This window comes from Protomyctophum parallelum (assembly GCF_964188405.1).
Source record: "Protomyctophum parallelum genome assembly, chromosome: 12".
Lineage (NCBI taxonomy): Eukaryota > Metazoa > Chordata > Actinopteri > Myctophiformes > Myctophidae > Protomyctophum > Protomyctophum parallelum.
This window is the reverse complement of record NC_139712.1, coordinates 18,911,036-18,982,505: the sequence shown is the minus strand read 5'-3', so window position 1 is coordinate 18,982,505 and position 71,470 is coordinate 18,911,036. Positions and strand designations below refer to the sequence as shown.

The 71,470-nt window shown below is 43.3% G+C and overlaps 6 protein-coding genes across 9 annotated transcripts in view; 3 read left to right on the top strand and 3 right to left on the bottom strand.

The window, feature by feature from the left end:
• The window catches only part of LOC310867826 (E3 ubiquitin-protein ligase RNF31-like), a 30,314-nt gene extending 3,602 nt beyond the window's left edge, over positions 1–26,712 (bottom strand). Inside the window, exons 1-21 of one of the 3 annotated variants that reach the window (XM_083777972.1) lie at positions 26,507–26,712; positions 25,737–25,938; positions 25,179–25,325; positions 21,500–21,655; positions 21,307–21,372; positions 20,577–20,685; positions 20,177–20,338; positions 18,919–19,069; positions 17,920–18,080; positions 16,128–16,267; positions 14,768–15,076; positions 13,002–13,331; positions 11,793–11,978; positions 8,421–8,627; positions 7,363–7,536; positions 4,556–4,654; positions 3,225–3,314; positions 2,910–3,024; positions 2,102–2,214; positions 1,870–1,971; positions 1,071–1,082 (exon numbers count right to left, since the gene is read on the bottom strand). In XM_083777972.1, coding sequence (XP_083634098.1) covers positions 1,071–1,082; positions 1,870–1,971; positions 2,102–2,214; positions 2,910–3,024; positions 3,225–3,314; positions 4,556–4,654; positions 7,363–7,536; positions 8,421–8,627; positions 11,793–11,978; positions 13,002–13,331; positions 14,768–15,076; positions 16,128–16,267; positions 17,920–18,080; positions 18,919–19,069; positions 20,177–20,338; positions 20,577–20,685; positions 21,307–21,372; positions 21,500–21,655; positions 25,179–25,325; positions 25,737–25,937 — 3,030 coding nt within the window. In that variant the 5' untranslated portion in view covers position 25,938; positions 26,507–26,712. Of the gene's footprint in view, positions 1–1,070; positions 1,083–1,857; positions 1,972–2,101; positions 2,215–2,909; positions 3,025–3,224; positions 3,315–4,555; positions 4,655–7,362; positions 7,537–8,420; positions 8,628–11,792; positions 11,979–13,001; positions 13,332–14,767; positions 15,077–16,127; positions 16,268–17,919; positions 18,081–18,918; positions 19,070–20,176; positions 20,339–20,576; positions 20,686–21,306; positions 21,373–21,499; positions 21,656–25,178; positions 25,326–25,736; positions 25,939–26,506 lie in introns of all 3 variants that reach the window. The other 2 variants (XM_083777970.1, XM_083777971.1) reach the window with 2 other exon arrangements.
• Positions 26,713–26,880: 168 nt separating this feature from the next.
• psme2 (proteasome activator subunit 2) lies at positions 26,881–34,870 on the top strand. Of its 2 annotated transcripts, none has more exons than XM_083777568.1 (12): positions 26,881–26,947; positions 27,323–27,410; positions 28,043–28,075; positions 28,179–28,241; positions 29,115–29,201; positions 29,815–29,860; positions 30,337–30,434; positions 32,681–32,749; positions 32,848–32,915; positions 33,379–33,433; positions 33,520–33,606; positions 34,617–34,870. In XM_083777568.1, the coding sequence occupies exons 2-12, from the start codon at positions 27,363–27,365 to the stop codon at positions 34,695–34,697; spliced, it is 735 nt and encodes a 244-aa protein (XP_083633694.1). In that variant the 5' UTR covers positions 26,881–26,947; positions 27,323–27,362; the 3' UTR covers positions 34,698–34,870. The 2 variants fall into 2 exon arrangements, with proteins under 2 accessions (XP_083633694.1, XP_083633695.1); XM_083777569.1 differs by lacking the exon at positions 26,881–26,947 and adding an exon at positions 27,163–27,197.
• Positions 34,871–36,026: 1,156 nt separating this feature from the next.
• lsm5 (LSM5 homolog, U6 small nuclear RNA and mRNA degradation associated) lies at positions 36,027–38,871 on the bottom strand. The gene is made up of 5 exons (XM_083777896.1): positions 38,805–38,871; positions 37,559–37,654; positions 36,662–36,689; positions 36,490–36,562; positions 36,027–36,275 (listed from the first exon to the last, which is right to left on the bottom strand). The coding sequence occupies exons 1-5, from the start codon at positions 38,851–38,853 to the stop codon at positions 36,243–36,245; spliced, it is 279 nt and encodes a 92-aa protein (XP_083634022.1). The 5' UTR covers positions 38,854–38,871; the 3' UTR covers positions 36,027–36,242.
• Positions 38,872–40,928: 2,057 nt separating this feature from the next.
• LOC310867560 (transcription initiation factor TFIID subunit 7-like) lies at positions 40,929–41,696 on the bottom strand (the record flags this gene model as incomplete). The annotated part of the gene is made up of 1 exon (XM_083777675.1): positions 40,929–41,696. One exon carries the CDS (start codon positions 41,694–41,696, stop codon positions 40,929–40,931), a length of 768 nt encoding a protein of 255 aa, XP_083633801.1.
• An 810-nt stretch (positions 41,697–42,506) lies between these two features.
• LOC310867559 (nuclear pore complex protein Nup155-like) lies at positions 42,507–58,857 on the top strand (the record flags this gene model as incomplete). Its single annotated transcript, XM_083777674.1, has 8 exons — positions 42,507–46,571; positions 52,418–52,553; positions 53,773–53,855; positions 54,148–54,221; positions 54,319–54,411; positions 55,540–55,626; positions 57,235–57,328; positions 58,828–58,857. The coding sequence occupies 8 exons, from the start codon at positions 42,507–42,509 to the stop codon at positions 58,855–58,857; spliced, it is 4,662 nt and encodes a 1,553-aa protein (XP_083633800.1).
• Positions 58,858–59,441: 584 nt separating this feature from the next.
• LOC310867558 (ADP-ribosyl cyclase/cyclic ADP-ribose hydrolase 1) lies at positions 59,442–65,945 on the top strand (the record flags this gene model as incomplete). Its single annotated transcript, XM_083777673.1, has 7 exons — positions 59,442–59,701; positions 60,285–60,411; positions 60,705–60,840; positions 61,836–61,918; positions 63,683–63,756; positions 64,824–64,910; positions 65,858–65,945. Exons 1-7 carry the CDS (start codon positions 59,475–59,477, stop codon positions 65,943–65,945), a joined length of 822 nt encoding a protein of 273 aa, XP_083633799.1. The 5' UTR covers positions 59,442–59,474.
• Between the last annotated feature and the right edge of the window lie 5,525 nt (positions 65,946–71,470).

Genomic DNA, 71,470 nt, shown 5'->3' with positions numbered 1-71,470 from the left:
GGCTCAAGTTCGCTTGAGACGGCGTCCCTCTGTCGCGGTCTAAAACTGTACTTTATCCCCTACTACTACCCAAAGGAGATTCCGCACTAGCAGCGTAGGTAGGCTACATGATGTCATAAAATACCTTGAACTGAGGGTCAACCCTGTCACACAAGACAACATTAACCCATTTAGGCCTGAAAGAAATGTCGTCAAAATCCTGACAGTTTTGTGAAATACCTGTTTCTAGGCTTACATCACTCAATATTTCATGTCAAGGACCCCAAAAATTATATGTAATTGGCCTCCGACCCCCATCTGAAAATATGTTGTTCCAGGGACACCACCAGAAGCAAAGATTTGAAAAAAAAATATTCCAAATTTGAGGCACATTTTCACGATTTTTCAAAAATAGCAGACCTACAAGCTTGTAGATTAAACTATTATAACATAATGTTTAAAACACCAAAAGGGGTTCCCGCCCAAAATGGGTTAAGATGCTATCGGTGCTATGCAATTACACAGAATAATATTGTAAAATATTAGCGTATAATAGTGATCAAATATAGCATGTTATATTATTGTACAGGTAACTGCGCATCACCAGACCTTCCACCTCAGAGGAAAGCCTGGTCTGTGTTGCTAAATCGCCAGTGTGATCCTGAAAAAAGGCATGGTTTAGACCGGATGATACTTTCTTTTTCTTTTAATAAAACATTGCTTTGGTCCACCCCGTTTGTTTTTAGTCTCGCCAGTCACTAGGAGTTGGAATAAAATATGAATATACCAAACAAAAACTATTCCAAGAAAACGTACTTAAAGAAACAAGGTTTTTATTGGGTAGGCCCTCAAATGAAGATGCGGGCGATTCTTTTGGGTAACTCTGATTCCGGTTTGGGCGTTCCGGCCTGATGACCAGACTGCAACATGACGTAAAGACATCATCCGCTGGTATGGTTATGCCTCCCAGGCTACTGTACAGCATTAAGCATCGTACTGTACCTGCAGCAGAACCTGCAGCCTGGCGGGTTAAACATCGTACCTGCAGCAGAGCCTGCAGCCTGGCGGGTTCCCAGTCTATAGTACTGTACCTGCAGCAGAGCCTGCAGCCTGGCGGGTTCCCAGTCTATAGTACTGTACCTGCAGCAGAGCCTGCAGCCCGGCGGGTTCCCAGTCTATAGTACTGTACCTGCAGCAGAGCCTGCAGCCTGGCGGGTTCCCAGTCTATAGTACTGTACCTGCAGCAGAGCCTGCAGCCTGGCGGGTTCCCAGTCTATAGTACTGTACCTGCAGCAGAGCCTGCAGCCTGGCGGGTTCCCAGTCTATAGTACTGTACCTGCAGCAGAGCCTGCAGCCTGGCGGGTTCCCAGTCTATAGTACTGTACCTGCAGCAGAGCCTGCAGCCTGGCGGGTTCCCAGTCTATAGTACTGTACCTGCAGCAGAGCCTGCAGCCTGGCGGGTTCCCAGTCTATTGTACTGTACCTGCAGCAGAGCCTTATCTGCAGCAGAGCCTGCAGCCTGGCGGGTTCCCAGTCTATTGTACTGTACCTGCAGCAGAGCCTTATCTGCAGCAGAGCCTGCAGCCTGGCGGGTTCCCAGTCTATTGTACTGTACCTGCAGCAGAGCCTGCAGCCTGGCGGGTTAAACATTGTACTGTACCTGCAGCAGAGCCTGCAGTCTGGCTGGTTCCCAGTCTATAGTACTGTACCTGCAGCAGAGCCCGCAGCCTGCCTGGTTCCCAGTCTATTGTACTGTACCTGCAGCAGAGCCTGCAGTCTGGCGGGTTAAACATCGTACCTGCAGCAGAGCCTGCAGTCTGGTGGGTTAAATATCGTACCTGCAGCAGAGCCTGCAGCCTGGCTGGTTAAACATCGTACCTGCAGCAGAACCTGCAGCCTGGCGGGTTCCCAGTCTCTGAGGTAGAACAAACAGTCTCGAGGATGATGAGCATGGAGGCCTGTGATCTTACAGTGAGCCGTCTTACAGGCAGTCTGAGAGAGAGAGAGAGAGAGAGAGAGACACACACACACACACACACACACACAGTTACATTTACACATTTGCATTATATCCGAGAAAATAATAAAGTAATAAATGAAGTAGTAATAAAGTAATAATTACAGTGTGAAAGGGGTTGTTGCAGCCGCTGCAGAACTGGTACCTGCACTGGGAACAGCTGAAATGGATACACCCTCCCTTTGTTAACGCATACTGGAACCTACAATGAGGACATGCTGGAGAGAGAGGAGAGGGCAGGAGTTAAATGAATACCGACAGGTCCATGTGTTCCATTTACAGTACATGCCAACCTCTTTGTTTTTGGGGTTATAAACCCATTTTGGGGAGGGAACCCCTTTTGGTGTTTTAAGCATTACGTTGTGCTTTAGCTATTGAAAAATAGCAGATCTACAAGCTCATAGCGCGCTACGAGCTATTTTAGAAAAATCGTGAAAGTATTTATTTCAGAAAACTGGAGGATTTTGAGGTCAGGCCTAAATGGGTTAAAAGGGTCTTAAATTGCCACTTCACTGTAATCTGGGGTCCCCACCCCTCCCTCCCCCCAAATAAAAATTCATGTGGAATCAGTGATGTAAATAGGTTTACAATGTAATGAGTCCCGGGATGCAGGGATGGTCTTTTAGAAATGAGTCAATTTTTACAAATTGCAGCATTTAACTCCCATTTCATTTTATATGGTTAATTTATAATGTGGTTATATTCATGTAGAAAACAGAAGAAGAAATGGTTATTATAACTAAAGCTAGCAAAATAAACTAGAATAAAAAACAGTACAGTAGTGCATCCCGTGGAGGTCGTGGTGTATTGCGTCCCTTAACTATAAACTGCGTTTTGCCAAAACTTTTGGGATGCAAAATGCACCTAATATCTCTGTGGAATAGAATAGAAGCATGTTATTCTAGAGACTGACTGATGCCGTTGTCTCTGAGGAAACAGGCCAGGCCTTGCTTCTGATACTCTGGATCGTTGTCTCTCTTCCATTGCTGGAACTGATCGCAGGTCATGTCCTGATGCTGAACTTCCCACTGGAGGAGAGAGCCAACATTGCATTTATTATTAAACTATCAATAACTAAACACAATCGATAACAACATTAATGACAACATGAGTTGAGGCTTCAGCTACAGATCTACTGTACAACAGCGAGTACAAGTGTAAAAGGTCAACGTGTTATGTTAAGAACAGCCTTAAGGACAGGCATGTAAAAACCGTCGGTCGGACTTACAGGCTTCTTGCACTTAGAACAGAAACTCTTGTTACAGGATGGACAGGTGACCTTCAACTGGTCTCCGTCATAGATGAAGCCAAATGTGCACTGGGAGAGACAGAAAGAACACACACACACACACACACACACACACCCACACACACGCATGTGTGAACACACGCTTATCCGACACACCAAAAGTCTGACATGTGCAAATCACCCGTTGCGACATGCGTTGCTTCGTGCTTGCGGTTAGGGTTAGCCTAGTTAGGGGTATAGTAGGGTGTCGCCATGTCGGACTAATGACTGTCAGACTGTTAGTATGTCCTTATGCCTGCACCCCACAGGAGTACAATGTGTGTAAACAGCACCTCCTCCTGGTGAATCAACCAGTGAGGGTCAGAAATCCATAAAATGCAACATCATGGGTTTGAGCCATGTCATATTATCCTCTCTTCCTACGCTGTACTATGCCACCACAGTAAACATGAAAACAAACATATACAGTATATATATATATGACAAAATATAACAGAAGAAGAAGTGGTGCTTGGAATGACTGCCCCATAATCCATCCAACACGGTGAAATAGCACGGATTGGCATTTCCATACATACACGCCTAGAAAACCCCTAAATCCGTACATATTATACTACTACTGTTTTGACCGCGATGGAGGCGTGGCTTTCACTAGTATTGAATTTTCACCGTGTTTGGGTGAGATCGGGTTTGACATTATTTACGATGCTGTGCTACTCTCCATATTCAGACCGCAGCCATCTTGCCAGCAAGGTGATACCTAGGTGACACTTCCCATAGACAGCCCATTCATCCAAACAGAAAACTCCTCTCTAATTATATTAAACAACGTCAAAATCACCAACATTGCAGCTGTAGGGAAAGCTTGATTTATCCTCTTTCAATCTGTAACGTTTTTAGTTTAATAAAAATCCACCGTAGACATGTTTTGAGCTACTTCCTAAACCATTGCACGTTTCCTAATCACAGCCAGTAGGCTCCAGTAGAGCCATTGCATAGTCTTGATGAGTAACCTACTGGTGACATTTGAAGCGGATGGACACTCAGTCACACACACTAAGATTTATTTTCCGCTGACTGTGTGAAAAAAGAATATATATAAATCCTGTTGGGCACAAACAGGATTAGTTAGGGTTAGTTAATTTTGTTGTACACTTTGTCACTCAATGACAAAATACAATCCATCCATCCATCCATCCATCCACCCCCTCTATGCTTTTTTTTAATGGGTTCCAATACATATACCAGACTTACGTAACAACAACACTGTAACTTAAAATGACAACGCCATGTTGAATCGTCAGACTTACGAGGCAGCACCATAGGAACTTGGGGTCCATCATCAGAGTGTGCTCCGTCAGTTTCTTATGATAGAGGTTGTAGACGTCATTCTCCAGACAGGCCTTCAGCTAGACAAACAATGTCAACAATAATATCATTAATACATTGTTCTCCAGACAGGCCTTCAGCTAGACAAACAATGTCAACAATAATAGCATTAATACATTGTTCTCCAGACAGGCCTTCAGCTAGACAAACAATGTCAACAATAATATCATTAAGACATTGTTCTCCAGACAGGCCTTCAGCTAGACAAACAATGTCAACAATAATAATATCATTAATACAATTTCAATTTCAAAGACCCATAGCAAGACTGTGAGAGTCGCTACAAAGTAGAGTCAGGCTGTTGCACATCATTGCTGATTAAAACTAAACAATTTAAAGCGTTTAAGCAATACTATTTCCGCTATTTTGTATAAAATTATTTGATTTGTCAGTCATTTCTTATACAGTATTCAAGTCATTTGTCTGTGCCATTTGTCATCTGCCTTGTGCCATTTGTGATAACGAAGCCTAAAAGCCCAACAGAAATGTAATGCTATTCATAATGATCCAAAGTTTGATTCCAAAAAAACACAATAAAAAATGAATCACAATTATTTGTGTGAAAATTTATCGTCAATGTACATTTTTAATCGTGACATGCCTAACCATGAGCCACATGGCACGGGAACCATTTTTGGTGTTTTAACTAAGCATTATGTTATACTTATAGCTATTGAAAAATAGCAGATCTCCAAGCTCATAGCGCGCCACTAACGCCAGGGCTCCACTGGGCGCGTCTGCGTCGCGTTGCGTCACGCGTGCGTGCGTGCGTCAAAAAGCGAACCGGTTCAATTTTATGGTGACGGAGACGCGACGCAGACGCGCCCAGTGGAGACCTGGCGTTACGAGCTTGTAGGTGTGCTATTTTTGAAAAATCGTGAAAACGTGGCACAAATCTTTGAATATATATTCTTTCAGAAGACTTTTTATTTATTTCGACGTCAGGCCTAAATGGGTTTAGCCTCGGTACCAGGCTTTCATTTTTGTTGGTGCAAAAATTGAAAGCCTGGAGGAACGCATTGGCCGCTCTGGTCTAAAAGTGGGAGTCAACCCTTCCGGGTGGGCGTCACTCCAAATTATGTGACGTAGTGCTGCACAGCCTGCACTAGGGGGGAGAGGAGGGGCCGGGGGTGACAGACAGATCGATGAGATCCAATCAGGGCGTGCGCAAATCTCAGCCGCGACCCGCCCCTCTAGACCAGAAACCTAACACGTTAGCTCAGGCTAAAATGGGTTAAATGTGTCATCGTGACATGCCTGACCATGAGCCACATGGCACGGGAACCTTTGGTTCTACAGTACTTACTGTAGCTTTATTAAAAAGAAAAAAATATCCCACTATTTTGTAACCCATTTTTCACCCCTGTGTCAATTATCTAATGTGATCCTGGGCTCTACACACCCTCCGCCAACCTGGGGAGAGCAACGGACTTGAACTCATGCTTCCTTCATGCCTGAGTGTCCAAGTTGCTCCTTTACACCTGACAGGGGGGAGTTTCCCTGGTTGGACGTAGCGTGTGGAAGGAACACGTTATTCCAACCAGTTCCTTTCCCCTCCATCAGGCGCCCCGGCTGGCCAGGGGGAGGCAGTTTAGAGACCAGGATTACTGCATGTTTTTTGTGAGGGTACCTACCCTAGGGGACACGGGGAGAACATGTGAGGGTACCTACCTACCCTAGGGGACACGGGGAGAACATGTGAGGGTACCTACTGTCAAGGAAAAATAATGACTTTAATTTCACAGGAATGTTTAAACCTTGACAATTTTTATCTACAGGACTGTACGCTCAATCGAGCGTGAGATTCGTAGGGGAGGCAGTGAGCATACATCAGGGTTCTGTACCTTGTATCAGTCCCGGTGTCTATGTATCACTCCTTTCCTTACTAATTGCCAGAGTCGAAGGTCACCGTCTATCTCTCTGTTGTAAGTTGGTTGCTTCTTGGCGTACAGCTGGAAGATTTACCACTTTATCAGAGAGACACACCTCCTCACTTGTTCTGTTCAAATCTATATATATGACTGTTCTTGCTTTTCTTCCTCATGTTATACGCAACTGTTTCCCTAAGAGGCACTTGCGTTCTCATCAGTCGACTTAAATCTTCTGTTTCAATAAATACCATTCATGAGGCCAAGCCACTGCTCAGACCTGACTTTATTTCATCTTGTCGCTTAAAAAGTTCCATGACACTACCCTAGCGGACACGGGGAGAACATGTGAGGGTACCTACCCTAGGGGACACAGGGAGAACATGTGAGGGTACCTACCCTAGGGGACACAGGGAGAACATGTGAGGGTACCTACCCTAGCGGACACGCGGAGAACATGTGAGGGTACCTACCCTAGGGGACACAGGGAGAACATGTGAGGGTACCTACCCTAGCGGACTGACACGGGGAGAACATGTGAGGGTACCTACCCTAGGGGACACAGGGAGAACATGTGAGGGTACCTACCCTAGCGGACTGACACGGGGAGAACATGTGAGGGTACCTACCCTAGGGGACACAGGGAGAACATGTGAGGGTACCTACCCTAGCGGACACGGGGAGAACATGTGAGGGTACCTACCCTAGCGGACACGGGGAGAACATGTGAGGGTACCTACCCTAGCGGACACGGGGAGAACATGTGAGGGTACCTACCCTAGGGGACACAGGAAGTACATGTGAGGGTACCTACCCTAGGGGACACGGGGAGAACATGCAGACTGTAGCTTTATTATTACCTGTATATCCAGGGTTGAGAAGTAACTGTCCAGCTGCTCGGCGTCGTTGATGTCCGGCCCGGAGCACACGGGACACACCATGTCTCTGATGTGCTTCTCCTTCACAGCGATGGTGAAGTGCTGCGAGAAACACTCCTGACACACCGAGCACTGGCACGACGTCAGGGACTGCATCTGCACGCACACATTTCAATGTCTTTATTTGAATCCACAAATTACAATTGATTTTACAAGGAAACAAATATAACGGGGTTGACAGTTCATGTTCACTTAACCCATTCTGACCTGAGGTCAGATTCTAAAAATGTCTTCTATGTCAGTCGCTCTTCGATTTTTCAATAGCTAAAGCACGACATGATGCTATCACCAAAATGGGTTCCCGCCCAAAATGGGTTAAGGATACACATGGCACCTCCTCCTCCACACAGACAAACTGCCTATAACAGCCGAAACAGAACAGTATTTGGCAAGTTGTTTGGCTTTTCTTTTTGTCATGCCAGCTATTCTTAGGCCACTCATGGTCAGTTTATGCACATGGCCCAGGCTTCCAAATATCAGTATGGCAAATCTACAGCGATACCCCAGGTTTGTTATACTTCCAAGTAATGGTTGATACCAAGAATGTTTATCTTGGAATGCCTGGTCCAGACACAGCCCACCTCTGCACACGCACACACACACACACACACACACACACACACACACACACACACACACACACACACACACACACACACACACACACACACACACACACACACACACACACACACACACACACACACACACACACACACACACAGAGAGAGTTTCTATGATCTTGCATGGGTAAAACTGTAGGCCTAAAGACAAGGCCTAAAGCCAAAAAAAAAAAAAAAAGATTTTTTGCAAATCTGCACTGATCTCATTAAATGACCCCTATGAAATCCTCAGGACTGAAATCCGCCCCCAGGACTGAGAACTTTAAGCCCTGAGTTCAGAACAAAGATATGTGGTTTTAACTTTGGATAACACGCACACGCACACACACACACACACACACACACACGCACACACACCTTGCTGCGGGGGTAGTTACAGAAGCAGCAGGGACATTCGTTGTTGAGGACTCGCCGGATGAAGTCGCGGTCCTGGGACTCCTTCACGGCCTGCACCACGTCCTCCAGCGAGCACGACACTTCCTCCTCCTGCAGCAGAGACAGCGCCAGCTCACAGCGCCCCCAGCTGGGCAGCTCGTACAGCGCCAGCAGCCGTCTGCACAGCCTCTGTGGAGGAGAGTGAACAGAGAAATAAAAACGGTGCATTTCATGTACCGCCGTGCCCCCTGCATCTCTGTGGCCAGTGTTGTTTTTGGCAGCAAATTTTTATTTTAGTTTTAGTCATAGTCTCTTGAATAGTTTTAATTTAGTTTTAGTCACCCGGAATAAATATCATAAGATTTAAGTCGACTAAATCTACAGTTGATTTAGTCGACTATTTTGGCGGGCCTTGATGCCGTTGTAATGACTGTTTTGGCTTGCAGATCGGCTATTTTCAGCATGCAACTAATTGTAAAATGACTTCTACTGGATCTCTTGTCCACTAGTCCCTTCCTAACATTTTAATCTAGTTTTTATTTGGTGACAAAATTGTCAGTATATTTAGTCTTAGTTTTAGTCATCATAGCTTAGTTTTTATTTAGTTTCCATTTCGTTTTCGTCAGTGGAAAAAGGTAGTCAACGAACATTTTTCGTCTTAGTTTTAGTCGTTCCACCAAAATAACTTTGGTTCTAGAACCGCTTCCGTTCTTCATATTGTTTATGATGGTTTTTAATCACACCTGCATCTTCCAACCTGAGTAGTGACACGCCCACTTTGGTTCCCACTTCAGGGCATGAAGAAGTATTTTTTACTCGAGACAAACATACCGTGTTTACCACACATTCTGTTGCTAAATGACGATTCATCTCTAAGCCTAAAGGTCATTACACACTGGCGAATTGGCGACGCGATTTATTCGTGCGAATAATTCGCATTTTTTTTAAACCAATTGAAGTCAATGCAAGCTTCCACATCAGTGGCGAATGTGCGAATATGCGAAAAATGCGACAGTTTTCGCTCTTTATTTGTTCGCTCTGGTGTCGAATTTTGCAGACATTCGCAGGCGAACTGCAGCACCTCTGACCAATCAGAATGCAGCTAACTAAAGTCCTCAATGGACCCAGAAATTAAGGGCCGGCCCTACCTGGGCCCTCATCACACCATGTACACTCAAGACACTGCCCCCGCTGCCACCCGTAGATCTCCATATATGGAGCTGACCTGTTCTGACATTCCATATGTTGATCTGACCTCATCTGTACACTCAAGAAAGACACGCTCCATTTATGGCCAGTACAGAATTAATTCCATAATGTTGATCTGATCCCCCCATGCCAAAGTGCCAGCGCTCACCCAGCAGTCTGCTGTCACCCAGGCGGATGCATGCACGCTCGCTTCTTGCCCTCAGGGTGTCTTACTGGTTTTATTAATACAATGTAGGGCTAATGACATTATTGTGGGTAGCCCCTCCTATAATTCAGCTATAGTGTCGATTTTTGTCCTAACACAAACATGAAATGCCATTCACAATGAATGGAGAATTTACGTCATGTGTCTGAGCAAATCGGCGATTTTTGTCCTACACAGACTAAATTCCCATTGACAATGAATGGATAATGTACGATGAAAAGAGCACCTCTCACTTCACACGGGTGTGATTTCTTTTAAATCAGAAATGACTGTTTTTCTTTGCAGCTTGAGTGGCCCATTTTAGCTGAAAATTAAAAAAATAAGTCGGCTAAGCAGTATACGTGATCACCTTATCATTGACAACTGAGATTGCTTTCACCTGGCATTTACCCTGAGTAGTCATATATGACTGATATTATTTCATCTGTTGCGTCATAAGATGTGATGCATTGCATCTCCCGCCATAACAACCATAGACTGTTTTATGTCAAGTACACTTGTAGCGAGAATCATGTGCATCCATTGGCTGTTCAACTTTAAAAAGCAAGGCTAAAAAAAACGGTGGCCCATCTTAGCTGATCAAGCTGATCAGGTGGCTTATTTTACATGAAAATGCTACATCTTAAAAATATGTGACAGCTTGTTTCAGAAGCTGTAGGGACTAAACTATTATTTGCTATTAAATACATTTAACTTAAACATATTAAACAGTCAATAATAATCATATAAACCCAATTTAGTGTCATGCATTGCTTTTTCTCAGTTTAATTACCAAATTACCAAAAAGTGGCCCAAATTAGCTGACATCCCCCTATTTATAATTTTATTTTATCGACGGCACGGGTGAGCAGCCGACCGGCCGTCGATCCCAAATGACTCTGGACTCCACATCACGGTAGTGAAGAAGACAAGAAGTGGTGGAAAGGATAGTAGGATATATACCAATAGGCTACAAACAAAAGAGTTATTAGCGCACGCTGCACACCAATAGTGAGGATCGAGGTGCATGCTGACCACGGGACGGGAGACATACTTGTATGTAAAGGAAGGATCGGTTGCACAGCTCGCCTCGTATAGTCACGAATCACGATACAAAACACTTCTATTAAAGACCAACGTTTTGGCACCTGAGTGCCTTCTCTTCAGGGTATGAAAGAAAGGATACCAATAATGACATAACGCAGGAGAAGAGGAGTGGAGTGGAGAGGGAGAGGAGATTGGAGTGGAGGGCTGGCGAATATAATCGCACAATACGTGTCGCATTTATATGTGTACAGACGCGACTAAATTCGCCGGGCAAATATTTCGCAATTTTTAGATTGCTTATTCGCATTGCGTCGCCAATTCGCCAGTGTGTAATAACCTTAACACTTCACAAGAAGAGAGTGCTATTTTCCGGCTTTAATGGCTGCAAAAAAATATGCTGGTAATGAGATGGAAACCGCCCCACAACCTCAGTATCCACTGTTGGAAGCTATCCTTCTATGACGTTTTGAGTTTGGACTGGCTTCCAGTGCTCGAGCACAGGGAGCAAGGACAGATTCCATCCAAGCCCTACCCACAGCGGCACAGAAGGTTAAATCAGGAATCCGTTAGGCTGAATACCTGTACTCCTGTAAACAAAGGTTTGGTTCCAGTTCAGAACCAACTTTTAGGGATGTGAACCAATTAGTTTTGTTAAAAAATTAAGTGGGGGTAAAAATAACGGAACTGGTTCAACCCTGGTGAAAAAGGGGGCCCTGCGTGCATTCGCCACCGATGCAAGCATTCGTGCATGTGATGTCATAATAATAGCATAAATAGCATATGACTATGCCCAGCTATAAAATATAAAAAGAAGAGACAGAGACGGAGACATAACACCATGCCAACGCCAGCCTGTGTACAGTAAACATGCCATGAACTTTTATGGGTGTCTCTAAACCACCAGACTGACTAACCTGTTTGTCGGGATGTTTGGCGTCGAATGGAGCTTCCGGCTGCTCGCTCCAGATGCGCTGGTGAAAGGGCTCCAGCAGGGGGCGCTGGAGCAGAGACAAAGCCTCTCTGATGTCACCTCCGCTCAGCCGCAGAGCCTCCTCGCACTGGCTCGTCTCCCGGAAACCCAGGAGGCGCAGCTCTCTCATCTGACACATCAGTGACATCACACAGGAAACACATCACACATGTAACACATCAAACATGTAACACATCACACAGGAAACACATCACACATGTAACACATCAAACATGTAACACATCACACATGTAACACATCACACATGAACCCCAGGGTGCGCAGCTCTCATCTAACACATCACACATGCACGCACCGCACGCACGCATGGCGACAACCACATAACATACAGATTAACGCTTTTCCAACAAACAAAAGACAAGTCCATGTTGCAACATTGTGTTCTTAATATTTCTAATTAGTTTTATATGATTTATAGGATCTCGGCTACTGTAACGCTACAATGACCCATCAGAGAGAGAATCATGGAGTTTTACAGTCAACTAAAAGGAGTCATGTATTTCTTTCTCCAAGCACCAGCATGACTCATGAAGCCCAACTGGTAAGATGTATTAGTGCTAATGGATCTTTGACCATCACTGAGGAGTTTGAGCTGTTGCAGTCAACAGTTAATGGACAAGACCTAATTTACAGCCAACAGTTACTCACCACCATCACCATCAGCACGTTTGTCCTGAAATAATATACTGCATAGTAGCGGTGTAACGATATAGATCATATAGTAACTGTATCGAAATGTCGATATGTCACATGTGAAGTGAGGGGCGCTAATATATTAAAGTTATATTTAAGTCTAAGTCTGTAGATTAGGTGATGTAATGGTGATGTAAAACAAATTAAATGCCATTAACAATAAAGAGACAATATGACGTAATGAGGGACAATATGACGTAAATTTTCCCTTCATTGTCAATGGCGTTTTTTAGCAAACATTGAACTAAAAACAAACAAATTAAACCTGAATATAGGAGGGACTAGTGGCCCTCAAAAAACGATATGTAAGAAAGACAGAAAGAAAGAAAGAAAGAAAGAAAGAAAGAAAGAAAGAAAGAAAGAAAGAAAGAAAGAAAGAAAGTCAGTCAGTCTATGGACCTTTAATAGCACATTAGAGCGTAGCATCAGATCCTGTTACCTTGGCCTGTCTGTCTCTCAGCAGCTGTGTCACTGCTTTCTCAGTGTCGCCCCCTACTGCCAGCCACGCCTGCTTGGCCTCAGCCCTGGACAGCTGGAGGGCATTAGGACTACATGGAGCCAACGTCCCTCCATTCCCCTCGGTGGTACCCTCCGTCCCAGAATCCCCTGCGTTGTAGTTTTGCTGGACTGAAAGTGCCATGGCGCAGATTTCGTCCAGCAGGTGAGGCAGCTCTGACGTCAGCCAATCACAGGGGTTTGTGTCACTTCCTCCACAGAGGCAGAGGGCGGCGTACACTTCCTCTGGACAGAACCCTCTCTTCTCTGCGTCCTGAGGGTCAAAGGTCAATATAGCACATACTCACATACTGGGGAAAGACGCACACAATTCACGCACACTGGTGTGCCCTCTGGTCATTTGTTTATTCAGTGCACTCTGTGTGTTGCCGTTCGAAAATCTAGTGCACTGCAACCCTGGGTGTACCCACACTGACCGAACCCACTCAGAAGTCGGGGTTGTCCAGTGTGCGTGCGTCACTGCTGACCCGAATGCTCCCCGGCCGGCGAAAACGTGTAGAGCAACAGCAAGTAGGCTAATGTTAGGAATTACCTTTCAATGTTACAGGAAGGTGTATTATTTATGCTCTCACCACCGCCCAGCTGAAAACTTTCCGAACGCACCCTATAGAGCGTCACAGTCCCTCCCCCTTTCAGAACAACCAGTGGCCCAGGAAATGAAATGCAATGCCTTTCTCCTATCGGATTTTCTTTAAGTATTTATTTAAAGACGGTTACGCCGCGGACAAAGCCAACTCGGATCGTGAGAAATCATGACAATGAACACAATGTTTTGGGCCGATCAAATAATTTATAAGAAGAAAAACAAAACAAATAGTGTTGTCTCCTGCCTTTATTTTCTTCTTTCTAATGATTTGATCGGCCCAAAATATTGTGTTCATTGTCATGATTTGTCACGATCCGAGTTGGCTTTGTCCGCGGCGTAACCGTCTTTAAATAAATACTTTAAAGAAATGCCTATGAGAAAATGAACGGCGATTTCTTTTCCGGGTCTCTCGAGGGGGCGGGACTGCGACGCTCTATAGGATTCCAGTTACTCATTCATCGCCACCAGGGGGCGCCAAAAGGCTCAGACCGCCATTATATATCTTTTGTTTCGTTTTGTTTTTATCTAAAAAAAAACGTATTTTTTTTCCCGTTTTTTTTGCCCATGTTAAAGGACCACTTCACCACTTTTCAACCTATACTTCATATACTAGGTCCTCACTAATAATCATGAAAAAATGGCGCAATTTTTTTCTACTCTGTCTGTGTCTCATAGGAGGGCTGTGGGCAGTTTAGAAACCGTCTTCCAGTGACATCATCGATGGGGAATCCAAGCTAATAGAAACTGCAGGCTTTCTAGTCCTGAAAAGTTGCAATGCGAAAATGGAAGCCATCGTTCTCACGATAATGAAAATCTAAACATTTTTGTAAAAAAAATTAAAAAAAGAATCTGCCTAATGATGATGTCACTGGAAGACGGTTTCTAAACTGCCCACAGCCGTCCTATGAGACACAGACTGAGTAGAAAAACATCGTGCCATTTTATCATGATTATTAGTGAGGATCTATTATATGAAGATAGATTGAAAAGTGGTGAAGTGGTCCTTTAAGAAAGGCGTTAAACACGTCGGCAGTCTAGGAAAGAAGTTAAATAAGTCCTTGGCAGTCATTGAGTTTTAATAAGACTTATTTCCTGAATCCTACCCTTATCTGATTAATCAGTTTGAGTCCGTCGTCCCTCATCAGCTTCTGTCTCACCAGGTCCGGGTGGACCCTGGGTTTGGGCTGCGGCGGGGGGTTCCGTTCCTGGACCCTGGGTTTGGGCAGTGGGGGGCTCGGTTCCTGGACCCTGGGTTTGGGCTGTGGGGGGCTCGGCTCCCTGCTGGGGGAGCGCTCCACGAGGGAGGCTGCGGCGGCCGGCTCCTTGCAGACGGACGCACACATCTCACACTGCGGGGTTGGCTTCAGGTTGACGTACGTGCACTCCTGACACATCCACTGAGAGACAGGAGACTGAGCAACGGCACAAAGGGCTTTAGAACACGATTAACCTCGCCTCACCAGGCTTTCCACCACCTCGGAGGAAAGCCTGGTCTCTGTTTCAAAAGTCTGTATGATCCTGTCGGGAGCGGATGATATCGTTACGTCATGTTGTATTATTGTTTTGTAGTAATTAGGATGATATCGTTACGTGATGTTGTAGTATTGTTTTGTAGTCGACAGGCAGGAACAACAGGCGGCAACTTTATTGAGGGAAAAGGAAGGTTCCTTCCTTTTAAAAGCTCTCGTAGCCTGTAGCTTTTATTGAGAAAAAAGGAAGGAACCTTCCTTTTCCCTCAATAAAGTTGCCGCCTGTTGTTCCTGCCTGTCGACTACAAAACAATACTACAACATCACGTAACGATATCATCCGCTCCCGAGAGGATCATATATCCTAAATGAAATGGTGCCCAGGCTAGAACACGATGCAAACAGAAGTCCTCATCGTTTATAATGCATTCTCTGTCGTATGACGATGAGAACTCAATGCTATGCCAGGTTCTGTTTGGTAGCATCATGTTTTTGGTTCAAATTGTGTGTGAATCGCTAATTGATCGTAACGGTCTTGTAAAAACAATAATGCACTAGTCTGTCACAATTATTACATAATCGCCCAATTGCAATTATTTGAGATAATCCCAATTATTTTTACATAATCGTCAAATATGTTGAAAAATGTCTACAAGCTTACAACACATTTTCTGCAATTTTGTACATTTTTATTAAATGTGTCAGTGATTTATTTGTATTGTAATTTAAGTTAATTTGTCATATTATATCTGCACTGTGCAATTTGTGATTACGAAGCCTAAAAGGCAAACAGAAATACAAATTGTAACGTTCTATTAATATTCAATGCAAAAACAAACAAAAACACAATTAAATGAATGGTTCATCGCAATTACTTGTGTGACAATTAATCATCAAGACTTAAAATGTGTAATCATATCTTCTATTGTAAACACTGACTTGAATTGAGAATGTAAATATTACAACCAAAGAGGATGATGTAGTGAAGACCAACCTGGCAACCGCCCAGAGATCCTGGGATGGAGGAGAGGGGGCTGATGACAGGAGGACGAGTGGCCAGGCGGGGGCGCTCACACACCTCACACAGGATGCTGCTGCCCTGGTTCACCACCGTGCAGCTCTTGCACTGCCACTCTGTCACCACAACACAACACACCACCGTTCACACTCAGTTAGTCACCTTGTCTCCTTCACTGCCACTCTGTCACCACACCACACCACCGTTCACACTCAGTTAGTCACCTTGTCTCCTTCACTGCCACTCTGTCACCACAACACAACACAACACACCACCGTTCACACTCAGTTAGTCACCTTGTCTCCTTCACTGCCACTCTGTCACCACACCACACCACACCACCGTTCACACTCAGTTAGTCACCTTGTCTCCTGCACTGCCACTCTGTCACCACAACACACCACCGTTCACACTCAGTTAGTCACCTTGTCTCCTTCACTGCCACTCTGTCACCACACCACACCACCGTTCACACTCAGTTAGTCACCTTGTCTCGTTCACTGCCACTCTGTCACCACAACACAACACACCACCGTTCACACTCAGTTAGTCACCTTGTCTCGTTCACTGCCACTCTGTCACCACAACACAACACACCACCGTTCACACTCAGTTAGTCACCTTGTCTCGTTCACTGCCACTCTGTCACCACAACACAACACACCGCTGTTCACACTCAGTTAGTCACCTTGTCTCCTGCACTGCCACTCTGTCACCACAACACACCGCTGTTCACACTCAGTTAGTCACCTTGTCTCGTTCACTGCCACTCTGTCACCACAACACACCGCTGTTCACACTCAGTTAGTCACCTTGTCTCCTGCACTGCCACTCTGTCACCACAACACACCACACCACCGTTCACACTCGGTTAGTCACCTTGTCTCCTTCACTGCCACTCTGTCACCACAACACACCACTGTTCACACTAAGTTAGTCACCTTGTCTCGTTCACTGCCACTCTGTCAGCACAACACAACACAACACACCGCTGTTCACACTCAGTTAGTCACCTTGTCTCCTTCACAAGGTACCCACAGTGATATAAATAGGTTTTCAATGTAATGAGTCCCGGGATGCAGGGGTGGTCTTTTAGAAATGAGTCCCAGGGTCATATTGTCATTTTTACAAATTGCAGTATTTAACTCACATTTCATTTTATATGGTTATAATGTGGTTATATTCATGTAGAAAAAATAAGATTTTTTAGTTTTTTACATTTTTACTGTACTGGGGAGTACAGTAGTGCATCCCTTGGATGCAGAGGTCGTTGTTTGCATCCCTTAACTATAAACTGAGTTTTGGGATGTAAAATGCACCCTATTTTAATCTCTGTACCCATCCGAAAACTCACCTCTTTAGACTCTAATTTCACTCCCTAGCACTCCTCTCATATAGATAGGCTTTATTTGTCATTCTTTACAACTGTAACAGCAGAAGAAAACTAAATTTCGATGTGCTGAGTGCACGAGCCGCAGCAACATGAGTCGCGCCGCCACAAACTTCTCTTTACATCATAGAAAAAAAGAAAAGAAGGATGGGATGGGGGGGGGGGAAGCATAGTATGGATGACCTGTGCTGCTGGGGGACGAGGGGACGGACATGGACCAACCTGTGCTGCTGGGGGACGAGGGGACGGACATGGACCAACCTGTGCTGCTGGGGGACGAGGGGACGGACATGGACCGACCTGTGCTGCTGGGGGACGAGGGGACGGACATGGACCAACCTGTGCTGCTGGGGGACGAGGGGACGGACATGGACCAACCTGTGCTGCTGGGGGACGAGGGGACGGACATGGACTCTTCCTGAGCGCTGCAGGTGGCCGTGGCCAGGCGTGGTCGCTCACAGGTGGCGCAGAGCACCGCCCGGACCTCGTTGACCGTCGTACAGTAAGAACACTCCCATGGAGAGAGAGACAGGCTGCCACTGGACAGGAAGGAAGACAGGGAGAAACAAACCACAATATTACACACAGAGTTTTGTAATTCAATATTTCTCAACCATGGGTTTAGGTTAGAACCTAACAGTAGGCGGCCGCAGCTTGGTGGTTAGAAATGCGTTTGGTAATTAGAAGGTCAACGTGTCGAAGTGTCTCTGAGCAACACACCCCTAACTACTCCCCACGGCGAGTGCTCGTCAGTACCAGCAAAGGTCTCCCTTTCCCTTTCTGAGATGCTGTGACAGGGTCACACAACAAAGAATACTTACACCACGTACGTAAGCCCTTTTTGAGGGGCGCTAGCCCCTCCTGGCTTTCAGAAATTACGTCATGTGGCAGCCAAGTCTATGGAATGTTTGCTGTAAAGCAAAATACAATCTCACGACTTAAAATGTTTGTATGGCCAGTGTGGGCCGGGGGCACTAGTGCTGATTCCTGAACAATTAACACAATTATGATGTGTTCGTTCATATAGTTCCCACTGTTCTACATACTGCCAACCAGGTGAAGAAATCGCAGACTGAGGCTTTAAACCTGTGCTTAAAATTATATGAAATATCCAAGACTATTGAGATCTTATCTTAAAATAATAACCAGATACAGATCCGCAAGCTCTCAATCTGCTATATTTGCTGTGCAACATGCTTCCGTAGAAGACATGCTGGCTTCTATCTATGGAATCAAAATGACTGAAATCAGTCGTACTAGTGACTGAGAACTTAAACCATGCATAATGTCGTACTAGTGACTGAGAACTTAAACCATGCATAATGTCGTACTAGTGACTGAGAACTTGAATCCATGCATAATGTCGTGCGGTCTCACCTGGAAGGCTTGGCAGGCGTGATGGTGCTTCTGTTGTGTGCCGTGCGGTCCGGATGCGAGTGGTAGAGTCGGTCACACTTCACACACAGTTTCTGTCCACACGTGGAGCAGTGGACGTTCACTGAGGAAATACCACAGATGGAACAGGAACCTGTGTGTGTGCAAGTTCAAAAACAACAACCACAAAATCAGATTAGAATGTTGTAGCCCTCAGCAAAGTTACCCTCACCTAGAATATAAGGTATAGAGTATAGTCCACTTTATGGACTATAACAGACTGATGAGTTTGCTGTGACATGTACAGTATACATGACAGCACACTATTTAGTCAAAGCACAGTGGCATCTGGGTGGCGTACGGTAGGGCAGGGCTAAAGTTTCACCCACCATCTGGGTGGCGTAGGGCAGGGCTAAAGTTCCACCCACCATCTGGGTGGCGTAGGGCAGGGCTAGGGGTTTGAATCCTCTGCAGTGTCTCTGGCTTGGCACATTGTGTGCTCCAACCAGCACACACTAGTGGCTACAGGGAATCAGAGCAGACCTACAGGGCATCAGAGCAGACCTACAGGGAATCAGAGCAGACCTACAGGGCATCAGAGCAGACCCACAGGGCATCAGAGCAGACCTACAGGGCATCAGAGCAGACCTACAGGGCATCAGAGCGGACCTACAGGGCATCAGAGCGGACCTACAGGCCATCAGAGCAGACCTACAGAGCATCAGAGCAGACCTACATGGCATCAGAGCAGACCTACAGGGCATCAGAGCAGACCTACATGGCATCAGAGCAGACCTACATGGCATCAGAGCAGACCTACAGGCCATCAGAGCAGACCTACAGGGCATCAGAGCAGACCTACAGGGCATCAGAGCAGACCTACATGGCATCAGAGCAGACCTACAGAGCATCAGAGCAGACCTACATGGCATCAGAGCAGACCTACAGGCCATCAGAGCAGACCTACAGGGCATCAGAGCAGACCTACAGGCCATCAGAGCAGACCTACAGGGCATCAGAGCAGACCTACAGGCCATCAGAGCAGACCTACAGGGCATCAGAGCAGACCTACAGGCCATCAGAGCAGACCTACAGGGCATCAGAGCAGACCTACAGGGCATCAGAGCAGACCTACATGGCATCAGAGCGGACCTACAGGCCATCAGAGCGGACCTACAGGGCATCAGAGCAGACCTACAGGGCATCAGAGCAGACCTACAGGGCATCAGAGCAGACCTACAGGGCATCAGAGCAGACCTACCCTGCATGGGTTTATGTATCACGTCCCGTTGGTGAACGGCTCTGCTTGGATGTCGGTGGAAGAAATCATCACACGCGTCACAGAAACCAAGATGACCACAGGCGACACAGAGCAGAGTGGACGTACCACCACATAGATTACACTCACTGACCGGGGGAGAGACTGGGGGGGGAGAGAGAGAGACAGAAACCAAGATGACCACAGGCGACACAGAGAGAGAGAGAGAGAGAGAGAGAGGGAAAGTGAAAGGGAGAAAAGAAAGAATGAAAGAAACCAAATTAGGGAGAATGAAAGTGAAAGAATACGTGAGATTCATGTACAGAGATGTGTAAACATTGTATGAGTACTTTCTATTTACGCTTCTTGTTGACAAAGTCACAGAACGGTGGCATGGGCTCACCTGTAGATATTGTATTGGGTTGTTGTAGATGTTGCGTTTCAGCTGGTCTGGGTGTGGAAGACCCCTGGGTTTCCTCTGGGGGGATGACAGCGTCACAGGCCAGTTCCTCCTGGAACAAATCAAATAACGTGAAACACCATACTATCATCGTTATTACAGCACTAAAACAATGAAGAACGTGGGACGGGCTGGGCTTGAACACTTGGCCAGGGCAGGTGTAGGGCTGGAGTTGTGGGAAATTGCACGACTCTAGTCTGTGTGTGTGTGTGTGTGTGTGTGTGTGTGTGTGTGTGTCCAGTCTGCAATCAAACTACTCTGTCTCAAGACTGAAACTTTGACCTCTACGACAGATCGTCTCTGGACCTCTACAGAATGTTTCGGAGCTCGAGTCTACACTGTCTCTGCAACTCTACAGACCGTCTCTTGATTATGAGACGGTTTTGGAGAGACAACAGTCAAATTCTGTCTCTGCCCGTGTTGCAACTTCATTGGTAGACTAAACATTTCTGCACAGCACAAAGGAATGTTTGTCTCTTCCTATTCAACAGTCCACCCCAACAGGGGCTTGAAAGGAGACTGAACAATGCCATAATCACGTTTTGTTTTATTGTGAAAGAACATTGTAAAAAAAAAAAAGTGCTTTGCAAAAACTGATATTATTGCATTTGTTTTTAAGTTATTATTCTAATACTAGTTAAGCAGTCAAGTAGTGTGCAGAGACTGCAGATACCTGTTGCAGATGTTGTACCAGCAATGGGACGATGTCTTTGAATAACTCTGGATGGGGATGTGTTTCCTGAAACCAACAAAATAGACAGGAGACATATGCTGTGAAGAACCCCGGTTGGGAGCTACCGATATACGTGTTTCCAATCCAAAGAAGTCAGTACCCATTAATTACCCAATGATAGCTCAACTCTCACCTTAATGAGCATGTCCATCTCTGAGCGCAGGGTCATGACCTCTAGGGTCATAGCTGAAACATTGGGAACGTCGGGGTCAGAGACGTCGTCGGGAAAGCTGAGGCCGTCTATTTGCTGACTGGTGTATCCGTACAGGTGCAGAACCGCCCGTCCACCCTGTTTCAGACACACACACACACACACACACACACACACACACACACACACACACACACACACACACACACACACACACACACACACACACACACACACACACACACACACACACACACACACACACACACACACACACACACACACACACACACACACACACACACACACACACACACACACACAGCGGTGGGCGACACATCTTTTAATATCGCACCATCTATGGACTAAACAATTAAGATGTTACAATATCTCAATACTGTAAAACCTCATTTATTCATTTGATTCTACAATTTACCTCCCGGTCCTTCTGCTATCTTGTCCTGTTTGTTTAAGCATTAGTGGCCGCTGTCAAGGTAACTTCTAACTTCGCGTCACTACTGTATTTTGAGCATGTCATTATTATAAAAATAAAGATAATGGTTTTTTTCGTGGCTTTCGCCTGTACTTAATATTTTTTATGGAGGGACAGACAGTAGGCTGACAGGAACTGGGGAGAGAGATGGGGGAGTGACATGCAGTAAAGGCCGTCTGGATCGGGAGTCGAACCCGCGGCACACTGCCAGACTGGATTACCAGCCAAGGTGCCTGGACCGCTGAGCCACGGCCCAGGCCGAGCATGTCATTATTACGTGAAAATTGTCAAAACGTTTCAAAAACAACAAACATAGCCTCTCTACAAGCTCACAACACATTTGCACACACGTGAGGAAAAAAGGCCAACAGCGACTGTACTGGCTCCAACGCCTGAAGAAGCTTGGAGTAGGACACCGGGGTACAGGCTTTAGTTCTGACATACTATTGATCCGAAACCTCAACCCCTAACCTAACCATAACCGCAAGCACGGGAGCAGCGCATGTCGGACCATCGCATTTTCGCATCGCATCGCATGATCGATGAGGACCGATGAGGACCTTTGGTGTGTCGGATCTGCGTGTGCACCCCGGACACCGCATCCTCAGGTTGAACTACAACAGCTCAGTTGAAGGTATCCTATCAGGTGTCACAGCTTGGAATGGGAACTGTGCTGCCCCGAGAAAAGATCAGCCTATAGCGAATAGTGCGTTCGGTGGAGCGCATAATGGGAGGCGAGCTCCCCCGAGCTCGTGGTGTGTAGCCAAATCCCAGTGCATCAATCATCAAGGATAAGCACCACCGACTCACAAACTGTTCAACCCCTCACAACAACGCTCACGGAGGGGCATGGGGGCCTGCCGCAGTATCAAGAGCAGCACCCCCAGGCTAAGGAACAGTTTCCTCCGGACAGCTGTCAGATTGCTGAAGCATGGCATGAGTCTTGCTCAGCGGCCTGATGCCGGGCGATGCCTAGCTCAGCGGCCTGAACCTACTGTGGATCAGGGACTAGTTGACTTGGATTTTAAGGGCCGATTCATACTCCTATTTTACCGCTGTAGTCCCGAAATGATTTTGGCTCGTCAGAAATGTTCAGTAGCACCGAAGAGCCGACTTTAGGACGGTACCCGCCCCCCCGAACCTCAAATGACGTCACATTGTAGGCTCTACAATGTATGAATCGCGCCTTAGACCTCTTAAACCACCCACGGACTATGCGCAAACAGCGGCTGCTATGCTCACGCACCTTATATCCATTATCTCAGGTACTATATGTAATTTGTGGAATAATGTGGAACGGCTGTACAGCTGTGTTGTGAAACAAGCTTGTAAATAACTTAAAACCCCTTACTTGTATTGTAGATAAGATAAAGAGAGACCCTACGGCAGTTCCGTTTGTAAATAAGCTAAGAGAAACCCTACGAGTGTGCCGATTGTGAAACCCTTTACTTGTGCATTTTTTGTGGTAAAAGCGCTCAAACTTTCTTCTCGTGTAAAACTGTGATGTGACAATAAAGCTGATTATGATTCTGTTGTATTCATGTAACTTTACCGTATCTTCACCGTGCATCCACCATTGCACAATGACATGTAAAATTGGGCGTAAACAATTTAAACCCTATATATTTTCAAGAAAGGGGTCCCAGAGGCCTGTAATTGCCCGCTCCTTTTAAACCTACTGTATGAGATAATAAATATGCAGTGACCTTTAGACCTTCTGGCAATAATATATTCCTCAGAAAGTTAATGATTACAGATGATGATGATAATAAAAAAAACTGTATTTGTAGTGAATACTGAACTAACATTATAATTGTACCCATAATTAATTGTGCAAATTGTTAGATAAAGGTTGTTGCGTTTATAGGCATTAGGTTACAACATGGTTAGGTTAAAATGGTTCTGTTTAGACATTAGGTTAGAGATAGTTATTAATATATATTATAAGGTATATAAAGGTACATCAGGGGGTTAAATATCTGCCCTGTCATCCAGGGCGTGGCATCCATTACTCGGCATCATACTTTCAGTACAAGGAAATAATTACAGACTCGGTCGAGCTCAACCGGTTCCACTCCAGCTGGAGACTTGTTCTGCACAGTGTCGATATTGACAGCACATTTTTTACTTAGTTTTATTTTTTTATTTTTATAAAACCTCATTTAGTTAGTATTAGTCATATTTTAGTCATCTGAAATGTTTTACTTTTAGTCTAATTTTAGTCGACTAAATATGTCATTAAAATCATTAGTTGAGTAAATCTACATTCTACATCTGATTTAGGCGACTAAAATGTATTTTGGCGGCCCTTGATGGTGTCGTAATGCCTGATTTTACACGTGGTTGCATGTGATGCGTTGTGAGCTTGTAGATTGAGATGTAGATATTTTCAGAGCGCAACAGCAGAAGGCAACCAAACATAAAATGACTTGTCTTTTAGTTCTACTGGATCTCTTCTCCACTAGTTCAACATTTTAGTCTAATTTTTGTTTTTTTTATGAAATTGTCAGTATATTTACTCATAGTTTCAGTCATAGGCATAGCTATGTTTTTATTTCATTTTTAACAGTGAAAATCTAGTCGGCAGTGTCTCAGCGGTAGAGCGACCAGATAGTTCAAACCCGGGCTCCCCCAGAGTTAGGGGCAGCGGTGGTCGAACGGTTTGCGGAGCGGTCTTGATATCGGAAGGTCGCTAGTTCGTATCCCCGGACCGGCACGTTAAGATTACCACCGCTGAAGTGCCCTTGGACAAGGCATTGAACCTCTACCATGAAATGTTCTATGAGCAGGGCCTGGCTGTAAACAAGTACTTGAGCTTAGTCCAGTTACCCTGGGTAAACATAGTACCTTTCCTTTCCTTTCCTAGTGTCGAAGTGTCCTTGAGCAAGACTCTGAACCCCTAATTGCTCCCGGTGTGCAGGTTGGTGCCTTGCATGGCTGCCTCCGGCATCGGTGTGTGAATGTGTGAATCTTATGCACAATCTATGTAAAGCGCCTTGGATAAAGGCACTATATAAATGCACTATATACCATTTTAGTCTACGAACATTTTTCGTCATAGTTTTAGTCAACAAAATCAACACTGGTCCTGCATCGTGTCCTTCCATCTCTCTGCTCATAGTTTCCTGTCCCTGTATTGTAAAAAATAAAATTAAAATCATTCCTCACCTTGATGGCGTCCACAGATGCCCTGAAGACTGGGTTGTTGTGCTTGACGCTGCGCCAGAATCTGGGCCTGTTGGGATTGGTCAGATTACAACCGTACTTCTCCAGGATGCTGAGGGCCTTGACCAGCTTGCTCAGCGACTCCGCGACCTGGAGAGTCAAAACTCATCAATCATGATTCATGTCACTGCTCTAATCATAAGAAATATATATGTGTACTCTAGAGAGAGAGAGAGAGACAGAGACATGAGTAGGTCTCCTTTCGGCAGGCGCTGTCTCCTTTTCTGAAAAGACAGACAAGTGATGATCTTATATGAATGAAGGAAGGAGTGTGAGCTGAGGTTCAGCGAGGTTCTTGCTCAAGGACATGTGACACCAACTCTGGGGGAGCCCGGGATCGAACTGGGAACCTCACGGTTCCCATCCGGCCGATCTACCGGCCACTGAGCAACGGCCACTCCACGATTAAGTAGCCTACCGTAATATAAACACACACACACAAACACACACACACACACACTAGTGTTATTCAGAACAGTTATGGCAGCAATAAGGCCTCACCTCCAGTCTGTTGCTCCCGATAGCGTTGTCCCTCAGCATGGTCTCTGCTGCGATGTGGCGGTACTTGTCGGACGGAGACAGGGCCATGTTGGCCATCTGCTGGACGTCGGCCCGCACGTCCTGGGCCGAACCAGAGGACGACAGCTGTGACCCGGCTCTCCTCCTCACCTCGTCCAGGCGCTGCATCACCTCACTGCTCATTCTGAGACCACACAAGGAAACACAATGCAGGTGTTTTCATCTTAACACTGTTTCACGCAAGGGTAGAGCATGTTGACTGATTGATTGATTGATTACTTAATTAACAGTTTGCAAAAAAGTACAGTGTTACATATTTATACAAATCCCCCCCCCCCATTAACCATTTAGGCATTTAGCAGGCAGCAAGTGCAAGATCAGAGTAGGCCTACAGTAAGGCAGCACTAAGCAAAGTAAGCATGAACCTAATATTCAAACAAACAAGGTGATGTCCAAAAATAATAACTAAAACAATAACCAAATATTAATCCAAATGTAGAAGTGGCAGTCTGGTCTCCCGCTCTCTCTCTCACTCTCTCTCTTAATGTGGACTTATAGATGCCAAAGTTGAAACCGAAACTCGACCCCAGAGTCCCCCACTGACGGATGATGAGTCGACATAATAAATAACTGCCGTCGACAACAACCAAGAACAGATCTACAAAGCCACAATAAGCGACACTGTCACACTACAACACCATATTGTTTTATACTAAAGCAAGCATGAGGCAACAACAACACAAAGTAGAAACATACTTGTTATGCTGCTTATTACAGGCTCTGGTCTCTGGTCTTCAAGCTTTCACTTCACTGTGTTACACCACAAGCTGTGCCTTCATGTTTACTGTGTGTTCCATAACCTTCTGAATGTTGTCAACAACAACACACAGATGATACACAATGGTAACTTTTAACTGAAGCATTAATATCCATCCAGCTTTGAACACGGAACTCTCTGACTCCAGTTGTACGGCTACAATGTTGCCAGATTTGGCGACAGAAATAAGGGACCAGGGTCTATGAAAACAAGCCCAAAAGAAGCGGCAAGTTAAATCTAATATATAGATGCTTATAAGAAGCGGACATGGCAACACCGAATGTTGCCAGTGGACGACGTGAAAGGAGGAGTTAAGGTGACGTCACGCCACGCTATCGTCGTGCAGTTTGTGTGTTCTGTGTTGACATTTTATGAGGTAATTTAAAATGTATATTTGATCATTTTATAACTTAAATTTCACTCTCGTTCATTCTCGCAAATGGACCGCTTCTTGCATTCTTTATTATGTGCGTTCGAGTTCATTTATTTACTTTGATATAGTGTGTTTGTTACTATAATTATACAATCATTTGTTTGGTTTCATTTGATACGATCTCGTGCTGGGATTGGGACTGGAAATAACCTAAGTTTTAGGAGAGACCAGGGGAGCCACCGCCGGGGAGGAGGTGTCCTTTATTCATTTTGTCAATCTATCTGCTGGAATGAATCGAAAGTTTATTATTTATTTGACGACCAGGAAACAGATACACGACGTCGCCACTAAAGTTTGATTTCTCTTCATTCATTGCAGATTATTACGTAATAAAGGCAGCCCACTTTAATTCATAACCATGTCGAAAGCGGCCGTGTTGAAGATACGGAAAGACAACGCAATGAAGGTAAAGTCACGTCGTTGGTAATGTGTAAATAAACATTCAAATGCATTGCGTGGGGTGGGGTAGTACTAGCCCCTTTCGGGACCCAGAAACTTCAGTACCATTGGGTTCTGCTTGGAGGGCTAGGGTAGTACGTACGCCACGCACGGTGCTTTGTTTAATTCGTAGTACTACGACGGTGTCGCTTGCTGACTGCTGAGAAGGACAGATGGATCTACAAGCTGCTAAACTAAATGTTCTAGAGATATTGTTCTCGGCCAGCAACAGCAGTGAGCAGCACTCATCTCACCAGCCTGAGCCGCCCTATAGCCTACGACGTTGTGTGTGGGAGGTTTATGGATAATGGGAAGCCCCTTTGCCTTTCCTAGAGCACAAGAAGGAGGTCAAATTGCATGCCCAGACCCTGCAAAATATAATATCTAAGGGACAATGGGGCTTAATGATCCGATGATGATCATTGCAATGAATGTTTGTGTGTCACTTTACTCACTTAAAGCCTATACCTACCAGTGGTTCTCATACTTTTTTTATGTCAAGGTCGGACCCCCAAATTAATAAATGATTATGTATTTGCCATCTGAAAACTATAGAACTACTGACTTATATTGCATGTGTGTCTTATTTGTTTTCTACAGGTGGACAACTTCCGCGAGTCGCTATATCAAGAGGTTTGTGCCTTGGAAAAAATATAGGCTATCGGACACAGAGGGCCTATTATATTCACAGGCTTTATGCTAAATATTGCATCTATTTATCTTCTCCCGCCTGCAGGCAGATAATCTTCTCTCCAGCTACATCCCCTCGAAGATCGTCCTGCTGGATAATCTGCTGAGAGTAAAACTATTTCAACATTCATTCATTCATTGCATACAGCTTTACACAGAGGGAACATTAAAATATTTTCATTATTGAAGTAGATATCTACCATTAAACAAGACATGCTCATTCTAAAAGTAGATACCATTTATTTACATACGTTCACACACACAAAATGAACCCGTTGCCTAGCATTATGGTTAACCACTTGAACCCTGGCTGTATACTTCATGCAGCTGAGAGTCCCCCGGCCAGGCCCCCCTTCCATTTCCCTCTAGTCTGCACTAAACTAGCTGATCTACAAGCTCACAACGTATCATATAGCGACACATTGTGAGCTTGTAGATCGTCTATGTTTGGCAAATGTTCAAATAAGGACGCTATGGCCTATGGTTCATGTGGTTAAAGTATAATACATAAGGCTGAAGGTTTTGTTTTCCCAAATGGATTTAAAAATGTGGGGGAATATTTTATATAATAATGATAAAGGGCTCACCCTTTATCATCAGACCATGTGAAATAAACCATTACTTGATCTCACAGAAACAGCATTGATCCTCAGTGTTTCGTTAACTTAAAACACAGACATTACAGGGTACAAAACGTTATTTATTTTCCAGGTGAAGTCCCAACAGTGTCTGAAATGGTGCATTTATATAGCGCCTTCATCCAAAAGACACTTTACATAGATTGTGCATTACATTCACACACACATTCATACAACGATGGCGGCGGAAACCATGCAAGGCACCAACCAGCACATCAGGCGCAATTAGGGGTTCAGTGTCTTGCTCAAGGACACTCAAGGACCGCCGCCCCTATTAAAGTATTTGGAAAAATAGACATTGTTTCTGTCTCATCACTACAATCCCTATTGTTTCCCTCTGTCAGGAGGATGCTTTCAGTATCACAGATATGACGTCACTACAGGCTCCTCTGGAGATCCCCATCCCAGACCCTCCTACTCCAGAGGAAGAGGTGAGACTAGATACCACCAGTATGCCTGTCATAATTACATAATCGCCTAGTAATCAGTATTATCGTCAGAATCGTTTCCATTCATATGTACAGAATGTATTTTTTTTTCCTCCAACGCATATTCCCATATTCTGCAGCAGTATGTGACGTCGTCAACTGCATTACATATTGTTGCTGTCAGACAGAAACCTTGCATGTTTTTTCACCCTTCATCTTACTACATTAACACACAAACGTAGAGAAAATAGCAGATCTACACACGTTGCAAATTTGTAGCCATTTGTATTTTAAAGTAAACGTGTGTCTGCAGGTTTTAGAAATGAAGAATATTACCAAGGTTTTACGAGGTTTCCACCAGACAGCGACAATATTATGTGATGTAATCGCATGCTAGAGCCCCTTGTTGTCAAGGTGTCAATTCTCAAGGTGTCAGTTGAAATAACCAATTTATCACATGTTGGTAATAAACCAGCATGGAAAAATGCACATGAGATTTATTTAGGCTGTTTATGTGAAGCTAGGTGACAGTAACGTGTATTGAAAATGCATATATTAGAGCTCAAACAAGGTATAAATTAAGCACCAGTCTTTTCATGGATTGTCATCTTGACAGGAAATGGAGACGGACAAAAATGAAGATGGGAAGAAAAAGAAGAAAGGTATTAAACATGTGTTTTCAGTCACTATTTGTTGTGAGGTCAGGTTTAGTTTGATTACGCAGCAACAACTAGACAGAGAAAACTCTAAACACTGTTGCTTTTACAAATGGGATTGTTGGCTTGCTTGGTGTTTGGTTGTTTACCCCCTTTTCAAATGATTATATAGACTCCCACCCCCCTTGTAGGATTGTTTTTTTCTCCTTTTTTCTCCTCCGATACATTTGTGTAAATGTTATTATACATGAGAAATAGATTGCTACTTCTCACTACACGGAAACGGACCCAGGGGCCCCTGGTGGTCCCAGGACTATTTTATAGTCCAAATAGCAAAGACCACATGTATCTGTAGCACACACCATATGATAATACTTGGAACACGTGTATGGAAAAAGAATTTCACAAAGTCAGAAAGGTGAAAAGTGTTTGAACAGCTGGTTTCTTTTCAACAACTAATTTCTCCTCTCTCTGTTTCTCAGCTCCTAAGTGTGGCTTCATCAAGGGGAATGACAATATTGTGAAGTTGCTGGACAGAGTCAAACCAGAGATCGCTGCACTAAGAGAGGCCATCATCACTGTAAGTAAGAAGTTGGGAGCCCCAATTGATTGATTGATTGAAATATTTATTAATTTATTGTTATTTATTAACAGTTTGTAGAATTTACAGTACATTTTAAGCACAAACTCAATACAAAGACTGTCAACTGTGAGTGGACGACCCAATTAAGCATTACACTTGTTTACAACAGGGTCCACATTGTTCAATTCATCAAAACATTTAAAGACATACAAACATTTAGAGACATACAAATAGACATTTCTATGTAGCTAAAGAACAGAACAGGAATTCATCATATGGGAAGCAAAAAAGGGAAAAGATACAATATACAGTGAGGGAAAATGGGGTGGGGGGGATTGAGATTTTACAGAGGCCAGTTTCGAATTGCAGCCATCCGTAGGTGCCCTTTGAGAGCGGTTTTGAAGGAGTCAAGGGATTCACATGTCTTAATGACTGTTGGTAGGGCGTTCCACATTTTGGTGGCATAGGAGCGAAAATAATTTAGTCCCTTGTTTGTGCCGAATCTGGGTTGTACATGGTTTGTTGCACTCCCTCTGGTGTTGTGGGTGTGGACTTCGTTTACATTAAGGAAGTATTTAGACAGGTACATGGGTATCTTGGTGGTGTATCGAATATTGTGGACCAGACCCATTGCAAGATGCTGTACTCTGTCGACGACCCTAAGCCATCCCAGCCTGTCAAAGTGGGCAGGGGTGAGGTGGGTTCGGGGGGTGAGGCCAAGTAGGAGCCTGACCAGTTTGTTTTGGGAGGTCTGGAGCCTTGTTTTAAGGGCCTTTGAGGTGCTGTGGTACCAAGAGGTGGATGCATAGTCAAAGAAACCTTGTACGAGGGCTCCTGTTAAGGTCTTCAAGGTGTTTTTGCTGACCAGTGAGGAGATCCTGTAAAGGAATCTTGTTCTTTGATTGACTTTTTTGATTACGTTGGTGGCCATTTTATCACCGGAAAGATTGGCCTCCAGGATGGAACCTAGGTAGGTAATTTGATCTTTTCGTGTGATAATATTGTCACCCACTCTAACCAAGAAGCCATCTGCCTTGCTTTGTTTACTATTTGATCCGAAGAGGATGGATTCAGTTTTTCCCAGGTGTAAGGATAGTTTGTTATCAGCGAGCCAGGTGCAGATTCTACCGAGTTCAGAGCTGAGGTTCTTTTCAACCTGCAGTTTGTTCCTGTCCGAGACCAGCAGTGCTGAGTCATCTGCGAACAGGAACAAGTTGCAGTCACAAGCTGAAGTCATGTCGTTAACATAAATTAGGAACAGTAAAGGCCCTAGTATGCTTCCTTGTGGGACGCCACAGCTCACTGGGAGGGGAGGGGACAGTGTTCCGTTCACCTCCACCATCTGTTCTCTCCCCTCCAGGTAGGATTGCATCCAGCTCACTGATGTGCTATCAAAACCAATAGCTTTAAGCTTGTTAACCAGTATGGAGTGGTTCACGGTGTCAAAAGCCTTTTGGAGGTCCAGCATGACCATGCCGCAGTATTTTCCAGCATCCACCTCGTGTTTGATGTGATCGCTCAAATAGAGGAGGCATGTGTCAGTGGAGTGGGATGTTCTGAAACCAGATTGGAACTCGTACAGCAATTTATTAGTGGCAAGATACTTTTCAACCTGTTCATAGACTATTTTTTCCATCACTTTCGAGATGGAGCTTAGAATAGAAATAGGGCGGTAGTTGCCGGGTTCTAATTTACTCCCTTTTTTGTACAAGGGGGTTACTTTGGCCAGTTTAAAATCTTGGGGGACCTGTCCCTGAATGGCACAGAAGTCTAAATGAACAGTGATTAATTAAAGGCCTTTTTTTTAAATACTTTTTAAAAACAATACAATCTTATTCTTTAAAAGATTTTAAGCCCTGCACGGGGAGTATTTTACTGATATTATAGCGACATCATGTGGTTAGATTTGAACACTGCATGCTGAATCTGTCAGATCTTTTTGTTGTTTTTGAAAATGTGTTATTTTGTGACTTGTGAGCAACACTGTCATATCACACAGTATCATAATGTCACTTTTAGCCTACTGTGTTTTTATGAACATTTGCCAATTATTATATTCCTTTGTCTGTTGCTGCATATGACATACAATAACACACATGACTGAAAATTTATAATGGAACATTAATAGCCCAAGATTTAGAATCTCGTAGCGTTTAATCTTGGGCTAGAACATTAATAATGGTATTTTAGTCCGCTGTACCCCGCTTGTGGATCATTAATGTTCCTAATAAATGTTATTTTAGGTGTCATGCTGGATTCAGCACCTGATCCCAAAGATCGAAGATGGAAATGACTTTGGTGTTGCTATCCAGGTAACGTTCAAGAGATGTTAGGCTTATTGACTCCATACAGTGGAGATATAATATATATAACATGAACCTTATTGTTTTTCATTTTATTCTGAGCACAGGAGAAGATCTTGGAGAGGATCACTGCTGTGAAGACGAAGGTGGATGGCTTTCAGGTCAACATAAACAAGTAGGTTGATAAAAAGAGAAAAAAAGAGAAGGTTAATAAATGAGGAACGCCTTTATTAAATTAAAAGGCAACTGCCAACATGTTTTGCCCTGATGAAAACCTGTTAGGTCGAAACATGTTGGCAGTTTCCTTTTAATTTAATAAAGGCGTTCCTCATTTTTTAACCTTGTGTGCCCGGATCCTTCTCTTTTTATCATGTATTGATCCCGTTTTTTGATCCGTGTGAGCACCTTTTTATCATTATCACATCCTGCTACCTCCATTGTGCACCTGGTTAGTTTCTCTTTCTTCTAATAAACAAGTAGGCTACAGAACAGAATGGTTTCATTACAGCAATTCTATAGTATGTACTGTAGCCATTTTATTTTTTTATAGATACAAGACTACAAGCTATAAATAACAATGCATTGCAATGTGATGCATTGCATTCTGATCGTAGATGGCCTATATGCTTTATTCTCAGGTACTTCTTAGAGAGAGGAGATGCTGTTGCCAAAGCGTGCAAAGAAACTCATGTGGTAAGACACGGAGACTCTGTATCTACCAAAATGTAACACACATTCAACACAGCTTAATGCAACGCTTGTGATCTGCTTCCTTCCAGATGGACTATCGTTCACTCGTTCATGACAAGGATGTGAATATCTACTGTGAGATGAGGGTGATCATCTTAGACATCCGCGGCTTCTATGTAAGTTAAGACTTTTTGTAATCACGTTGACATTTGATAGGTGAATATAGAGCGTCGCAGTCCCGCCCCCTCGAGAGACCCGGAAAATAATTCCCCGTTCATTTTCCTCATAGACTTTTCAAAAAATATTTATTTAAAGACGTTTACGCCGCGGACAAAGACAACTCTTGTCGTGACAAATCATGAGAATAAACACAATGTTTTGGGCCGAACAAATAATTAAAAAGAAAAAAAAACACTTGTTTTTCTTCTTTGTAGAAAATATATTGTGTTTGTTGTCATGATTTGTCACGACTCCAGTTGGCTCCGTACGACGCTTACAAGGTCTTTAAATAAATACCTTTTGAAATGTCTATGGGGAAAATGCATTGGGAATTATTTCCTGGGCCTGGCGTCGTCATGACAGGACTGCGACGCTCTATAGATGATCTTGAGCTTGTTGTACAATAAAGTATATAGGCCAGGGCTCAGTTTGGGCTAATCATTTTATCCAATCAAGCGAGAAGAACCCATTTAAGTCAACATTCAGATTTACTGTAGTGTGCCAGTTCCGATTCAGTCTACTCATTTCATCACATCTCATTTTACTCATTTATCCTGAAAATGTATTTTCTGTTTATTAAAGAGACAGGAAGACCCCTTTTACAGAAGAAACATTAACAATCACAATTACTATCTCAAGTCTTAAAAAGGGGGGAAACAAAACACCTTCAAGTGGTTAAACATGGAGGTATATATTGTTACATAGTGGTACTTGCCTCCATATATCCATCTTTGAGGATCATTATGAACAAAAATAACCATGTTCCAATTATATGCCTCTTCCATCCATGAATCACTGTGGCTCCAAACCTTGTTCTATTGGCTGCTTGTTGCACAGTAGTATTATACTCTGAACTTGTTGAGTCACTCTGTAAGTCTGTATCAGCCAACAGAAGTACTGAAAATGCCATGTTAGCCAAAAACTAACTTATCATCACTTTAACCTTGTGTTCTGATTCATTTGCTAGGCGGAGCTTTATGACATCATCAACAAGAATCTGGAAAAGGTGACCAATCCGAAAGGAGAAGAGAAGTCCCCCATGTACTGAACCACTAGACAGGGTGGTACCCTCTTTGACCTCTTAGTAAAACTATGACGGATTAACCTTCCAACTAGTAACTAAGCAAGTCACAGCTAACACGCCAGGCAGTCAACCCTTTTTCTCAAACCAGTGAAGCAGTCTTAAAACACTTTTCTCCTTTCAAATCTGTTAAGACAATAAACACATCCAAACAATACACATGGAGTCAAGTATATTCTGTCGTTGCAAACGCATGCAGGCTGCCAGCTTGTGCGGTTACAATGCTGCTGGCCTATATAAAATGTGTATATTGTCAGTAAGCAAATATGAAATGATAGAACGAAAATACATCGCATGGATGCAACTGGGACGTATCCTCAGTGATGTATCCCAAGGTCATCAGGGTTTCGGGTCTTGCAAACATCATACCCCTCACTCAGGTGACCCAGCCGGGGCGATCAAGTCCCGACTTGGTCCCAGTAGCTACCCTCGATCAGACCCACTAGGGCAGGGGTAGGCAACCTGCAGCTCTAGAGCCACATGTGGCTCCTATAGGCCCTCTCCCGTGGCTCCCAGTTGCTACGGCAAAGAAGTATGAAAAGGAATATGAGGTTTTTTTCCTTTTACATTTAATCATAATTTATTATTGAATTTGTAGTAGGCATAGTTATTCTTTCATTTTGATATTGCAAAACAATGTTGCCTATACACCAGATAAAAATAAGAATCAAATTTAATGAAGGAAAATAGAATATATTCATGATAAGACATCTGTTTGTTTTCACCACCAATGCTCCTGGCTTACTGGTACAGTATACTTGACATGCTTTGAGAAATTAGCAAACAATAAACAAATAATGAAAGTTTGCTTAATTAAAGCAAATATATTGTGCGGCTCCAGATAGAATTGCAATACATTTTTGGGCCAAAAATGTCTCTTCTGATAATAAAGGTTGCCTACCCCTGCACTAGGGAAAGACCAGGGCCACACAATCCATTGGAAGTTGGAACCACTCCGGAACTACAATGCAGAGACTGAGTTGTACAATTCTGGCATGTGGAGGGACTAGGCTCTGTGGGTTGCCTCCTGTCCGGGCCCCTCCTACGTCTCACCAGGTCCACTCCTGCTCTCACCAGGAGTACAGCGAGGACCTGTGCATTGCACCAGACTCCCAACACCAGACCCTTCATTGTGGTGGATTCTTGAGTCGCATTGGTTCTGCAGGCTCCACCTGGGCAACAGTGGCACTGCAGGCTCCACTTGTGGCTCGAATAAATATCATGAATTGTATAATATTGTTTACATGTGATACAATGGAAAACAAACATCTGTTTGAAAGAAGCGGTCTGTAAGGCTGTGTCAATCTTTGTGATTTATTCTTAACAAAAAGCAGTCTCATAATGTGGTTTACACGTACAATTAACACAAATGCTCAATCAGCAAACCTGATACAAAAGTAATTTCTGTTCAAACACCACAAATAAAAAGTCAAGGTAGAACAAAGTAATGAATGAGACATATCCACAACAGAAAACAAAACATGAGCAACAGCGCCCTCTGCTGCTGCTCCTCTATACCTCAGGACCTTCTCCACCAGGTATGAGCTAAAGAAAAGACAAACAATCATTGGAATTAATTCCTAATTTGAACGTTATCACACAATTATATCACAGAGCTCAATAGCATTATCTACCGTTATGTCTCAAAGATAAAATGTCATTGTTTAAACAGTACTAAAATTACTATAAATTTGACTATCAATTTACACCTGGGTTTCCACAGAATACATTTCTGATAGGTGAATGAAAATTCGTATACCATGGTGATGTTATTGCCGTTAAGTAGAATCTGATCCAATTTAGTTATCCTCCTTCCTTCTGGCGTGAGTTCACTAAAACACAAGTTCGAGAAGAAAGGTTTATGAATACAGATACAATATAGTTTGTTACATTTACAAAATGTGACTTAATGCAACCAGATGCATACTTACAATTCTGTCACATCCTCAAGGACCATGTCTGAGAGAATACGTTATGGAACTCAAAGAAATGTCTCTACAAAGTCCAAACCACTCCATTCAGTGCAGTACTAAGGCCCAGTCCACATCACTCATTTGTCAGAAGAATCAGCTTTATTGTCAGAGTAAGAGTGGGTGAAATTCGTTTTTGTGCATAGTTCCTATCGTGTTGCTTTTTCCACAGAAGAAAAGGGGAAGGGGGGAAAAGAGATCAACAAAATAAGTCAACAAAAAAATCTACATATTTACACAAACTTGAGATAAGGTATAAAGTCAGTGCGTTGTACATGGGATTAACATCCATAATGTGTGTAATCTACATTAAACAGACACTGGTATAATCCGCAAAGGTCCATGGGGTAGACAAGACAAAACAAAACCGTCAGTGTCGTTTTGGGACTCTGTTGCAGGTCTTGCATTTAGGGCTGTCACGAATCACGATTACACATTTAGCTTGATGATTAATTGTCACACAAATAATTGTGGTTAACGATTTAATTTAGTTTTTGGCTTTGAGCATTGGAACATGAATACAAATATGATTTCTGTTTGGCTTTTAGGCTTCGTAAACAAAAGGTGCAATGGGCAGATACGACAAATGACTTGGATGAATCGCATACATTTTGTGAATAGTGGAAATAGCCGATCTACAAGCTCAAAACGCATCACAACGTGACGTTTTGAGCTTGTAGCTTGTAGCTTGAGCTTGTAGCAACAAATAAGTTGCGATTATCTCTGAAATAACTGAAATTAGACTATGTAATAATTGTGACAGATGTGAATCATTGGTGGGGACTGGGTTTAGTTTGCACAATGATGCTGCTGCATCGTTTAAAATCAATGGACCACCAGAATCTGAAAAAAGGATACTGACAAAGTCATCGAAACCCAACAGAGTGCCCACGATTTCTTTGTCCGTCTTCATGACGATGTGAATACGAGAGCCGATGCATTTGTCCACAAGCTCTGAAAAATAGATTGAGAAGAAGGGTTAACTGGTGGTGCATTGATCAGTGGTTTTCAACCCTTTTGTCCACAGCTCATTATTTATTCAACAAAGATTTGAGGTGCTGTGATACCATGGGGTGCATGCATAGTCAAAGAAAAGAGGGCTCCTGTTAGGGTCTTCAAAGTATTTTTGCTGACCAGTGAGAATTTTTTGTTGGCCATTGTATCACAGGAAAGATTTGTCGATGGCTGCAATTCGAAACTGGCCTCTGTAAAATCTGAATCCCCCCCACCCCCCCACCCCATTTTCCCTCACTGTATATTGTATCTTTTCCCTTTTTTGCTTCCCATTATGATGAATTACTGTTCTGTTCTTTAGCTACATAGAAATGTCTATTTGTATGACTCTAAATGTTTGTATGTCTTTAAATGTTTTGATGAATTGAACAATGTGGACCCTGTTGTAAACAAGTGTAATGCTTAATTGGGTCGTCCACTCACAGTTGACAGTCTTTGTATTGAGTTTGTGCTTAAAATGTACTGTAAATTCTACAAACTGTTAATACATATTTCAATCAATCAATCAAAAGTCTCCAGGATGGAACCTAGGTAGGTAATTTAGTCTTTTCTAGTGATAATATTGTCACCCACTTTAACTGAGAAACAGTCTGCCTTGCTGAGAGATTACTATTCGATCCAAAGAGAGAGTACAAATGGAGAGTGTACAAATGGAACCAAATGGACCCTTGTACACTCTCAGAGTTAAATTAGTATTGCTTTTACAATATAAATTGGGTGTCCCAGAAATATAAATGCTATTAAATGCATGTCAAACTGCATGGGGGTCCTTGAAATGAAACGGGTTGAAAATCAAGACATAAAAATATTCTTTTATGGGGGTCCCTGACATGTCTTTTAAAATGGGGGTCCGTGGGCTAACTAGTGTCAATCTGGGGGTCCTTGATATGAAAAAGTTTACCACTGTGGTGTGGTAGCCCATAGGTGGTACTAGCCAGGCGGACAGAGCGGGACGCAAAAAATGCTGAACGCTACATATCTTCTACACAACATCCTGCTATCCTCCAAACACAACCACCGTTCAATGCCGACTAGTCACGCGTTTAATGCCTAAAATATTATATAAACAATACATGCGTCTATTACGAACCCAGTGGGAGCAACTGTGAAGGATTTGTTGGTGGTGCCGTTGACGCCATGTTGGTTCAGGAGGTTTCTGAATAACAGACTAGATCAATCGATTCATTGAAGAATGCCGGCAGTCAGGCCAGACCAATCAAACATACACGCATCGATCGATGCCCGACAATAATGTTCATATTGTATCATTTAGGGGCAATGTCATAGTTTAACTTTAAACACATGAACCAGCATTTAATGGAGCCTGGCATTTAACACTGGTGGAAAGTAACGTATACTTACTGTACTGTTGTGCCCAATACAAGTCATACCATTTTGAGGTATTTGTACTTTATAAATAGGCCTACCTCAAATACTTTACAATCTCAAATAGTTTTACTTCTACTCCACTACAACTCGGATTAATTGAACATGTTGGACCCTCTTCTAAACAAGTGTAATGCAGCTAATGCTTAATTGGATCGTCCACTCACAGTATTGAGATTGTGCTTGAAATGTACTGTAATTCTGCAAACTGTTAATAAATATTTCAATCAATCAATCAAAATCGTAGGTTACTTTAGCTCCAAGTTTAATTTCAAAACTTTAGTTAAGGCTATAGGTAGGCCTATTTGTAGATTTGGATTATTATTACAAACATATAGGCCTATAGGCTACATGAGTAACCACTTCAACCCGGGTAGAAAACTGTAAATTAGACATTCCACATAATGAGTACAGTTTAAGTGCATTTCGATGCCAACACTTTTGTACTTTATTCACTCAACTCTTTAGAATTCCGGCCTATTTCTATTTTGCAGTATTGATACCTTTAGTTAATTTAAAAATCACACCCGTGTGAAGTGAGGGGGGCTCTTATCATCATACATCATCATGCATCATCTCATACTGGCTATCAGAATGCCCGTTGCCTGTGATTGGTTAGATGATTTGCTCGTTTACATATGACGGAAACTTTCCCTTCAATGTCAATGGCATTTAATGTTTTGATGATTAATTTACATCATATTTAGCGGAATTGTCAATGGCAAAATGGCAAATCTTGAGACGTGTGGGAAGCTGTGAGTACGTTTTCCACCACTGGCATTTAAAAACTAAAAGTCAAAGCCTTTGCTCTGCTCATGTGGACCAGCCATTAACATCTCTCTCTTTTATCCAGTTCCAGTGGGATTTCCTGACCCATCGGAAATTCAGTTTCTGCATGTCAGGTTGGAAAATGGGCCTTTGTTCTAGGTGAAGTATGCGGATCTTAGAGACATGAGAGGATCTCCTTGATCAGCTTTGAGGGTCCCAAACATCAAGGCATGTACACTAACTAGAACTTGTACAAGGCTTGTACTAGAACGGGTAAATTAATGTACATCTGAAAAGACTCATTCACATCGCATGATGTGCCATGTCATGGCCCCAAGCCACCACAGGTTGTCTGAACATCCGATATCTTGGAAATTCGTCTGCTCATCCACAAAGGAGAAGAATGCTGTATTTTCCTTAACTGCCACCCTGCCAATAGACTGTTTTACCAGGCCGTCGTTCATGTTCTACATCAGCAGTTCGGCCAAACCCCATTACCTCCCGACCTAGCTGACACACCCGGGCCCACATGGAAATGAAATATATGAACATTTTTGAGTGGTGCAACCACTCCTACAACCAGCAATGTCCGTGTACATGTGTTCACCTATGTGACTATGAGCATCATATAATGAGTACCAGTAGGGGCGCTGTTGTGCCATGCAGAAACAGAGAGAGACAGTGCTGACAGACTGTTGCCTGCTAATGAGAGAGAGGGGGGGGGGAGAGAGAGGGGAGTTGCACCACTCGGTTCACACAGGTGTGATTTTATTTATATGTGCAACATATATGTGACATATTATTCTACATTGGCCACCTGCTATATAGAGACATATATTTCCTATATCCACATATGCGCATACGTATATGAACCTGAATATGGCATATATTCTGCATATACTTGCCATATATTGGCATAATATTTCCATATATATATTTTAAATAAAACCATAGCACCACCATTAGCCTTTTCATGTCACGCACCCCCTAGAAGGCGCTCGCGCGCGGTGCACCACAGCGGGTGCACACGCCACCGTTTGGGAACCCCTGTTCTAGATGTTCAGGTCCTCTGCCACTGCCCTTCATCCTCCTCCTCGCTGCTGCTGCTGCTGAGTCCATCAAAGAGCTCCCTCAGTTCGTCCCGCGGAGTCTTGGACCCCTTTTGGCCCAGCTTGTGTCCTGAGGTGCCCGGTGAGGAGTCCAGGCTGTTGTCCAGAGAGCCGTGCTGGTCCGTCTCCTGGGACTCCTCCGTCGCTTCCACGTCATACCTGGAACTAACGGCCTCTGCGTCTGCACTTAGCAGCCTCTTCAGCTGATCTTCCACATCAGGAGACTCAATATATTTCTTCTTTGCCATCTTACGGAATCTTCTCCTCCGCGTGTTCTTCAGGGGGCGAGTGATGCCGTGATTCCAGAGAAACGTCTTGTCCATTTCGTTGTCCTTCATTTTGTCCTTTGTGCTTTCAGTCGGCGGGTTGAGGTCTCCATCTAGAGTGCACACCAGTATCTGACTGATATCAGAAGTCTTATAAAAGGTATTGTTGTCTACAGTTTTCAGTGACTCCAGGACACAGGGGAGATTCATCAGTTTGCAGGCCAAGGAGTCACGGTCCACTGTTACAATGCCATGATGACCATCCGGGTGGAACTTGATGGTGAGTCTGTCTTTTGCACTGGTAGACTGAGCAATGCTTCTTACTGTTGATGCATATTCCGTAGGCAGCCTGAGGATGAACTGACTCTCCTGGTCATTGGGAGCATCCTCCGTTGTTTCGTTATTCCTTGATTTGACATTTGCAACTTTTCGTCTTTTGTATTTAGAAGTCATTATTGTTTTCCTTGCTTTGTTTTTTTTTGCATAAACGTTGACTTTAATTAAGAGACAACAGTTTATGTGTAAAATGATTGTTCTGCAGTGTATTTGTGATGCATTCATGACCCCTATTTAACTTTAATTAGTGGGCATAATCACCATATTTGGATAGTAGGCCTACCTAGTTATGCCGATCTAAAAAAATAATGATGTCATCCATTCCTGAACTGGTGTGACATACTAATACGTGACATAGCTGTTGTGAAAAGTGAAATCCTATACATGACTCAGCCATAACCATATAAGGAGTTCCCAATGCAGCTATGACTAAATATGGAGTGTCTGGACTCTGGAAAGCTGAAGAAAACAACAACAAAAATGTCGCTGCCTGTCTGGACAATGGCCTCATGTCTAAGATTCGCTGCCTGGTGCCCTTAGTGGCTTTTTTAAGTTGTATTGTTCTTGGTGTAAATTAGCCACTACATAAAGTAAAAAACAGCACGGCACAAATGCATATACATTTTGGAGTCTCTTGTGGATATCTGATTCTCTCAGACATTATGTGGCCAGGCTATTATCTCAGTCATCTCCATATTTGGGCAAGGTTTCAACCGGGCCAATCTGACCTCCTTAAAAGTGTGTATGTTTCAACTTAGTTGTGGTGCATGGACTGTGGCTTGCTGCCTGTCAGTGCCCTTTGTTTATAGAGAATATTTAATTCATAATTCATATCGGTGTCCTTGGAAACTAACTCTACAGCCACATTGGCGAGAAACACAGCGTAATACCTTAATACTGTGGTGGTGGTAGGGTAGCATCATCATCATGCCGTCCAGCATTGGACCCAGCAGCCCGGCTGCTGTGCTCGCCGAGGCGCTGGAGAGCGCCGGTCAACTCATTGACCGACACCTGCAAGCGGACCGCTGCTTTCCCGATCTGTCAGAGCTGCTGTCGGTTTCCTCCCACGACATGCCATCGCTCTCTGGAATGTCAGGCGTGGACTATCCCCTCCAGGGACTGGGGCTACTTGGTGTGCCGGAGCTTAGTGCGGTCCACAGAGTACCCTTACCTCCTGAGCTGGTGGAGCAATTTGGCCACGTGCAGTGCAACAGCATGATGGGAGTCTTTCCAGAGATAAGTCGAGCGTGGCTCACCGTAGACAATCACATCTTCATGTGGAATTATGAAGACGGCGGAGATGTGGCATATTTTGATGGTCTCGTTGAAACCATCCTGTCGGTGGGTCTCGTGAAACCAAAGCCAGGGTTTTTCCAGCCTAGCATCCACTATCTATTGGTATTGGCCACTCCAGTGGACGTGGTTATCCTTGGATTCAGTTTCCCCGAAGGCCATACGGGGTTGAATGACAGCATGCATGGCAGGATGCAACTGCTGCCGGAACCACTCTACTCTGTACCAACAGACAACACCCACATCCTGGCCATCGCCTCCACAGACCACGGACGGATCTTCGTGGCAGGCAAGGACGGCTGCCTGTATGAGATTGTGTACCAGGCCGAAGCAGGCTGGTTTGACCAGCGATGCAAAAAAATCAACCGCTCCCAAAGCAGACTATCCCTTCTTGTTCCCTCCATGGTCCAGTTCTGGTTCTCAGAAGATGATCCCATTGTGCAGATAGCCATTGACGACTATCGCAACACTCTCTTCACACGCTCAGATAAAGGAGTCCTACAGGTATATGACCTAGGTGCCGATGGCATGGGCATGAGTCGCGTGGCATGTATGGCACAGAGTTGCATTGTGGGCGCAGCTGCAAACATCGCCAGGACGATTGATCGTTCCATCTTCGAACCTATCGTCCAGATCTCTGTGATTGACAGATCTGAGTCTCTACACTGTCACCTGCTTGCTATTACTCATGCAGGTGGGCGTCTCTACTTCAGCACAACCCCCCATGAATCGCCACAACAGAGGCATGTTGCTGCGAGACCCAGCCTTCTTTTCTTGGTGCATGTCCGTCTTCCACCAGGGTTTTCTGCATCTTCGACCCTGCAGAAACCCGCGAGGGTCCACAAGGCTCTAATTAGCAAAGGAGTTCTACTAATGGCTGCGTCTGGGACAGAGGATAGCGACAACCTGTGGTGCATCAACCACGACTCTTTCCCCTTCAATAAACCCCTGATGGAGACTCAGGTAATCTCCAATGTAGACGGTCATTCCTGGGCACTCTGCGTTCTTAATGGGAAGAGGTCCACGAAGGTCTCTACTCCACTGACTAAAGACCTGTTCCCCATTATGGACTCGCCTGTGGTGGTTAAACAACACAGTGTCCCCCCACAAAGATTTGTCCTTCTGTCTTCTAAGGGTAGTCACATCTTCTGTAAGCTGCGTCCGGTTGACCAACTGCGCCACCTCTTGGTTAGTGGTGCTGGAGGAGAAGGTGACGGAATTGAACAATTCTTCAAGCTGCATGGGGAGGAGCAAGCGTGTGCCACAGCTTTGATCCTGGCCTGTTCTAATGCTGCTTGTGACAGAGATGTTTCAGTGTGGGCCACTAGAGCCTTCTTCAGATATGGAGAAGCACAGATGAGATTCCCCTCAGCCATCACATCTCCAAGCCATGTTGGACTCATGTTTAGCTCTCCTTTGCCAGGTGTTTTATCTACACCTAGACCTTTTGTGACCCCCATCCCTTCTGGTGCTGCCCCTATTGCTTCGATGTCGGCTGAACCCAAGGCTGTCTTCTCAGGAAAACACAATGGCGTCAGCGTATACTTTACCCGTATTATGGGGAGTATCTGGGATGGGAGACTTGCTGTTGAGAAGACAATTAACAAAGGGAATCAGACTACGACTATTCTGGAGAGCAGCGTTGGCTCTTGTGATCTGGAGGCGGTCGTCCTGGAGTTAGAGGGTCTGCGGGAATTCCTTGATAAGAACTCTCAGCAGTTCAGCCCCTCATCTTTGGGAGCAGCCAGTTTCAGCTCCCCTGCCAACCCTCGACGGAGGCCACAGGGTGTCATGCGGTCCGACGGGTCCAGCTCACAGCACGTTCAGCAGGGGCTCCAGGGGAAATTTCACACAGAGGCACAGGTCAATGAGAAAAGGTCCCTACAGGGTATACAGCAGCTGGTTCATCGTTCTTGTCAGACACTGGCCCTCTGGAAGCTTCTCTGTGACCATCAGTTTAGCCACGTTATCTCAGTGCTCCCCAAGGAGCTCCAGGAGCAGATGAAGGGAGTGAGTTTCAAGGATGCGGTAATTCGGGGTAAAGAGCTTACAGGAGCTCTCATCACAGCGCTTATTAACGTTAAGATCGAAAACAGCGACTCCGTGGATGCTGTCAGTAATCACCTCAGGGACGTCTGTCCCTTACTGTACAGCAGTGATGACAGCGTGTGCTCCGAGGCTAATGAGCTGCTGCAGAGGTCTTGGCAGATTCAGAACCAGGCGGACAAAGAGAGAACCCTGAGAGAGTCTCTACGACTGTACCAGCAGATCAGCCGTCACACAGACCTGCCCCTCGTCTGTTCTCAGTACAGGCAGGTCCATTTCTACGAGGGAGTCCTGGAGTTGTGCCTCGCCGCAGCGGACAAGAAGGATCCCCAATGTCTGGGACTCCGCTTCTATAAGAGCGGGGAGCCAGAGGCGGACGGAGCTGGACAGACGGCATGGCAGGAAAGATTGTCGTGTTATAAATGCATCACAGATGCCATGCAGGAACTGGTGAACCAGAGCACGGCTGCCCTTCAGTCTCCTAGTGTCCCAGAGCAGCCTGCACCACCAGTTCTGACATCTGACCCTGACACGCCAAGTAATGAGGATGCCACTGCCCATTTGGAACAGATGCTGGGTCTGGCCCGGAGGTCTCAGGATGAGCTGTTTCACATAGCCCTCTACAACTGGCTGATCCAGGCTGACCGTATCGATAAGCTGCTGGAGGTGAATTATCCGTTCCTGGAGGAACACCTGATGCACATGATAAAGCAAGACCGGAGTAAGGTGCACAACATGGACCTCTTGTGGCAATACTACGAGAAGAGACGCAACTTTGGAAAGGCAGCCCATGTACTGGCACGCCTTGCCGACATGTACAGCACTGAGATCCCCCTACAGAAGCGTTTGGAGTACATTTCTAGAGCCATCCTGTGTGCTAGGAGCTCCTGGACCAATGGAGAGTTCCTTCATGAACTTGAAGAAAAGATGGAGGTGGTGCGTATCCAAGTACAGATCCAGGACGCATTGTCTAGACATCCCTCAGGGAGGAATATCATCTCACAGTTGGACTCAGAACTTCTGGATATCGCTAAGCTCTATGGAAAGTTTGCCGACCATTTTAATTTGTCAGAGTGCAAGTTGGCCATCATTCATTGCGCTGGACACTCGCATCCGACTCTAGTGTGCTCGCTGTGGCAGGAGATCATGGAGAAAGAGCTGGCCGACAGTGTAACCATGAGTCCTGCGGACAGAATGGGGGCCCTCAAGTGTAAAGTGGTGTCGCTCGGAAAGAACTATGCTGGAACTCCCAGATACTTTCCCCTTGAATTCCTAGTGAGGTTTTTAGAGCAGGAGGTGTGTAAGTCGAACTGGAACGCAGGCTTTGTCACGGAAACCATGCGGGGGATTGGAATACAGTTGCCTCGCCTGCTGGAGGTCTATGACCGACTCTCCAAAACACGGGATCCTTGTTGGCAACGCCTTAAGAAGCCCCTCCACCTAATGGAGTGTATCCATGTGCTTCTCTCAGGATATGTGGACGACCCCAGTACAGTACTCACGCACGACAGACGACGATTCACTAACTTGTGTCTTGACAGCATCTGTGGTTACCTAGTGGAGCTGCAAGGTCTCAGTCCAAACTCCGCCTTGCAACAAAACATTGGTAACTTCAAATCCTTGAAGGCCAACCTGGAGCAACTGAGGTTCCCTGTGCAACCTCTGACTACACCATCAAGGCCAAATGATAGACCACTGGGAGCTTACACATTTGGCATACATTAAATAGAACTTTAACAACAATAAAATCCAATATATTTTCAGGTGGGCGGTCAATCTTCAGCCAATCAGTACAAAGTATAAATCAGCTTAAAATGTATCGCGACCTGAGAAAGCATTTTCATGCTTTCATGTATGCTCAGACCCAGCCAGCCAGCAAGCCACACACATAGTGCTCAGACCCAGCCAAATAAAGGAAAAGGAATGTGGGAAAATGCCTTATTACAAACCATTCCATGATTTCCCCATGCCCACACATCTGTGGGCTCTCTCTCTCTCTCTCTCTCTCTCTGAACAGAAACAAGTCGCAATGCGGCCCCTTCACACACACACACACACACACACACACACACACACACACACACACACACACACACACACACACACATCGAATAGTCGACAGCTCTGCCGATTAATAATCGATTAATTGAACCCACCCCCCATATTAATCAATATCAGATAAAACTTATAAGATTTTATATTATGCTCATGCCATGGTCGCATAACCATTATATGTTGAGTGCATGCTTTGATGGTTACAGTTTTATAATCAGTTTTGATGAGTAAACCTTTGTGGAGATCTTCTCAGTTCTCATTGTATGCTATTACTGCCATTCAGGATGGAAAATGGATGGATTTGGGGAGAAGTAGTTTCATAAGGGGCTGGTATGAAGTACTTGATATAAAGAGAACATGTTCAGTTCACTAGTCTACACTCTACTCTACACATGCCTTCATTTCATCTGATTGTCTGTCTGGCAGGCACTTAACAAGCGATCGTTAACTGTGTCTGTTAGAGAGAGGGGCAGAGAAGAGTGGCTTTGCTCAACTTGATTTATACTTATATTCTCCACTCTGATGAAGGTACATGTTCGATATATCATGCAGCCTTACTTATTAGCCTTTATTTTGGCTATTAAAAAAAGGGGGCAGGCGAGCCGCAGAAGACGACGTTGCGGGGCGCATGCGGCCCGCGGATCACCAGTTTGACACCCCTGCCATAAAGCATTACACTTGTTTACAATAAGGTCCACCATGTTCAATTCGTCATAACATTTAGAGACGTACAAATATACACTTATATAAAGCCAAAAATCACAACCGTGTGAAGTGAGGGGCTCTCGTATCACCTTATAACATTGAGGAGGTGATTAGGTGATTAGGTCCACGGGAGTCAGTGAAAGAATATTAGAATATATCACACTCAAAACTGTTAATGTATTGACATTTCGTTCTCTTGTGCATTTTATGTATCTGCTGAATGACAATAAAGTTATCTATCTATCTATCTATCGAAGTCACATTCAGGACCTCATAAATGACACAATAAATGCAATTGTATTGTAAGCTTTTTGTTCATATAAAACAAAAATAAATTAAAAAATGCAGACAGTTTTACTAACAGGAATCACAATCGCGCTACTTTTTAGGCATTGTTTACTCTTTTGAAAAACATAAAAAAAATAGTTCAAATAACCGATCGACATCAACTCGTTGTGAGCTTGTAGATCGGCTACTTGAACTATATATTAAAAAAAAAATCAAAATAGCAAAATAAATGACAACATTTAAGCATAAGGGTAAGGATAGGGCCCAATATGTTTCTTCTTCAAGCTCTCATCACCCAGTCATAGAGAAAGGGCTGTAGTCAGAGGGGTTTTTAATGGCACCCTAACAAGAGTCATGTGGATCAACTATTTGGACTGACAAGCTGAGAGAAAAAGGCTTTACTGTTCCCTAAGAATTAGGAAGCTTTTATTGGGTTATGAAGACCAGCCTTTGGATTATGTCAGCCACGAGGCCGAGAGAGGAGAGGAGAGGCCACATGCTCATATCACCACAGCAAGAGGAGAAGAGCCATGGACGTCCCTCTGGTGGAAGTATAGCTTTTGTTGGTGTTTCCTAGGGTTTAAGCATACACCGAAATGGTAAGAACTCATTTGATGTTTTGTTTTCTTGGATTTACCAAGCACTGCAAACATAGTAGCCGTAACAGGATGTATAGGAGAATACCCTTTTTTCATCAAAAGGCATTATAACTTCCCGCATTTTTTCCACAAATTTCCCAAGATCAATTTGAGCGAAATGAACATGCACTATCTTCAATCTTTATATCAATGGATAAAGAATTGAGAAACAGTTCTGTATGGGCTGTGACAGTGATCTCTTTTTTTGAGTGGCGCAACCACTCCAAGGAACAGCAATGTCCGTGTTCACCTATGTATGTGTTAATGAGCCAGTATAATGAGTACCAGTAGGGGCGTTGTTGCCAGAAACAGAGAGAGAGAGAGATAGTATTAGTGCTGCACTGTTGCCTGCTAATGATATATATAGAGAGAGATAGAGAGAGAGAGAGAGAGAGAGGGGGGGGGGGGGGGGGGGGGGGGGAGGGAGAGAGGAGAGGAGGGGGGGGGGGGAGAGGGGAGTTGCACCACTCAGTTCACACAGGTGTGATTGTTTTAATCAAAGTAGCCTTTTATAGACATGATATTAAAAGTGTTTGAAACTCACAAACTAAGTTTAGCCAACTTGTTGCAAAATAATATTCGTGTAGCCGGGGTCTTTTATGTTGGCCAACCTTAATCCAGTCGCCAAACTTAACGCATGGTCGAACTAACGGGAGGTCGAAGCACGGGGCAGTCACCGTTATAAGGCTATTAAAACTAACGTGTTTGTTCTTATGCAGACATCACAAACACTTTCATTCACTTCATCTTTAATGAAGTTACTCTCCCAGAAATACAAACTCACGGTGCACGCACGCACACGTATACACTTTCAACTTGCCTCTCTCCACAGATCTGTCTCGGCGGGCTTCCCTCACCATCACCATGACCTCACATAAAACATTACAGTCCTCTGCACTGTCCAGCCTGCTACGTAAGGCACTGACCCTGACTATACTGGTCTGTCTGTCTGTCTTTTCATCCAGATCTCTCAGGTCATCTGCATGGGAAAGTTCTGCTTTCTGTCCCTAAAACCAAAACTAAATGTACGTGGGGAAGCAGCATTTCGTTTTTATGCACAACATGGAACAAACTCACAGAAATCCACAGGTGTGCTGCCACTCTTATTGTCTCCACCAGGCCGAAGGCATGGGGAGAGAGTATGTTTTGCACAGTGTCTGTGTGTTTTACACTCCGTCCGTGTGTCCGTGTGTGTGTCCGTCCGATATTCTCCGGCACCGTTAACCCGGTTGATGCCAAACTTTGCACACACACTCCCTATATGCCAACGATGAACGATTATAGCGCCACCAGGAGGCCGACTCCATATTTTGTCCAAAAATCCCACAAATCGTTACACAGTATCTCTATAGTCATGTGCCCAAGACAGATCTGTCCGATATTTCATATTCCATCCTGATTGACTAACATTAGCTTTCAAAATGTGCAGGATTGGCCCGTTTTTAACAAAAAGCCTCAAATCATGAACGCAGCGTGTAATTTACGTGAAATCTTTCACAGACGTTCCTACTAGGCTGAGGAATATATCCCACCCTTTTCACATTGGCCTGTTGCCACCAGGAGGCCACAACCTGACCTGCCCTGGTGGAGACCCCGAGGGGCACTTTTTCTAGTTTTTTATTCTTTTTTTGCTTCTGCATTGTAACTGCATCTGTTATTTTTTGTTTGTTTCTTTCTCTTTCTTTCTTTTCTTTTCTTGCATGTCATCCTCTTTATATCATTAATTCTTTCTTTATTTCTTTGTGGTGTTTGACATCATGATACCTATAATCATCTTTCTTTGTATTAATTTCAAAGGGTTTATAATGCTGCTGTGTTGTCCTCATCATGAGTTGTGTGCCGACACTGCCGAGATGGGGACAACACCCAACCTAAGACAGATTGTGATTGGAAGGTGTTACACTTACATCACACTATTACACCCAGGCTCAAGGTAATACTCTCTCAGTCCCTGTATGTCCCACTGCACATTTTTGGATTGATTGATTGATTGAATATTTATTTGTCAGAAATGTAAACAGCTGTGTGGAGTTTGCATGTTCTCCCCGTGTCCCCTAGGGTAGAGATACATACCCTCACAAAAAACATGCAGTAATCCTGGTCTCTAAACTGCCTCCCCCTGGCCAGCCGGGGGCGCCTGATGGAGGGGAAAGGAACTGGTTGGAATAACGTGTTCCTTCCACGCGCTACGTCCAACCAGGGAAACTCCCCCCTGCCAGGCGTCAAGGAGCGACTTGGACACTCAGGCATGAAGGAAGCATGAGTTCAAGTCCGTTGCTCTCCCCTTGTCCCCCATATATGGGGACTAGGTTGCTCTCCCCTTGTCCCCCATATATGGGGACTAGGTTGGTGGAGGGTGTGTAGAGCCCAGGATCACATTAGATAATTGACACAGGGGTGAAAAATGGGTTACAAAATCGTGGGATAAAAATTATATAAAAAAAGAAAAAGAAATGTAAACAGCACGAGCTACAGGCAGACGCGCGCGCGCGTGTGTGTGTGTGTGTGTGTGTGTGTGTGTGTGTGTGTGTGTGTGTGTGTGTGTGTGTGTGTGTGTGTGTGTGTGTGTGTGTGTGCGTTTCAGCTATGACTGTGAGCTGATCTGGAGAGAGTTTGAGGAGGCCGTTATCCAGCGTTCCTCTTGTGGTGTAAAGGTGAAGCACTACCATCAGCTGTTTGATGCCATGGTGCCAAAACACACCTGGTCTTGTGACAGAGTGAGTGCTTTCTTCTTTTTACTGTCAAGTGTCCTCCAAATCCCTTTAATAATAATAAACTTTAATACCTTTGTCCATTATACAGTACACATAAAATATCTTGGCAGAAAGTTTGCAGTGAAACACGTTGTTTGCTTGTAGATCACAATTTGTCGCTAATCCCCGTACGATTACGAAGAATACAATCTAAAATCTTTAAAAAGTCTTAAATGCTTAAGTGTGTACAGTGTACACCATTGCAAGTCAACTCGAATCAGAGCATTTTTATGCAGTATAAGTAAAATTCAAAGACCATATTATCTATGTCAGGGTGGAAACCTGTATGTCCAAAACTGTTAATTCTCAGGATTCAAATTCAAAACTATAGCAGAATGAACAGATCTACAACCTCAAAACGCATCGCTTCGCTTTGTGTTTTGAGGTTGTAGATTATGCTACTTTTGAGTCAAGTAGGGCATTAATTTACAAAAAAACCCACAAGGAAATAGTAGGTTTCTGCCCAACAGCAACGAATACAAACAGCAAATATACTTTCAGCTAGGCCCAGGGCAAAGGTTGACACTAAAGAAAATCAATCAATGACTCCTATTAAACCATGTGGTTCCCAAAGTGGGGTCCGGGGACCCCCAGGGGTACTTGAGGGAGTTCCAGGGGGGACCCAGCTAAATGATCATTTGGAACCAAATGGACCCTTATGGGTCTGTAACTCAGAGTGTACAAATGGAACCAAATGGACCCTAACGGGTCAAATGTGTACAAATGGAACCATTTCCATTTGTACACTCTGAGTTAAATTAGCATTGATTTTACAATATAAATTGGGGGTCCCAGAGATAGAAATGCTATTAAATAGGGGACCGTAGACTAATGCATGTCAAACTGGGGGGGGGGTCCTTTAAATTAAACAGGTTGAAAATCGAGACATAAAAATCTTCTCTTATTGGGGGTCCCTGGCATGTCTTTTCAAATGGGGGTCCGCGAGGCTAATTAGTGTCAATTTGGGACCTTGGAACCTTGACATGAAAAGGTTTGGGAACCACTGACTCCTAAACCATGTTGAATAGCTTCTTGCTTCCTTGTGTTCCATGTGTTTTAGTCCCTGTTCTGGAGTAAGACCCGGACTCTGATGCACAGCTATGCAGCCGTGCTGCGTGGCTTCTGGACCCTGGAGGACACCCTGGTGGGCTACATGTTCAACGACCTCATCTGGTGCGGCCACGAGGATCACATAGGTGCAGGGATTTGTTTTACTTTTGTCTAGTCCGGCTAAAAACCCTGAAGTGACCCTGCCCCCCCCCCCCCCCCCCAGGCAGGCAGGCAGACATTTTCTGTGGTTAACTTTTATTTTCAATTCATAAAATCTAATTATGTTAATACAATATAACTTGTACAATTTGGGGTGCATGTATTTTGTCTCCCTGCTCTTCTATATCGAGATCCTGTGGTCTGTCTAGGTGAGACATGACCTTTGACACCATCCTATTTCTGGTTTGACGTGGTTTCACAATGCGTCGCATCCGCTATTTTTAAATGGCCGAAATGTGTATAGGGCTGAAGTTAATGTTAAAGTTAATGCAAAGTAACAAGTGACGAAAAAGTAAAGTACAAATACCTCAAAACTGTATTTAAGTACAGTACTTAAGTAAATGTACTTAGTTACCACTTACAGTAGTCTACCACTGCCAAAAGGCTGGACATTTCATGTACTTCCGGTTAGACATATTTAGTAGTTCTTATCTCTGGGAACGAGGTTACCTGTCAATCATCTTCTTGGGTTACACTCTTTGTCGTCGTTCATTATTTGCATTCCATTGTCCAGAGATAATTGTAGCCTGTAATTGTATATTCAGTTTGCACACCCGTAGTGGAGGAAAACAAATGTATTTTTGCACTGAAACTGATCTGGGGGCTGCCCTAAGGTTCCACCTCCCGTTAGTTCGACCGGATTAAGGATGCGTTAAAACGACTGTGTCGCATATAGATTTTAACCACTTTATCTGTTGAAAAATAGCAAATCTACAAGCTCATAGTGTGGCACCGAGTGCCGCGCTATGAGCTTGTAGGTCTGCAAAAAAAGAAATATCGTGAAAATGAGTGCAAATCTTTGAATATATATTCTTTCCCAGCTAACGTTTTTAACTCAAATCTTGCTTCTGGAACAACATATTTTCAGATGGGGGTCGGCGGCCAAATACAGATAATTCTGGTGGTCCTTGACATGAGAAACGTTGAGAACCACGTCCACTGACATAGAAACATAGGGTTTTCAGAAAACTGTGATTAGAAAATTTTTGTAGAATCAGTTCTCAGGTCTAAAAATGGGTTAAAAACAAATGACATTTAGCACAGGGACACAGGGATGTTACTAACTTACTGTACCCTGTACACTATGTTACTGTATGTTCTGTACCCACTATAAAACATAGTCACACACAATATTTTGTTCTACAGGGTTTGATTTAGGTTCTTGTCCAGAGTGGTCAGAATGTATCCATCATCCAGTGTACTCCTTATGGAGGCAAGCCTCACAACATGTACGTTTTCGTTTTTTAATTTATATATATTTTTTTTATACATGTTATCAGACATAACAGACAGGTATCAACAATAGACACAAGAAGACACAACAAGAAGTTGTGCACTAAAATTAGAAATGTTGTCTTTGCTGTGTATCAAGCATACAAATCTGTTGAACAGAGTATATGGTAAAGCGAGAGGCACAACATGTAAGAGGTTGACAACACAATTTGGATCATCTCTGGCAAAAATACAAAAATAAAATAAAAATTAAGTTTTGTAACTTACTGCCACTCTCTTTATGCTCAGTTTGCAGAAACGGCATGTGGCAACATCACGGTTCTGTTGAACGGATCTATTGACAATGCCTTCAACAGGAAAAGGTAAAGTGAGACATTCATTCATTCATTATAAAGCAAACATGCCAGTATAATACTGTATATGCCTGCAATAAAATGTAATCTTTTTTTCATTTCACAGCATGTTTGGAAGTGTTGAGTTGGACAGTCTGAACCCACGAATGGTGGCCCATGTCAACATCAAGGTCGTATCCAACCTGGAGGGACCCTTTATGTGAGGATACATACATACACACCCTAACTAAACTGATCTCATACTGCTATGAACAACACCGTTTTTTAACATAATTTTAACAAAATTGCAAGACATGACAACAGTCATACCCAAACTTTTGACATATTTAACCATTTTGGGAACCGATGGTAATTCCGACGGAGCATTTGTCCGAACAATTTTCGGACTAGCGCTCGAACATGCGCTGTTCCCGTTAAAGCCTGTTTTACATAGACGCAAAAAAAAGAGAGAAATGAGAATAAAACTAATCAGCACATAGGGAAAATGCAACAGCGTCTAATAAACGGTTTACAGGTATATCATCATCATTATGAGTTGGTGTTACGGTGAGTAGGGATGAGGACCCAAATGCAGGCGACAGCAGGCAGAGCAAATAAACTTTGAAGGATTTATTAGATAATCTGAGGTTCTTCCATAATACAGGGCAAAGAATGCAAGACAAAATCACAGAAAACATACAGGAACTCCCACAACAGGGAACTACGAACCAACAAGAACACAATGCAAACACAGGACTTAAATACACACAGGATAACATGGCACAGGTGGAACCAAAACACAATCAACACTATGATAGGCTGGGGGAGGTGGAAACACTGACAAACTACAAGGTAGGTTAGACAAGGTAACTAACAGTAACTGGAAGACAGGAAACACTAGGAACGATACTACAAAATAAGATACACAAAACCAAGGCAACAACAGAGTAACAGAAAACCAAAACCAACGCGAAACAGTCAGGAACACATGAGCAAATACATACATAACATACTGAAATCAGTGAAAAGACAGAAATACATTAAAGTCCAAAATCTAATTAGGACAGTCAAAGTCCACGGTCCGAGGAGCGGACCGTGACAGTTGGGTAAAAGACCCCCAAACCTCATCATACATTTCACTTTTCCTCTTCAGAATATAAGTTATCCTTTCCATAGCACAGCAACTCTGAATGTTTTTTTTCCCATGAGAGTAATAACACGTCCATAAGAATTTGTTTATTCCTTGGTATGACTATGGTTACATGAACACAGTTACTGCATGTTCTATAATCTATACGATATATTTAGGTGTGAGAGTCTGTCTCTTTGTTCTTCTTATACGCCGCAGAGAATCGTGCAGAACAGGATCAATAGTGGAACTGATCAGCATTCTGCAGAGAAGAGGGTTCCGCTGGACATGCACAGACAATGACCTGTGAGTGTCCACTAAGGCTGATGTGCTCTGAGTCTCAACAGCTTGAATAAGAAAGAAAAATTACCAGGGCGCTTCAGAAGAGACCTCCCAAATACAAAACAGGAGCACTCGACTGCAGGGTCTGCACGTTTTATTACTTAAGTTGTGAATAGTGGTGTAAAGTAACTAAGTATGTTTACTTAAGTACTGTATTTTAACCCATTCTGAACGGGAACCCATTTTGGTGTTACAGTAGCATCATGTTATGCTTTAGCTATTGAAAAATAGCAGATCTACAAGCTCATAGCGTGCCACCGAGTGGCGCGCTACGAGCTTGTAGGTCTGCTATTTTTGAAAAATCAAAGAACGACTGTGACATTTTTAGAATCTGATCTCAGGTCAGAATGGGTTAATCAGACCAGTGTGTGTCCAGTGGAAACCTCGTATGAATCTGATCTCAGGTCAGAATGGGGTACACTTTGAGATATTTGTACTTTACTTGACCCTTTCCAATTTCCAATACTTTTACTTCTACTCCACTATATCTCAGAGGCAAATACTGTACTTTTATTTGAAAACGTTAGTTACTAGTTACTTTGTAGATTTGGATTATTATTACAAAACATACATTAACCAGCCCTATATACATCTACAAGCTCACAAAGTGTTGCAACGCGACACATTGTGAGCTTGTAGATCTGCTATTTTCAAAATATTTGTATGCGTTTGATATTGATATTGATTGATTTATTAACAGTTTGCAGAATTACAGTACATTTCAAGTACAACTCAATACAAAAACTGTTAACTGTGAGTGGACGACACCATAAAGCATTACACTTGTTTACAATAGGGACCACCATTTTCAATTAATCAAAACATTTAGAGACGTACGAATATACACAACTATTATAGTCAAAACAGGAATTCATCATAGAGGTAAAAAGGGAAAAGAAAGTACCGTAAAACAATTGAGTACTTTTTTCCACAACTGCTTGCTATACTGTTTGCCTGAAAGTCCAGACACTTGTGAACACATCCAGGCTTCAGTCTGATATCAGGCTACGGTACTGTTGCCTTTGTTGTGTTTTTCTAAGAATCACAACACAAAGAGAAAGAGCTGAACACGAGTTTTATTTGTACTCATTTGAACATGAGTACAAATAACTGCACATGAGAATAAGTATACTCGCCGTGGCATATATATATCGGTGGAAAAACATGACTGGGAACCACTTATATAACGTATTATTTGTGTAATGTTACAACACAAAATCACTAAATGTGTTACTATATTGCTCATGTTTGTCCACAGCAGTGTTGATTTCGTCGAGTAATACTACGACAATTTTTTACCTTCATCAACAAATAAAAACTAGAGTAAAATAGTGGCCAAGAGATTCAGTATAAGTCATTTTACACTTGGTTGCATGCTGAAAATAGCAGATCTACAAGGCAGTCGGCAGTGTAAAATCAGTCATTACGACGGCATCAAGGCGCGCCAAAATACATTTTAGTCGACAAAATCAACTGTAGATTTAGTGTGTGCATGTGTGTAATGTGACTAAAACTAAATGAAAACTATTCAAGAGACTATGACTAAAACTAAAATCAACCTTAACTCCACAGGACGTTGAAGATCCTTCAGTGCATGCAGAACCCCCGACAGGCGTCCTGTCAGACGTGTGCAGACAGCCTGCTGCACAGAGAAGCACCTGTGCAGGTACGGCTCCAGTGCTCAGCAAGACTGCACTGTTTTGTCACTTCACTTGCACTTTTCTTTTCCTGTTTTTTTGTCTTTTTCTTGTACTATAGATGTTGTTTATGTCCTGTGTATGTAAGACTGAGAGTGCTCTGAGCAAAATAATTTTCATTGTATTTATACTCTGTATCTATACACATGACAAATAAACCTGAACCTGAACCTGAGCTCGGTTCTACAAAATGTCTTCTAAATCATGACAGTTTTCTGAAAAACCTCATGTTTCTATGTCAGTGGTGCTCAACCTTTTTCATGTCAAGGACCCCCGGAATTATCTGTATTTGGCCGTGGACTCCCATCTGAAAATGTGTTGTTCCAGGGACTCCCCCAGAAGCAAAGATTTGAGTTAAAATGTTAGTTGTGAAAGAATATATATTCAAAGATTTGCACTACATCACAATGCATCACAAAGCAACATGTTGTGAGGTTGGTAGATCGTCTATTTTCACTATTCGGTACAGGGTTTACGTGCTTAACCAGTTTACAATCTGTATGGTAGACTCAAAAGCATTTGTTTGTTTGGTTGTTTGTTTGGTTTTCAGATGAGCACTCAGTCAGGGGCGTCATTTGGGGCATCAGGGGATGGCAATCGCCACCCCCTAGTGTTCACATTTAACCTTAAATTCAGTTATTTTTGTATGAAAACATAAATTAATGAACATTAACCACTATCAACGTGGGGAATGTGATTATGAGCGAACATTTTCAAAGATTTTCCTCTTTTTGCCCCCAAATGAATAGTTAAAATAGTTGATGTACAAGTTCTCAACGCACCGCTTGGCAACACACAGAGCTTGTAGATCCACTATTTTTTTCTATTTTAGAAATGGGGCTATAATTATGGTAACTTTTTGCCACCCCATATTTCTGAAATGACAGCCTCTGCAAAAACTGGTTTGACTCCTCAGGGCATTAAACCAGGGGTTTTCAACTGATTATGAACCAGGGACCACCACCCTGACTGAGAATCAACCTGGGGACCACTGTTGTGTTGGGAGGGGGATATGGGCGTGGTGTGGGGGGAAAATTAACCTTCCATATTAAAATCATGTTGCTGTTCATTGTAACTCACTTATGAGCGAGCAGACGCATGCAATTAATTATGGGCACATTTCCTTATAATGGTGACTCAACCAGGCAAACCGGTACAGTTTCCCTTGAGATTCTACCTCCCTTTTCTGTGGAAGTTCTTGACGTCCGACTTCCCAGTAACTTACAACATCGATCGAGCGTCATCGTATGTCACCACGTCATTTACTGCATTGTTTCTCAACTTGTGGTCAATACAATAAATTAAAATACAAATCTTCCCTTTCCTACATTACTAAATGCATGGTCAGGGACCACATGCAATACCTTCACGGACCACCAGTGGTCCACGGACCACCTGTTGAAAACCCATGCATTAAACAGATCAGATCTGCCTCAGCTCGCCTCTATGCCTGGTGTTATCCTATCAGGGGCTGAGTAAGAGTGTCTTCTTTGATTAAGCTTTGATTGTGTTACATTAAATGTACACAACAGGAAACTCTTTGTGCCCTGGCCTGAGGCCTCATTCACACGTTTCAAACACTGATCAATCAAATGTTTGGTCGTTTTGTTTTGTTTTTTTGGGCCACCACAATGCTTTTCCAATGAGTTGGTCGGTGTGAGCTTAGTTGCCACCATTGCCACCACCAGTGGGTGGTGCGGCACCACCCACTGTTCCGCACCACTGGTGCCCCACTCTTCTTGTATCTATTTAATCAGTGACAGAGTCACGACAGGTGACATTCCAGAAGATTTATGTGAAGAGGAGTAGAGTCAGTAGTAGCCTTGACCACCAGACTAGTGTGTGTGTGTGTGTGTGTGTGTGTGTGTGTGTGTGTTGCGCGCAGTGACTTGTGCCTTGTCCAGCCAGCCCCACTTGTTCTACAAATAGACGTGAGTGTGTTGTGAATGCTGCTACGGTGCACTTTACTGCTGCTGGTAAACAAACAAACCCGCTGCGGGGTGGTCACTGGTCAGTCAGTTACTCACAACAACAAGGAAACAGCTTTTGAGAGAAACACGTACTGTTGCTGCTGCATGATCGATAGTCAGAGAAGAATACTCACTGTTACCGATCATGGAACGTGAAGAAGGGTATGCAGGGATCGGGAAGGATTCGCAGCAGACACGCAAAGTGCGGAGCCGTGGCCGTGGCTGCTGGCTGGTGGTCGGCGTGGTGTGCGTGGTGCTCGGGGTCCTGGTCCTGGTCCTGGCTCTGACCCTGGGACTGACCCCCGCACCGCTCAGCTTCAGGGAGGAATTCACCGCCAGATGCGAGGCGTTTGCGAAGCGCTTTAACAAGAGGTAGTCTTTTGTTAAGACATTTTTTCTGTGTTATTAATTAATTAATATTAGCCTATAGGCTAAGTGTTTTCATTTTAAGAGATGATCGATATTTCACTGACAACATCATTCGGAATGGGTCCAGGTTTATTTCCTGTTGAATGACATTGGTGGGCGGGGGTTTCTGTACCCACTGAAAAATCGGCCATACATTTTTCCCATAGAGATTTACAAAAATATTTATATCAATTATTTTAAGCAATCCTAGAATACAGCCATCCAGGTCAGGATCCTGGGGAATCGTGACAATAAAACCTTGGATTGTGTGAGGGGAGGGGAATAAATAAATAGGCCTACCTTAGTTTTGTATAGCTGGTTTAATTTTTCTTTCTTCACAGAATCAAAGGTGTTATGGTCATGAATGATTCACCAGGATAGCAGTTAAAATAATTGATATAAATATTTTTCTAAATCTCTATCACTCACACACACACACACACACACACACACACACACACACACACACACTTTGTTTTTACACTCTCAGTTAAATTAACCACAACCCAATGACCCCTGATCATTCATTCTTCCTGTCCTTTCCCAGGATTGAGTGTGAGCAGGTCTGGAGTGTGTTTGAGAGTGCCTATGTGGGCAAGGATCCATGCAACGTTCCCATGGAGGCCTATGACAGCCTTATCTCTGTGGCACCCTTTGAACCTGCATGTAACCGAGTGAGTAACAACTAGGGCTGCAAATGTCCTTTATTTTTAAGATACTTTTTTTCAATTAATACAATACGAGAAGCACTTTTTACCGTCCAATTTGTTTAATTTTGTATATCAACAAATCGATTGCAATTAATTTTTTTATAGTTTTGAATATATCTTCTTTTTAAAGATGGAGTGCTGTGATTTTTTTTCCACCCTAAAACATGATCATCCAGTATTATTATTATAAGGAGGAACTTTGACTAAGCAAACTACGCGAAAGAAAGTGTTTGATAACTATTATTTTGTCTTAATAGATGATGTTCTGGAGCAAAACCAAGGACATCGTCCATGAATTCACAGAGAAGAGAGACTGTTATGTGACTCTGGAAGACTCTCTACTGGGCTTCGTCCTGGATGGACTGACCTGGTGTGGGAAGGAGGGCAGCAATGGTAACTATTACGCCTTTTAAAGGACTGTACAGATGACATAGAAGAGATGTGGCCGGTCGCAGGGACTTACCCCCCAATCCAACCCTCGATGCTGAGTTTTAAGCAGGGAGGCACTGGGTCCCATTTTTAGAGTCTTTGGTATGACCCGGCCGGGGATCGAACCCCGACCTCCTAGTCTCAGGGCGGACACTCTAACCACAAGGCCACTGAGCTGGTATCTGGAGGAGAGATATCCCCGCCTGCATCTCTCCGGTGACCAGGTCATTCTTATTAAACTCCTGAACCACCTTAACTGGTTCCTTTTGTTATGACTCAGCCTATAGGTCACTAGGTGTTAACATAATGTAATGGACTCCCTCCTCCCCAGTCCCCAAACAAATCCAGTCAACACTAGTTTAAAATCCAAAATACAGTGATTTATTTTACAAGTGACAAATGGGTAAGTTACCTCAGGGTGGTTCACCTGAACAGCCTACTAATCAAACAAAATCCCATGCTTAGCTTTAACCAAAAATAAACATTCATAAAGCGTACCTACTCTTAACATATTAAAACTGGGAAAGCATCTGTCATTTTAGATTTCAACCACTTTAGCAATTATTTTTCTACTGAAATATAGCAGATCTACAAGCTTGTCAGCGCTTCTTGCCACGATATGAGCTTGTAGATCTCCTATTTTTGAAAAGTTGTGAATATATATATATTTTAAAGCGAACATTTTTAACTCTAATCTTTGCTTCTGGGGGTGCCTGGAACAAAATATTTTGAGTTAGGAGTACACGACCAAATATATATAAATTTGCAAGCTGTTGGTGGGCAACCCGGCCTGGCGGAGACCTGCACTCTGAGGAGCCATACTTTTCTAGTTTTTCTAGTGAAATAAAAAAATATTTTGCAATTTCATGTTAGTGACTGACTGCGCATGCTTCTGTATTCTTCACTGTTACTGTTACTACTACTACTAAACATGTGTGCAAAACATTGTGTTTTCCTAGAAACATTAACCAGTGGCTGCCCAGGATGGACTGAATGTTACAACAATACAGTCCGTTCCTTCTGGAACCGGGCCTCAGCTGGAGTAAGTATACCCAACAACAACAACAACAGTGCTTATCAAACGTTCTCATGTCAGGAACCCCCCAAATTGATATATATATATACTGTATATACTCATATATTTGGCTGCAGACCCCCACCTGAAAATGTTTTGTGTCAGGGACCCAGAAAATAAACAATGCCGCCGACAGGCATGCGCACAAACACATCATGGGTGGGGCAACCAAATGGTGAGAATAAAGGATTTGTGTAAATGTTGTTCTGACTAAATCTAGGTTGCAAAGGCAGTGGCTTTGTGCTTTATTGAAAATAAGAAAGAAATATACATAGAGACATAAATATACATAGAAAACATTTTTCATATTTTTCATAAATGTAAAAAAATAGCATATGTATTATGTACATGCTCACAGTGCGGCACAAAGTGACACGCTGTGAGCTTGTATATCTACTCGTTTTGAATAGTCAACGTATAAATGGATACATTGATTAAAATGATTGTGATGTTGTGTTAACACATTTTGCTGGGGACCCCCTAGAAACCCTCCAAGGGCCCCTAGGGGTCCCTGGACCACTCTTTGAGAACCAACCAGACCTAGAAATCAGTATTCTCCCTCTGAGCCATCCAGACCAATGATAATAAGTCTTTGAATAAAAACAATCAAGTAATGTGTACTGTGAAAAAAAAAAACTGGCGACATTTTCTTAACCATTATGCCCTGGCCTATATAACTAGGCCTAGCTAAAATAGCTAATCTGCATCTTGGAAACATTTGGCTTTGGGCGATGCTTTTTAAAAATTAGCCCAAAATATGGCTGGCAAGGATACTGTGGTTAACATAAATGTTTTAATTTAAAGGGATATTTCACTTTCAAATAAAAATAAACGTACAAAAAATGCATTAGAATATCCTTCTAGGCCCAGGCCGTAGCGTAACGGTCTGGGCACCGGACTGGTAATCCAGTCGCAGTGTGCCGCGGGTTCGACTCCCGGACCCGACACGGCCTTTACTGCATGTCATCCCCCCATCTCTCTCCCGTTTCCTGTCAGCCTACTGTCTGTCCCTTCAAAAATCAATAAAAAGGCGTAAGCCGCAAAAAAATCTTAAAAAAAAAAAAGAATATCCTTCTAATTTGTGAGGGGGGCCGTGATTTTTCCATAACATTTTTCACTCATTTCTTATATATATTTTTATGTTTATTTCATTTGAAAATTTCAAGTGAAATATCAAGTGATATGTTCAAAAGCAAATATCAAACGTATCAGACAGTCTTAGATACGAACTCGGTTTACATTTCCTAAACGTAAATGCATGCATTTCTTCTGATAGGCAGAGTGGGAAGGAAAGGGTCTGTGAGCCTGGGCTGTTTATCAATGAGGTTTTGTCCTCCTCTCCTCCATGGAGAGTAGACACACTGCTTAGCTTCTCTCCTGAGTGAGCAGAGTCCCACTCACTCAGGATGCCTCGCATTTGGCTGTTTAGGAATGCAGTCGTGCAGCAAGCAAGCAGCAGAAGAAGAATGCATTTGCAAGGAGCGTCAAACACACATTACCTTGAGACAATTGCACGCGGCCCCATCTAAATCTCAAAGATTTACAAAGTCACACCCATAGCACAAAGAAGGCCTAGTCAGTCAGTCAGTCCTTAGTCTCACGTAGCCAGACAACTATTCCACAATCTCTGAATGCTATATGACAGGTAGAGTCTGGAAATATACCACCCGATATCCGAGTAAGAAAGTTGCCATTTCCGTTCACGAAAATATGTTTTTATGTCTCTTATAGTTTGCAGAAGCTGCCTGTGGTGATGTCACATCAATGCTCAATGGGTCCATAGCTGCACCGTTCGATGCTAATAGGTGAGTCATTCTAAAAGTCCAGTAATTGACTAGCCTAGGAGACCGCAGGCGTTTAGTTTTTCACAAGAAAAAGAAACGCCTGGGCAAACAAGTCACATTTCCTGGTCTAGGAGTCGGAGGGAACTATAGTGCAGAGGGGCGGCGTTCCAAATTTGGTGACGTCAGTGTTCTCCGCAGTTTTCCAAAGGGGAGGAGAGCGCTGGGGTGCTCAGATGCGTGAACCAATAGGATCCACCGGCCCCTCTATACCAGAAATAACACTGGCTGGGCCAGGCTAGTCATTGACTAACTACTGAAGTTACAAACTGAATCATTACCTTCATAACATCTAACATGTTTAACTGTGGCGTTCACATAAACTCCTTTTTTTTTAATGCACACATCACTTTGGATGTCAAATGATACATAGCCTAGCCTACACTATGCATGATAAAATATGAATATTGAAAAATTTGTTTACACGAATCTGCTTAAAAGACCTCATGGGCCCAGGCCGTGGCGTAACGGTATGGGCACCTGACTGGTAATCCAGTCGCAGTGTGCCGCGGGTTCGACTCCCGAGCCCGACACGGCCTTTACTGCATGTCATTCCCCCATCTCTCTCCCGTTTCCTGTCAGCCTACTGTCTGTCCCTTCAAAAATCAATAAAAGGCGTAAGCCGCAAAAAAAAAAAAAGACCTCATGAACTAGGATTGAATGTTGACCTTTCAACTTCAACCCTATAGCTTTATGACATTATTTATGACGGACATTGTTTGCCAACTCATTTTTAAATGCTACGGAGTCCTTAAGCGTATTGTAACATACCATGGCTTGTCTATGGTATGTGCATGCGTTCGTGCGTTCGTGCGAGCGTGCGTGCGTGACTTATTTTATTTTTCACCTGTTAAGTGTATTGGCTCTGTGATAAAATACTTGACTTGACATAATTATTGGGATAGAGAATGATAGTTGAGTACATGATTATGGCAGTCTGGCAGATATATACAGTAACCATGTTATGGCATTGTTTTCATCACATATTTATTGCTGAGTCTAACCACGTTATGGCATTGTTTTCATCACAGTATCTTTGGCAGCATTGAGGTGCAGAGGTTCGACACCACCAGAGTCAAGAGTCTGAATATAGTTCTGATCACCCAGGAGTCTCTTCTGTAAGATGTGTTCCTCCTACTGCATGTTTCCCATGAATTATCTACACTTATATATCATTATGAGGGTTAACAATTCTACGCTTTCCTCTGTTATGTGACAGCAGTAAAACATGGTAAGTGCGTACAGCAGGGGTCTTCAACAGGGTGCCTGGGACCCCTATGGGGTCCTGGAGTTATTACAGAGGGATCGTTTCCCCCCCCCCCCTTTTACATGAACAAATTGAACCCTAGCATTCCTATTCTGAGGAGAACTTAGCCAAAAAATAGCTGATCTACAAGGTCACAACGCCTCGCATCGCTGTTCCCGGCAAAGGTTTGGTGTAGAGAGAAAAATAGCAGTCTGAAAGGTCAAGTTTGACTGCTGTGGATCGGACTGAGCGACAGCTGTCCACCAAGTGAGGCCTGTGGACTGAGCTTATATAGGGCACACCCAAACTGTCATTGGCCAATGAGTTAAGTGGTGATGGCAATCAACATGTGTCTCATTGATGATGCAGAGAGTGAGAAGTGTCCACCAGAGGCCGCCATTTAGACAGCATGACAGAACATTCACTGCACTATGTAGTGATGATGAGTTAGGTGGTTAAATGTCTTGAAAATACACATTGACATGAATCCAACACCAATGACAGTACTGTCAAACAAGTCTGTGAAGCTATGCAATCTATGAAACAGTGTAATCTGCAACACAGTTGTATACAATAGTAGTGGGGGTCCCCGGTTCTGGCGAAAGAGCTAGTGGGTCCTTGGCCTGGAAAACGTTGAAGACCCCTGTGGTGTGAAGACCAAATTGGGCAGACTTACCGCTCGTCGTGTAACCGTAACACGATATGATGGGACTTTGGTAGACGGGTGTGAATAAAACACAGTGCAGGATCTTCCAATCGATCCGTTTAAGTCTGCGAGTCATAACACATAAAACATTGTTTTTGCTTCATTTTTTTCAGGACAGATTGTAACAACCCATCCTTACGGGACCTGCAGAAACAGCTGCGTCCTGGACTTAAATACAAGTGTAGGGAGGTGGCAGAGTAAGTGTGTGTGTGTGTGTGTGTGTGTGTGTGTGTGTGTGTGTGTGTGTGTGTGTGTGTGTGTGTGTGTGTGTGTGTGTGTGCGTGCGTTCACACACAGTGTCGACACACAGTACTGTATGTTGACGCTCTTCTCATTCTGTCTCCCTTAAGGGCCAACATCAGTGCCTGTGCCTCAAACCCAGAAACACCCTGTGGGGCCTGTTGGTAGACAGACAGGTTCCTGAGTGGTGCTAGCCACTCCAAGGCACAGCTCTATCTGTCTGTATAGGTCTGTCTGTTTGAGCACGGAATTGTCTTGTTTGTACCATGAGCTGCAGGCCATCAACCTTCTGATTGACACACACACACACACACACACACACACACACACATTTTTTTTGTATCCTGTTGGTAGATGGGATGTGTTTTTTTGTATCCTGCTGGTAGACAGGATATGGTACTGTCAGATATGATAGGATGTAATGGAAAGAATTTTGTGTTAAAGGAGGACCATTTTCAACCTATCTTCATATAATTGGTCCTCACTAATGCTCATTATAATATGCCACCATTGTTGTCTACTCTGTCTGTGTCTCAAGGCAAGGGCTGTGTGGACAGTTCTGAGGTGTCCACAGCCCTCCTATGAGACACAGAGCAAGTACAAAAAAAAGGTAGCATTTTCTCATGAGCATTAGTGAGGATCAACTATGAAGATACTGTAGTTTGGACAAGGGTGTGATCAATTCATGAATGTACGCATAAGGTATATAGATTAATTTACACTAGGAGCCTTAATATATTGATATCATGGACCGACTGATCAATATGCTGCAGACAGGAAAGTACATCATAATAATCTTTTATACATACTTTAGTTTGCTGAGTCTTTTGATACTGTTTTATATTCTTGAAAGGGACCTAGAATGTGTAATGTACTCACTGTATAGGCCTACTAAACTGCCAAATGCTGCTGTAATATTATATTTTCATATCTCACTATACTTGCCTCACAATGGAATTTTAAATACTTGTTGATTAAAATCATGAAATGAGCAACTGGTGTGAAATCTTTTTTTTTTTTCTTTACCATGCTTTGGCCTGGCTAGTGTCAGCCAAGAATTGTTATTTTGATCAGCATTCACATCAATACAACATAGAATTGTGGACACAATCTCATCAAACAATAACAAAATATTCAAGGTTTTGGGTCTGAGAGGCTAAAATCTCATCAAATGCTGGTCCGTGGCTCAAACGCCAAGTAAATAAATAATGATCCTTGATATGAAAATGGTTGAGAACCACTGATCTAGGCCGCCACCTAACTAGTGCTTTCCTTCATTTACATTCTGCTGCTTGGTCGTGAGTTGTGAAAGTAGCCACAGCTGGTGCTCAGAATAGGCCTGACATGCTTGTTTGCTTATTCACTGTTGTAGGCCTATTTCTACATTTTCGTTCTGAAACTTCTGATGAATTGAAAATGGTGGACCCTGTTGTAAACAAGCTTGTGTAATGCTTTATCAGTGTGTCGTCCACAGACAGTAACAGTCTTTGTATTGAGTCGTGCTTTCATGTGAAATGTACCCATTCTGCAAACTGTTAATAAATATTTCAATCAATCAGTCAGTTCCCTGGACCTCCACAAGGTGGCAGTGAAACACAGGAGAAGCTCTGGAAACGGGCTTGGATGTTGTCTTGAAGACACCAAAACAGACAGTGGAATCCTATAGTTAGTGTGGTTGCCCGAATGGGCAACCAGACTCTTGTAACTGTGACACTTTATTATTTCACTGGAGTAGTCTTTATTTTGACGCTTTATACCTCCCACACTGTACGCTGTACGCACTTGAGCCATATGTCAAATTGACCGGAAAAATCGGGAATCGTGTGCTTGTATTTTGTTAAGAGAAATGTTGTATAGTTTAATTGATATGAATTTATTAGTGAATTAAATTTCCCCATTGACATGAATGGGAAAAGGCAAAAAATCACATTCAAGTATTTTTTCCTCGGAGACTGTAATCACTATAGTTACAAAACTTTTAGGGATATTTCATAATTATCACTAAAATTAATTAAAATTATAATTTTATAGGTCGGCCTCATGGTGGCGCTATAACAGCCCACTTTACCTTTTGGCTTATAACTCTTGAACCGTAGGTCGTAAAATCAAAATTATGTTTTCCCTGGATTCCTTGGGTCATGACGCATCTCCCCATATAGGCCACGCCCATTTCCGCCATGATAGATTTTCCGCCATTTTGAATTTTGTCCAAAACAAACTTTTTGCTTTTCCTCCTACATATTTTGTCCAAATCTCACAGAAATCGGCACACATGATCTCTGGACATATCCGATTAAAACACCAAATGCAGAATTTTGGTAGTGCGTATCGTTCGGCCGTAATCGTCTTCCGAAGTTAGTAGGAGGGGCCTATATCACAAAAATGCCATAAATCACGAACGGAATGTCCAATCCATCCCAAATTGTTAATCACATGTCCGGGGTGGTTCAATCAACCAAGTTCTAAAAGCAATTCCATTTTCATCCATAGGGGGCGCCGCAAATGCGAGAAATGTAACCGTTTGTCGCAAAAACATGAATTTCGGGGGTTAAATCCCCTCTGAATTACTTACGCATGATCTAAGGCGTGACTTGAAATTGTAATTGGCTGGCAATATTAGTGGGAGGGGCATATGTAAGCCACTGCGGCAACCACACTCTGCAATTTTTTTAAATTGCGAATTTTCTAGTTTGTATAGTTTCAATGTTATTTATTTTTTGATATTGTTTAGAGTCTAAACATATCTATAGGCTATATCAGTCTAAAGTCTAAACGTTAGACTGAATATAGGTATGCATTTGATGTATTACCCTGCTGTGTTTACATTGTTTACATTGCTTACTGTAAATCGCTCTCAGGATTAAGAGCATCTGCTAATTGAGTAAATTGTTGTTTAACCTGCATTTTTCCACAAACTTTATAGTCTATAGCCTACCATTAGCAGCCTGATCTTCTATACTGTCATAACGTACTCAAAACTCAAAGGGCACCTACGGATGGCTGCAATTCGAAACTGGCCTCTGTAAAATCTGAATCCCCCCCACCCCCATTTTCCCTCACTGTATATTGTATCTTTTCCCTTTTTTGCTTCCCATATGAGGAATTCCTGTTCTGTACTTTAGCTACATAGAAATGTCTATTTGTATGTCTCTAAATGTCTGTATGTCTTTAAATGTTTTGATGAATTGAACAATGTGGACCCTGTTGTAAACAAGTGTAATGCTTAATTGGGTCGTCCACTCACAGTTGACCGTCTTTGTATTGAGTTTGTGCTTAAAATGTACTGTAAATTCTACAAACTGTTAATAAATATTTCAATCAATCAATCAAAACGTCCTTGTGTACCATCATCAGGCCGAGGTCTACAAAGAAGACTTTCTGAAGGAGCGGAGAGACAGGGGAAAGCTGAAGGAGAAGCATCTGGAACTGGAGAAGAGGTTCAGGAAAGTTCAACTCAAGAGTTACAAGCCCTCAAGTCCCAGGTACAACCACATGGTCTGGAATCTATAAGCTTGTATTTATGGTTTTGTAATTATGGCCCCACTCAGCGTAATATATGCCATTTGGTGGACGGTTTTATCCAAAGAGCCCTGCAGTGTCATCAGTGCACACAGTTCATTTTTAGCAGAGGTGACCACAGTGGGGGTTTTAGATGCGTAAACCATTTTGTGCGGGAACCCCTTTTGGTGTTTTAAACATTATGTTAGAATTTAGCTATTGAAAAATAGCAGATCTACAAGCTCATAGCGCGCCACCGAGTGGCGCGCTACGAGCTTGTAGGTCTGCTATTTTTGAAAGATCTTTGAATATATATATATTGTTACAGAGCGAGTTTGCTACTCAAATCCTTGCTACCCTGCCTGGAACAACATATTTTCAGATGGGGGTCGGCGGCCAATGTCATATATATTTGGGGTCCTTGACATGAATATGTTTGAGAACCACTGACATAGAAACATGGGTATTTCAGAAAACTGTCAGGATTTAGAACTTGGCATATTTTAAATTTCGACGTTGGGCCTAAATGGGTTAACCTTGGCAGCCATAGTGCTGTGCTTCGAACCCTTCCAACTACAAGAACACACATTCAATACGGCTATTCAATACTATCATTCAGGCAGGGCTGGACCGGGACAATCATTCAGGCCCGGGTTTAGGGTTACACTCATACAAGGCGTACAGTCATACACTCTGTACTTTCCATCTGGCGATATTGTATGCCAGTGAAAATTGCACTTCGACAAGCGCTTACAGTGGAAGAATATTGTTCTGCATTTATTTATGTCATATTTTAGAATCCTTTCATACAGTATATTGTTGCTGTTGTTGGGCAGAAACCTATTATCTCCAATGATATGTTTAACGTTTTTGCTTTGTTACTCTACAGTGCCCACAAAAGCATAAAAAGTAGCAGATCTGCAAGCTCGAAACTCAGCATAAAGCCAGGGGTTTTGAGCTTGTAGATCTGCTACTTTTCGACAGACGATAATGATAGCAAGAGGAATATTTTCCTGCTTTTCTCCCATTGAAGCACCGTCAGCGCTATCTCCAGTTCCTTTTACATGAATGAAAGCAACAACAGCACAATATGCAATGCACAATTTTTCATTTTACTTTTCCTTATTGGCAAAACCCATAATTATTTTACCACTACCATGTGACCCATATTACATAGACCTACAAAACATACCCTATTGTTTTGTGTTTGCCTTGCACCTGTCATTTCATCAGGCTGATGATGCATGTTGCATAATTAATTATCTCAGAAAACCATAATTTCATCATTTAAATGGCAGGGCAACATGGTCATATGTTAATTTTTTTTTTCCAAGGTTTTGTCATGTCATATGAAAGCAGGGAATCATAGCTTCAAATTGACATATTGTTTGTTCAGTTTGACCCACCATGTCTTGCAGAAAACAGCGAGTTGAGAAAAGAGGCTTGAAAGGATCACTTCTCTAACATTACACCTAGCTAGATGTTTAAGCATTTATATTTAAATGTACACGATTTCAGCTCTGACACTTATTTCAGACATGCTCTAGTATGTGAAGAGTCTGCCTGTGCTACCAACTCATTTTGAAAAAAAAAAAAAAAATCCTCCTCTGGTGAAAAGCTGGAGTTTGCGCGATGGCAGTCTCTCATCTCGCAGTCAAATCTGGTCACACATAGTCATTAATTAACATGCAATTTAGTGATTTCATCTTCTGATGGACGGTGATCCCTGCCACGTCATGATGTGAGCTTGTAGATTTCTTCCAGTATTTTTGAAAATTAAATGGAAATATTCTAAATGAAAAGGAAAAAATATCACACTCGTGTGAAGTGACGGGCGCTCTTATCATCATACCTCACATTCCGTGCTCAACCAATCAGCTGAGCACATTCTGTGCGCATACACACAAATCTGTGATATACGCCCCCCCCCACACACACACACACACACACACACACACACACACACACACACACACACACACACACAC

Bases quoted from the DNA above. Each gene is read 5' to 3' on its own strand.
- psme2 (XM_083777568.1), top strand. From the start codon at position 27,363: ATGTCGAAAGCGGCCGTGTTGAAGATACGGAAAGACAACGCAATGAAG. The intron at 29,202-29,814 runs GTGAGACTAGAT...TCATCTTGACAG, and splicing joins CTCCTACTCCAGAGGAAGAG to GAAATGGAGACGGACAAAAA. The intron at 30,435-32,680 runs GTAAGTAAGAAG...ATGTTATTTTAG, and splicing joins TAAGAGAGGCCATCATCACT to GTGTCATGCTGGATTCAGCA.
- lsm5 (XM_083777896.1), bottom strand. From the start codon at position 38,853: ATGGCGTCAACGGCACCACCAACAAATCCTTCACAGTTGCTCCCACTG. The intron at 36,690-37,558 runs GTATCCTTTTTT...GTATTCTCTCAG, and splicing joins GGGTTTCGATGACTTTGTCA to ACATGGTCCTTGAGGATGTG. The intron at 36,276-36,489 runs GTATACGAATTT...TCTTTTCTTTAG, and splicing joins ACGGCAATAACATCACCATG to CTCATACCTGGTGGAGAAGG.